The sequence below is a fragment of the Akebia trifoliata genome, chromosome 8 (assembly GCF_017979445.1).
Source record: "Akebia trifoliata isolate Shusen 1 chromosome 8, ASM1797944v1, whole genome shotgun sequence".
Taxonomy (NCBI): Eukaryota; Viridiplantae; Streptophyta; class Magnoliopsida; order Ranunculales; family Lardizabalaceae; genus Akebia; species Akebia trifoliata.
Genome location: NC_141382.1, coordinates 40,599,493 through 40,671,581, shown reverse-complemented (window position 1 = coordinate 40,671,581; position 72,089 = coordinate 40,599,493). Strand labels below are relative to the sequence as shown.

The window sequence follows — 72,089 nt, the reverse complement described above, 5'->3', positions numbered from 1 at the left end:
CCCTAAATAACTCCACTCACCACATATCTATCCCTCATCCATTTTGCCCAAATAGTATCATTTTCCACCATTCTCCAACAAAGTTTCGCCATGCCAATTTTATTGCTATCCCTAAGGCATAGAATACCAAGCCCGCTTTTGTCAAGAGGTTTAACACACCTTATCCCAACTAACTGGATGGATGGAATGGACAAGGGAGGGACCACTCCAAAAGGAGATTATTCAAGATGTTTTCAATTCTTTTCAAAACACTTACCGAAATATTGAAGGACGTAGACCAATAGATTTGGAAGCTAGAAAAAAAGGATTTAATCAATTCTAATCTACTCGCATAGGACAATAAATTTTCTTTCCACCCCTCCACTCTTAGAGAAACTCTATCAATTAACGGTTGACAAAGGGAACAGGTTAACAGAGATAAAAAAAAAAAAGACTTAAATATTTGATTGGTAGGGTTCCTTTGCTAAATCCAAGAATTGATAGAACAATATTATGATTTTTGCATGATTCACTAAAGAAAACATGACTTTTCTCATCATTAACTTGAAGATCAGAGATATTGTAAAAAAGATCCAACACCTCTCGATAAGATTGAATAGAAGGGGTTTTCTTAGTCCCACCTTGGTCTTCTTCTTTTTCTTAGATTCTTCTTTCTATGGGGTTTGAGAGAAATTTGGGTGGATGGAAATACTTGAGAGCCTTGAGGAGATAGTTGGACAAAATTTTGGATCACTTGAGCTCCTCCCTTTCCCCTTGTCTTGGATGAATCTCTTATTGATAAGATTTTTGAAAATCCTTGGAGATAGTTTGGTCCTAAAATCTAGAGTCCCCAACATTCTTACTAAAACTTCAATGAAAGACACTAAACCTTCTATCAAGATGTCCTTAATAGTTTGTTACACCTCTATGAGTCTAACCAATCATTATCATCAATGGGAAGAGGTGTAATTGCACTCAGAGTTCTAGAGAATTCTAAATGAGAGGTAGAAGTATCCTAATCCCTTGACTTCAGGTCAAATTCTAAAGACAACCTAGGCTAGATGGCATGTAATTAAGAGTTATGTTTTTGGATAATCTAAACATTCTGCATAGCTAGGTTTCTAACAACTTAAAACTAAGAGAGTCTTTGCACACAAATTCTAAAACCTTATCTTGGGTGGACCAAATGGTTATAGGTCCTAGAATTGGGTCATTTTATATTGAATGTCAAGAAATTTCTTTGATTTTTGAAGAAACTTAAATGGGTATAAAGTTGAACTACATCTAATGAGTCTCAATAAATTGGGATTAGAGGAGGTAATTCACCTTAAGTGGGGATCAAACCTTGAGTCAACTTTAAAAGAATAAGGAGATTACGAAGGACCTTAGTGAGAAGGGATTATGAAAAGTTAAGCCACGGGTAATTATGGAATTTAGTAAGGAATAGATCAGGGAAATCCAACTTAAGAATGTTGATGAGATCATTTATAATAGAGGATCTCGTGCACACATGGGCAAGCTAACTTCCTAACTGACTTGGCCATATGCAAGGAACTACCAGAAGAAATTAACCTTAGATTTTCTTAAAGAAATGCCATTGCAATTCATACCAGTGCACTGCACAACAAAAAGTCAGAACAAACTTGGCATGGCTTTTAGTTGACAAACAGCCACACAAAACCTATGCTTGGCCATTTGTCCCCTATGGACAGAAAAATATCAATTTTCTTGATCATAATTTAATTAGCTTGATTTCCTTAAGTGGGTCCCACTTGTTTGATCAAAATTCCATCAATTTGGTCTTCACCACTAGATTCGAATGAGTTCTCGGTTCGATCAAATATGGGTGTTTACAACGATTCTAATAATATTGTAGGCGTCAAAATTTTATAGAGGTCCTTACAAATTTATAAATAAATAAAAAGTCCCTAAATGCATAAGTGGGTGCACGTGTCCAAATTAGGCTCATTGGTTCAGATAAGTCTTCTAAAGATTAAGTTTGGGCTTTTCGCAAATAAAATCCATAGTCCAATCAAATCTAAGTGGTCCACACTATATGTAAGGCTCTACATCCAAACGGATAAGTGAAGCCACCAAAAATTCATAGAGTCCTCAAAATTGGAACTAGACAAAATTACTTTTTATACCAACTAATTAAAGCCTTTAAGTTAGGGGCATAGTCGGGAAGTTTATTTATTTCAAGTATGTAAATATCAAAGTCTATCTCATTTAAGAAGAGATCTGAAGACCTGAATCACTTTCTCTCAGAAGACAAAAGTTCTCCCTCTAAAAAAGTACTCAAACCCTCTTTCATAGACGAATTAAGGTTCTAGAAGAGAAACCTAGACTCCAATTAAAGAGAAGATTGAACCTAAAGGTCATTCTCAAGAAGTCAAGATATCATTCTTCAGAATGAGGAAAATATGTTGAAAACCTCTAGTGAAAATCAAATACAACAAAGCCACCATCAAAGCAATCAATCAGTCACGAAATCCAGAGAGGAGAAAGTTACATACACTATTTTTGTTGTATTTGATTGTTAATTAGAGGATAGTACAGAAATTTGTACCATTTTCATCAAAAATCAATAACAAATACATTTTTTTATCTTGTTTCACGCATCTAAAGATATATTTGTAAAGTTTATTGTTGACAAATATTCAGCCTGAATTTCACACCAACTCAGCTAGACCATCATCTCCAATTTTCACACCAACTCGGACAAACTTTCTAAATCCCAAACGTGAGATCTTCCTCGAGGGGGTTTAGGGATTATCCACCCAAGGACATGTCGGTCCTGGTTTCACACCAAACCAAATTAATCATGATTAATTACATGATTTCTTTTACCAATCAAACATCTTTCTTTTATCATAGTATAATCAATCTTTCAAAAACAAAATATAATTAATTATTCAAGAATTTTTAAACAATTCAATGAAATGAGATCAGAATATTCTAACATCATAATCAAAATATAGATTAAAATATCATACAAATGAATCTCATGACCTCTATGCATTGATCACTATATATTTACATACACGCTTTCATCATTTCATTCCTAATATTCTAGAAGAGTGATAGATCACCAACCTTAATCTTGAATCGATGAGAATCCTCCAATTGACATCTTCTTCCTTTGATATTAATGGCTTACTATTGACCTTTAACAAGGAAGCGTCTTACTTGATTTCTTGAAGAAACTAGAGTATAAAGTTGACAACGGACTCGCGAAGCATCACATTTTTACTTCTTTGGTGGTTTCAAACCACCTCTACTTTCTTTCCTTCATTTTAGCAAACAATCAAGTGATCAAAATTCCTTCCAACAAGTGGCTTACAACACCTAACCACCCAAATTCCTTTATTTGATTGATTATCAAAATTAAAATTACAAAAATGACATTCTACTGCCTTGAGAATAAAAAATTAATTAAAAGACGTAACCACCCCTCTAAAATTCAAGTCCTACATTTGAGTTCACTTGATTTACAAAAGTTACGTAGAAACTTAAAACCTGGTTTTAAAATTAATTAACAGTATAAAATTTGTTTTAAATAAATTCTTAAGATAATATCATACCAATTTGGTATTTAATGCATGGAAAAAGCCACAAGGGCCTAGGCCTTTGGGCCCACAAAAATAAATAATAAAAATACAAACATAATTACATTAAAAAAAATGCAGGATCTCAAACTTGATGCATCCAAACAATTGTGACATCAGAGATTGAAGTCAATTACCTCTGTCAGGTGCCCACCCTATAAAATGGGATGCACATCTGATCCTTCATCGTGACCATTTGAAGTTTACAAGTAATTGTATAAGGACGTCTCCCATACACAACCCTTAGTTGTGTACGTATGTATGGTCCTATTATATTACTTCTTGACATTATTTCATCAGATGAGAACATAAATACCCAAAAAACCCAATTACTTTTAAAACAAAACAAAAAAAATGAATCTATTCAAGGCAGATTTACCAAAACATGCACCACATTTCGACTATTTACCAAAACAGTAAAATGTAATAATTAATTCCGAAAACAATAATTTACCATTTTAGGAATTAATTTTTTTTACCAAACTGTAAAAATAGAAAAATGTAAATATTTTATACTAAAAATACCCTTTTTTATTTTTGACTAAAATTACGAATAAATCCTCCTCTCCTCTTTCATATTTCTGTTGTAAATATTTTTCCTCTCTTTTTACCGTTGAGCAAGAGAGTGAATCTAAAGATTTACTTGGATTTTGAGTTATTGTAAAGGTCATAATTGTAAATGCATATTTAAAACAAAAAAAGGGTATTTTTGGTATAAAATTTTTATATTTTACAGTTTTGGTAAAAAAAATTAATTCCAAAAACGATAAATTACCATTTTCAGAATTAATTGCTACAGTTTACCATTTTGATAATTAATTATGAAAACTATACCATTTTTATAAATTCCTCTATATTCAATGATGCAGGATAGTCAAATCAATCAAACAAAGAGGACACGATCATTAATTTTTTGCATCATTCATGGAGATATATCTTAGTAGCCAATTCATCATGAACTAACCTTGGTTATCCTCTATCAAAGAGGTCTTGATAGTAATTTACAATTTAATGAGTCTTACCAATCAAGATGACCAATGGTTAAGACTGTAAATAACTCTCAAGCTCTCTAGAGAATTCATTAAGGAATAAAAGGGTCCAAACCCTTGAGGTAAGCTCAAGTTTCGGCAATTGCTTTGATGATGCATGGTAGAGATTATCCTCAACTAAAGGGTCCTAATGATCAATTATCATCTCAAGTGATTCAATTTGATTGGGGTTAAGATGGTTAATTATGTTTATGATTTCTCTTGGGGAATATCGTTGGCACACGAGTCTCAAACAATCATGGTTCAATTATTTACACTAGGTAGCCTTAAATAAAGGAATGCAATTATTCTAGAAAATTGGGGGGAGGGGGAGGGGGAGGGGGGGACACCTTAAATTAAAAATCATTCTTAAGGGATTTCCTAGGCTCTATAACGGAGCCACATGGAGGTGTGCGAGAGAGTGCCAAGTTCCAAGTTCGTTCCTAGGGCGAGGACCTGTGTAAATTGGCACTAGTCTTTGCATGATGGATGGACCAGGGAAAACATTAAGGGGTCCTTTCCTAGAATGGTCCGATCCATGCCCAAAGCACGGAATTAATTCAGTTCTAACTTTTCCTCTTTCAGCATTTTTCTTAGATTCCTAGGCCCCTCTGATTTTTTGTAAAACTCGGGTTCTGACCTCCTTCATAATTCACATGCTTGCGGAATGCTTTCTGGGACTACCCAAGCAATTTTTCTTTCTATAAAACTTAAATTGTTTGCAATTTACTACGTGAAAATTGGAAAATTCGACGAGCCAAGGCCGAAAAGATTTATAAACAAAATTTCGACGGCCTATTATATTCTTTAGATTTGATAGCTTAGAGCTGTTGAATTCTCTCATCCTCTGTTAATTTAACGATTTCAGTCCGTCAGAACAAAAAACCAATGAAAATTTTGACTACTTGGTCCGTCGAATTTTATTAAATTCTCCGACTTGGAACCATCAAATATGAGTTTTTTTCATGTAGTGATTGATTGAACCCCTAGAATGTAGAATAGTATCAAGAACACAATTATGTACAATCCTTCCAATTAAATCCATCTACCATAGTAATCTCTCAAAAGCCCTCAAGAATAAATTTGACTACAGCGTTGCCCCTTCAACTTTTTAAAAGAGTAATGATTTTCTGACGATCCTCTTCTGACGTACTCTCCCTGATGTGGCATGTGCTACAACCATAGATATTTCCTCGGGATACACAATTGCACATTTTTATGATGATGTACAATTGTGTATCCCGATGAAAAAGACTATCATTATGTCAGAAGGGGTTTCAAAAAATCAGGACTCTTTTTTAAATTACTCTAAATAATTTAACGTCGATTCTAAGACACAAAAATTATTGGTCATACAAAATTCTTTAAGAACAAAGCATTATCATTGCATATATGTCTTTGAAAATTTTGGTTAAACTTTTTCAATATGACTATAGGAAAAGAGAATCTGACATTAATAAAAGAGTTTGCTTTGCATGGGCAGTACATATTTATAAGACGATTGACTCACCAAATCATCAGATCAAATATCCTTTTTTCGTCTTCGTTTTTGAAATCTCAACCTAATTGATTGTTCTAGATCAATTTCAATGTTTGTTTGTTTTTTTTCTATAACAAATTTTAAAATTTTAAATGTATGTGATTAATATGAAAATGCGATTTTGTTATTAGAGCATTTATTAATCAAATTATTTCTTTTTGAAACATAAATAGATAGGATCATCAAGATAGTCCAATCTGTCAATTGAAGGGACATGATCATTCATTTTGTGGGCCACTCATGCATCAGAAAGTTGCATTTTGTTGCATAATGAATCTTATCAATTTTCAATATCACACAAGGTGAACTTATCTTTTACCAACAACCACGAAAGAAATATTTTGGGTTGAATTTGTCCTTAAATTAAAACCACTAAAAATAGGATAGTTTGAAATTAAAATAATTAAAAGTTGATATCAAAAAAAAAAAAAAAGTTGGTATCAAAAATCTAGAAAGTTTATACACAGATTTAGGTTAATTCACCTATTTCTGAGCCCTAAAAAATCTATAAATACCACTTCAACTTACTTCAAAATTCACAGAAGAGAACATTACTGTTATATTCAGCTCCAAGTTATTTCTATTGAAACCAAAAGCATAGATGGCTAAGCTCTCTTTCGCTCATTTTTTTCATATTTTCCCTTGTTGTCTTCTCAGGTTTGTTCATCCTTTTTAATTAGATAGTGCTCTCTTAACCAGAAAGATGACCCCCAAAATTTCCATATAGTGTATCTTTTTGGGCTAAATGAACCCATGCATAGTTTGGTCCATCCTTTGGTACATTTATATACCAACAATTAATATCGATTTTTGGCCCAACCATTGTTTTCAACAGGTTTTTCTTGTGTCTACCTAAGGATGGTACATAATTTTATTGGCCCATTAAAACTGAACATTTTGTAAAATTCATAGCTTATTTTTCAAATAATATTTTATTTATTGTTGAGGATAAGTTTTGAACTCAAGACCTCTCTTGTTTCTTGTAAAAGAGTAGTATTTTCCTTTTTTGGTAAAACATAAAAGAAGTCTTTTCCTTTTCCTTTTTTGTTTTACTTTACTTTATTAGTTTTGAAAGTTGTAAAAACATCTCTTCTTTCTTTAGTCCCACATTGGGTAAATACAAGGAAGTTCTCAACTTATTTGTGATCCCTCTCTCTTTAATGCGTGAGTGTGAAAGAGATAGAGACTGGGCCTCTTGAGCACATGGGGGCCCAAGGCATTGTGGGACCTACAGTCCATTGAGTTTGAGGCTAACCTGTCGGAAAACCTTAGTGCGCGTGTGCGCATAAGAGTGCACAGTTAGCAGACAGTGACTGTTGAATCTTGAAAACCATCTTGAAAACCAAACGCCAGTGACTGTTGAATCTTGCACTTAGGATTCAATCCTAAGGAGGCAAAATTGGTTTTAAGGACAGCGGCTTCTCCGTGCCTCAGTCACCGATAAGTTCTTCTAATTTTCTCGAATTATTTACATTATAATATTACTTATAATTCATTGTTTCAACAAACCACAATCAAAAAATTTCCAACAGAAGATACCTAGAAAAACATTTATAGTTATTTTTCTATTTTGACTATATTAGTAATTTAGCTCTAATTTCACCGCAATACAAAATGCTTTTCATTTATATAATAACTTTCACTTAATAATCTATGTTTATAACTATAAATATTATTTGTTGATCCACTTTTCTTTTCTTTTTTTAAAACACCTTGTTCCTATTTATTGAGGTCAGCAAGATAAATCTTTTTTTTTCATTCAATTCTACCTATGATATTATACAAGTTTAGGCTAGCAATGCTTGTCGGGTTGCATTTAATCAACAATTGATACAAAATAATTTGAAATTTTTATTGTTTATGCAATTAATTGATTTTCAATTTTTTTTTCTTTTTCAGTTGTGGCGATGGTACCTCGGGTAGAGGCTCTGCAAAGATGCCAAAACATATTGGATCCTAATAAGTGCGATCTCTCTAGATGCCAACAACAGTGCTCCCAACAAATAATGGCAACAGAAACTGCATTGCTAAGGACTTACGGGTGTTATTGCTTCTATGATTGTTGAGTTTAAATCTTGATTTACTTTCCCTTCTTGTATACCAATGTAGTAGTAATAAAGAACAAAAAAAATTAATAAAAACTTAAGTTGTAGGCATTAGATAAGTTTTTCTTGACTATATATGGGGAATGATTAAATGATCCCACCCTATAGAAAATGCAAGGTAGGGTACTTTTGGTCCCCAAAACCCATGAACAATTCAAGATTTGTAAAATAAGATCGTAAATAATTTTATATTGACTTTGGTATATATATAAAAATAAAAATAAAATAAAGATATAAATCTCAGTATTATCCTTTAATTAACCATTTAGTAAAAAATAAATCTTGTACGTTCTCTCTCTTCTCTATTTTAACAGCAAGACAGCCACATACAGGTATGCACATCCATTTTTATTTATTCCTTTTTTAAACAAACAAATAGGGTTGCCCACACGTACATCCTTTTTTTTATTTTATTTGTCTGCTCTGCTTCAACTCACAGTAGGTACGATTTTTTTTCTTCTTGATTTGTTTTTGAAAAAATCAAGAATGCCTGCAATTCCTATCCTTTTTTATTTTTCTTTTTGTGAGAGATTCCTCTCTCTTAAAATGTTTCATGCCAAAGTTCTCCACAGATCATTGAAGACTTGCCTGAAACCATTCCAAAGAATGGGTTGTCAATTTTAAACATGCGATTGACTTCTCTTGCGGTTGATAATGAAAGTTATGGCCCCTTGAAAGAAGCTGAAATGGGCTCTCATTATTTCTTCTCTTCTTGCTAGAACTGGGCAGTTTTACACTTGTTGAAAAAATTCACTTTCTTTTAATCTACTCAGAGAAATTGAAATAATCGAGTACATGAAGGACATATGGAGGAGAACTTTTAGAGAGATGACAAGCTCATTAGATAGACCCCATTTCAAATAAAAACAAGGAAGGAACAAACTTCCTGTGACCATTCGAGTTCAAGGCACGATTGGGTGGCCTGAAGGAGACGAAGATATTGTTGGCCTTAGAAGAAAAATCCTCTCCTTGGATTCTGGCATTATGGGTTTTAGCAACTCTATTGGTTTTATCTTGAAAAGAACTATCAACTCCCAAATTGAAGTTTAGTTTAAACCATGGGAAAATTTATCTCCCGTTTTTCTTTCTTTTTCTGTTAATCAAGTAGTCTCTTTTTTTTTCTTGTATGAGACAACATTCTATTTTACTTCAAAATAGGGGAATGCCTTTCTGATCTACCACCTTTTATTTGTGATTGTTTTCAATCAATTATGAGATCTATGATCATGGATCACATGCTTTAATCAATTGTCTAATACATTGTTTCTTATGTTAGGTTGAGCAACCATTTTGATCTCGACAATCAATTGGTTTAATACTCGTTATTGCATATAAACGACTACCACCTTTGATCTTTGTTGTTATTATAAAATAAAATAAACTAATTTTTCGAACTTAATTATCCCCGTATCTTCCCTTTTGTACATGATGACTTGTAACTAGTAGAAAGAATGAAGTGCTTAAGACCCTATGCTTGTTTTTCAATCTCCGGAGCAACTATATGTTAGTCGTGTTAGGGAGCGGACAACGTTAACTTATTAGAAGCGCCGGGTGATGAGAAATATGTATACATCGGTTGGCCAGTCTCCAAAGTAGTTATTTATTAGTGGTGATCGGGGTGGACAACGCCAGATGGCTAGAAGCGTCATATAATGAGAGATATGTACACACCGGTTGGCCAATCTTCAAAGTAGTTGTTTATTAATTATGTTCAGGGGCGAACAACACCAACTAGCTAGAAGAACCACTTAGGAAAGACATCAGTACACTGGTTAACTAGTCTCCAAAGCAGTTGTTTATTAGTGATGCTCAGGAGGTAGATAACGTCAACTGACTAAAGATGTTGTTTGACAAAGGACATATACATGTCGTTTGGTTAGTCTCCAAAGCAATTATTTATCAATGGTACTCAGAGATGGACAACGCCAACTTACTAGAAGAATCATGTGACAAAAGACATCTATACGTAGATTGGCTAATTTCTAAAGCAACTGTTTATCAATAGTACTCGGGGGTAGACAACGCCAATTGGTGTCAGAGCATTATCGAGCATGATGCATTTTTATTTACACTCTAATTTCATACTTTTATGTGCCTTTAATCAACGTGACACTATTACTTTGTGAGACATGATATTTTTTTTTTAAATTAGTGTATTTGCCATTTTTTTTTAAATAAATGTATTTACCATTTTTTTTTTTAAATAAGTGTATTTACCTTTTTTTTATTCCATAGGGATAGCTAAGGACACTCTTCCCAAAGGTTCAAGGAATAAGAATCGCTTCAAAAGGAATTTATCGCGTGAAAGATGGTTAGATGACCTTATAAATCCCTCTTAGAAGGGGAAGTGGCTTTGTTTCCTTATGTTATGATAACTAGTCATTCAAAAGGAGAAAATAGTCCATCTATAGAGTTGAGGTTTGTCGTGCATACACCAATAATCAGTCATTTAAGGGTACAAGATACAAAAAGGGATACATCACTTGATATGATAGTTTTAAGTGAATATCCTTCAACAGCTAACATGATCCCATGAGACGAGATTGATATAGAGCGTCAGCCATCTTTATGTCATCCTCCTCACCATGATCAAGTTTTAAATTGTTCACAACTTATTTTGGCACAAAAAATCATGCAACATTTCACTCATTGAGTTTAGATATTGAACCTCAAGACGACATTCGATATCTCAATGATTTTTTAGATTGGAGTTTGAATGTGAACCATAAGCTACAGAGCAAAAAGACTACATACTATCTTGACAAGGTTATATTTGTAGCTAGTAAGGAATACAGTCATCTTAATAGCATGTATCGAGTTTTGTGCAAGGTTTGGTGTCCTAAGACCAACACTTTTGTGATAGGTCATGGGAAAGTTGGCATTTCTTTATAAGAAATACATAAGATTTCTAGATTTTTTATCATAGATGAGCATTGAAAGCGCCCTCGATCCGCGGGGTGCGCGGATCCGCTTTTGACCCTTGAGGTTTGGGAGTCGCCACCTAGTTATTATGGTCTAGGAACCAAAATAACTCTAAAACGGATAATGAACTAATCTACTATAGAAAATCTGAATCCGGGGATTATGTTACGAGGTTGGAAGGTGTTAGGCACCAACCCCGCCCAGCCATTGCCGGTCTCTACTTATCCCAAATAAATCTACATCGCTAATGACAAACCTAGATTAAAAAATAATGAAAAATCTTATCTTCGATCTGCAAAAGTGATATTCCCTCAGATCTGGTGAAAACGGCTCCTTGTACGATATTCCTCACTTCGTTCTATCTCTGGATCTGATTTCTAATCTCCGAGGTAAGGTATCTCCTTCTTGGATCTTGGTGCTTCGAATTTGTTGTGGATTTTTTAAATGTTTTTGGATATTTTTTAGGCTAAAATCGGAGTAGGGTGTTAGGGAATGAGTTGGGGCTCCAAAATTAGGGTTTTGGGGAGGTTGTGGAGGCTTCTTCACCTACTTTTTCTAGGGTTTTTTCTTTGATACGAAAATAAGGTGTGGAGGCTCCTATTTATAAAGATTTTAGAAGCATTAGGGTTTGATTAGGATTTCTTTTAGGGTTTCAATTAGGGTTTTGACTTAGGTGCTGTTTGTTAAACTGAAAAAAATAAGTGCTGAATAGCATTAAGCACTGAAACTTATAAGCGCTGAATTTAAGTGCTGAAAAAGTTGTTTGTTTAGATGTTGAATCATGTTTGTTACACATTACTGAAACTGATAAATTGTCTTTGTTACCCTTACAATCATATTATACATTGTTTACATGTTTCAAATGCTTATTTATTATCAAACACAATAAAATATATTATTTCTTATAAAATTAAAATACAATTTATTTTTTAAATAATAAATAATACTCAAATAATCTTCAATTTATGAATAATAATTTCTATTTATAAAAACCCACAAATTTCAAATTAAAAATAATAATGTCATACAAATCACCAAAATTTGAAATCAACTTTAAAAGAACTTAATTTTTGATGAATAATTTTCGATGGAAATGAAGGATGTGTAATTATAAAAGCACCCTATGAATTAATAAGGACAACTCACATTATAACCATTTTTTGTTTTGTTTTATATGGGTTAAAGTTTTTGGAATGAGCAAATTTTTAGTGAGGATGGTCTATATGGTCTAAAGATCATCCTCACCAAAAACCAGTCTATTTTGAAACTTCTAACTTGTTAAAAATAGTTTTTATTTTATTTTTAAAAATGGACAATTTACGGTTCTTGAACTTGTTTTGATAGGGTTAGAAGTTTCAAGATGTGTTGATTTTTTGTGAAGATGATCTCCTCATTGTAGAGATCATCTTCACCAAAAATCAACTCATTCCAAAACTTTTAACCCATATAAGACAAAATAATTTAGCTATGGTGTGGGTTTATTAATTTGTGAGGTGTTTATATAGTTACCATGGGATATAAGAGGTAATATCATTTTAAGAATAAGGGCATACTTGTCCATGTTCAAAAAAACAAAGGACATACTTGTCCGTATTGAAAAAAGCGAAGTGCTTACCGCTTCAGCACTTTTTTTCAGCATCAAAATAGTGCTGAATTTTTTTCACTTATTTTCAGCAATAAGCACAAGTAAACAAACGCGCTATTTTGACAAAAGTGCTGAATTTAATTTTTTTCAGCAATAAGCACTGAAAAATAGCGCAAACAAACACCGCCTTAGTCTTTAGGGTTTTAGGATTTTGACTTTAGTCTTATGAGATTGACTTGATTAGTTTAGATTAGGGTTTTGATTTAGGGTTTTGACCTTAGTCTTATGAGATTGACTTGATTAGTTTAGATTAGGGTTTTGATTTAGGATTTTGACCTTTGTCTTATGAGATTGACTCGATTAGTTTAGATTAGGGTTTTGATTTAGGATTTTGATTTTAGTCTTATGAGATTGACTTTAATACTTGACTCTAGTCTTACTTAATTGACTTTAATTTTGACTTTAGTCTTATTTGATTGACTTTAATATCTTGACTTTAGTCTTGCTTGATTGACTTTAAATTTTTGGAGAACCCCCCTCTATTATATCTATGATTCTTTGGACCCCCAAATGGAAGGGTCCTTAAAGAAATATCTTGCGAACCATCAACAATTTTTCTTGAAAGCTTGATTGATCAATTCTTTGATTTAAATTTTATAATTAATTTTATTAATGTTTCACTTTATATTATTTAATGATTTATTAATTAATTTCGAAATTTTTAATTATTAAAATTGTGAAATTACAATTTTACCCTCGGAGAGGATTTTTTACGTTTTAAGTCATTTTTCAATGTTCCAGGATGTTTTGAAATCAGTTTTTCGTAAGGAATTCAATGGGAATGTTGGTTTTTGTCATTTATGAAATTTTTTGTGTGAAATGGTCGTGAATTTTATGAGGGGTATTTTCGTAATTTTATCAAATTTTGTAAAAATTGGTGAAATGATTTATTTGGTTTCGATTTATCGTTTTATGTATTTGAATGAATTTTCCTAAGCGTAATGTAGGCTCTAAGGTTGTTTTGATGTTAGGGGTATTTTTGTAATTTGATCATTTTTAGTGATTTTTATCGTGAAGCTTCTTTTTGATTTGCAGGTTGATGATTTCTATGTTTCTGGGGTAGTATTTTCCTAGCGTAGCGTGGTTTCTAAGTTTTGTCAGTTCGAGATACCTCATCCGGATTTCTAAAACATATCTGGTAACAAAATAAAGCATTGGAATAGACATCCATCATTGGGAACCTTTGCGATCGGGTTGACGACTTGATTAATCAGGTGGATGCAAAAATGGGGTGTCTACAAGCATTATGAAGAAGTGGTTCTTAGTTTCAATGAACTCATGGATTGCAACAATATTTTAAGATTTCTCATTTCTTGTCAATACTTGTTTAAAGCATACACTTTATTTGCTTTTGATAAGGATAGTGACTATGTTAAGCATAGTAAGTGACTTTATTTATAATACACCAAGGCTAAATGAATTTATAATCCTCGTTTAACAATGGAGTACAAAGAAATGAAAAAATTATTTTACTTTGACCATAATGGCAATCAACATCTTAAAACAAAATTACGAAAACCCTTTTTCTTTTCGAGTCACTTTGACTATAAGGAGTCTTTAAAAAATGAGAAAATCCATTAATCAAGTTCAATTTACCTATGAATAAGAATGTTAACGATAAAGCTATGATGGTTGCATATCTCTCATTGTGGTTATGTCATTTTATTTTCCTTTTTGAAGGTGATGATATTCTTCGTCAACGTACTTTTAAGTAATAGTATTGATGACCCAAGGTACTATATTCAGCTTGGTTCCTGCACTTCTATGTTGTTTGTGCAAAGGTTTAGCTTAAACCTATTAGGGTATGAAAACACAGATAATTGTAGGTGTTTTCTCAACTTATTGTCCCCTTCACTATTTGTTCGGGTAGATTGGACTTCATTTCCCTTGGAAAGTATTCGGTGATTTTGATGTTGATTATGGACCTTCATATTTGATTCGCACAACTAGTGTTTCCAATTCATATTTTAGTTGGGATGATAGTGCTAAGGATACAAAAGATTTAATCCTAACATGAGTTCTAGTGATTTTAAATGGCATCCTAAGGAAGTTTAGCCGCCAAAAATTGATAGAAAAATACAAACTGATAATGGTGACGACCTTCCTAAGATTCAAGCTTTCATGATAAGTTATCATCCTAGATTTGTTGTATTTCATTGTGATAATATTTGTGAGGTGCAAATGCATAGTCCTTACAGGTTTGCTCATCATCAAAGTTGTTGTCGACGTATTCTTGGAACTCTAATTCCTTTTGCAAGATCCATGGACATGATAGAGTTGCATAACTTGTGACTATTTTTTGTTTAAATAAAAAGTAGATAAAAAAATGTATTCTTTCTAAAACAAAAGACATGATTATACAATTTGATAAGAGTTATAGAGATTGGTGGGTTCAAGATATAGGGCCTCACTTGGATGCATTATATTTTTGTTTTCTTGAAGACAATATCTCTATTCCGAACTTTAATTTTAATAGAAAAAAATGGGTTGAAGATTGTGATATGCGTCTTGCGTTGCTTGCTACACAAAAACCTTCTCTAAAAATAATAATAACGATGCCGACTTCGACAATTATTCTAACAAAACAGGACAATATTCTTATGGTGAATAGTGTATAACAGATTGCTCATGGATCAAGTGTTGCATGTCCATTGCCTATTATTCAGAATGATCCTAATAATACTAGTGCAACTCTGGGTAAGGAAGTAACTGAAGTTGAAAATGATGTGTCTCTTAAGAGATGTAATTTTATGCACTTTCTCTTTATTAGATAATTTTACACTTTTTATGTATTTTTTATTTTATTTTTGTAATTTAGTTATTCTTACAAGATCATCAATTGATTTGCACTATGTTGCCTATTTGTTTGACCCGAAGGAATTTGTGGACATCTTTGTTGTTTTAGGTATAAGAGATGTTTGGAATGTTAATCATCTTAGTAGAGGAGTTTTGAACTTGTCTAGTATTGAAAATCTCTTAAAGAGTGATGGGGATGAGGTTTCTTCCTATCCTCACCAAAACTCACATGGTACTCCATCAATCACACACACGAATCATGTCACGCTGGCCTTACCAACTTCCAATAAGTTGGTTGATTCGTCAGTGATTGTCCTGAATCCATGTGGGATGCATACTATTTCTACTCAAACTCGACAAATTTTCTTAAATGATAGTGATATCGATTTATGTATACAATAAGTACTTCAAAGAGCTCATGATGAATTCCTTCGATTGGAGATTGAATTGATATTTAATATTATTTTTTTCAATCTTAGAGAATGACAATCTTTTCATATGTTTGTGATCACTTCTTCTCTTAAAAATACTTTCAAAATTAGTCATATGTTCTTTGTGAATTTTTCAAGTCGATTATACTTGAAGTAGAGGTGTATCTTTTGAAATGAGAAAAAGCTTTATTATCTTTGTCAGTAGATGATAGGGATCTTCAACAATTTGTCATAGACAACGAAGCTCAACTAAAATGTCAGTCAATGGATAGTTTACACAGACAACTGATTGAGGCTAAAGAGAAAAGAGAAATTGAGTTAGAAGTCGAGTTGACTTAGATAAAAGAAATGCTACCACAAGCCATTACTTTTGACGAGTTGCTTAATACACAAGTTTGAGAAGAGGGGGAGGCTTTACTCACTATTAAGATATAGTGCATTCGTCAATCTAATACTCCAATCATTGATGATGACGAAGTAACTGCTTGCAAAGCGAAAAGAGAATCTTTAAAAAAAAAGTTCTAGACCTTTGCTTCTTTATATTAAATTTATCTTTTCCTTTTTTTTTTTTATTACTGTATAGGATATAAGAAATTATGACATTGTTTATTTCATTTGAAATTAATAAAATTCTCTTATTTCCTTATACAAATACATAACATTTTTTTTTTATATAATTGAACCTGAAGTAACTTTACAATCTACCTACGTATCCAAAATGGGGTCAAACCATAACGTAATTCAAATAAATAATTCTCTAACTTTTTCCTAAATCACCTTCTTGGATTTTTAATCTAGCAAGCTCTTTTATTTTTTATTGTGTTCTAATCATTCATAGTTTTAACTCTTGCGGGTCAGGAGTATCAAAGAATTTAAGCTCATATGATAATGAATATTATCAAAAAATTTAGGCTCATATCGAAGAGCATTGTCAAACAGTTTAGGTTCATGTCTAGGAACATCGCCAACAGTTTAGCCACATATCGAGAAGAATTTTTCTTTTAAATATAGTATCGTTTTAGGAACCTGTCATTGATTGGCTCAAGACGTAATCATTTCGTTGTTACAAGAAGGTATACATCATTAGTATACACATTCTTCACCACATGAGGTTCATCCCATTTTGGATCAAATGTTTTCCTAAAACAGTATGAGAAAATGATTGGTCATTGTATGACGAGCACTAAATCACCAACTTAGAAGGAACATGGTCGAACTTTCTTATTGAATATGCATGATAAACAAGCTTAGTAACACTCTAGTTGTTGTTGTGCTTCTAATTTCTTTTCGTCCAACACATCAAGTTCAGCTAGACGTAACTTGACGTTTTCATCGTAAATTAGACCTTCTTAGATTGCGATCCTTAGTGAAGGTATCTGACATTTTAAAGGAATGACAACTTTAACTTCATAGACCAATGAGTAAGGTGTTGTTTGTATAGGGGTGCGGTATGATGTTTTGTAATGCCATAATACTTTTCCAATCCTTTCATGTCAATTTTTTTCAACTTAGAGACAATATTTTCAAAAAGCTTATTGAAGGTTTCAGTAAGTCCATTTGCTACAGCATTATACATCGTAAAGCACATTTACTTGATGTTGAATTTCATGCAAAATTGATCCATCAAGGTATTGCTAAAAGGTTTTTTATTATCTGTCATAATATCTCATGGAATGTCATAATGTAAGATGATATTATTTTTTATGAAGTTGACTACCATCTCTCTCTTGAATTTTCAAAGGGGACTCGCTTCAGCCCACTTAGAAAAGTAATTTGTTGTAGAGAGGATATAAAGGTATTGACTTGAGATTTTGGAACGACATCAATTCTCCAACTGTCAAAAGGCCAAAATGTGATTGTAGAATGCAATGGCTCTATTGGCTAACAAATATAATCTCCATGAAATTAGTAAACTTTACATATTTTTGCATAATCTAAGGAATCTTTCACCATAGTGGGGCCAATAGAATCTCATCATCTTTAGACTATGATGGAATTTCAGTCTAGACTGATGTGAACATGTGAACCACACACTCTAGAGTGGGTTTTTTTTAAAGCATCTCGGACTTCATCCTCTTCAAGACATCTCATGAAGATATCGTTGAAAAAGTGATGATATAACTTATCATTGACATATAGAAATCGATGTGTCCTACGATGTATCCCAGTTTTGTGCTTCAAATCATTTGTCAACTTCCCATACTACAAGTAGTCGATAAGTGATTGCCTCCAGTCTTCGATTTCAATGACATTAACTGCAAGTGTTTTACAACACTCAAATTCTTGAGGGGGTATTACCCATATTTGACAAATAAGAATAGTCATTGTATTTCCTTCAAACATAGCTAGAATTGTAGTGAAACTAACTAGAGCATCGACTTGTTTATTTTCAATTCTTGGTACATGTTTGATGATGATGTCTTCGAATTTATTTGAGTTGTATAGCATAGAGGTGATAAGGTTTTTACTCATATTTCCAAACTGCAAACTCTGTTGAGAGTTAGTTGATGACAAGTTGTAAATCCTTATACACAAAGAGTTGATGTGACTTCATCTCTAATCCAAGTTTAAGCCTGATGATTAGAGATTGGTATTTTGTTACATTGTTCAAACATTGTCTCATTATAGTAAAAGATAATAGTAATACCTCATTTTGAGGAGTGACAAAAATGACGCCTACTCCTACTCCGTCATTTTGAGCTGCACTGTCAAAAAATATTTTTCAAAATGGAAGGATATCAATAGAGAAGACTTCTTCATCGGGTAAGTTTTGAGACAACTCCCAATCTGTTGAGATAGGATAATCTGCAAGAAAGTCAATTAACGCCTGACCTTTCACAACCTTTTGAGGGACATAACGAACTCTGATAAAAGAAAAGCCCACTTAGTTAATCTTCCTAACAAAACTGCTTTTGTCATGATGTACTTGAATAGATCAACTCATGCAATGAATCAAATTATGTGTAATAACATATAATAACAAAGTTTTTTGTGGCAAAGATAAGTACTAAACACATCTTCTTGATGAGTGAATAGTTCACCTCCGCACTAATAAGAGTTCGATTCAAGAGTAAAATGCGCCTTCTTTTCGTTTATCATTTTCTTGAGCCAACAACATCCTTAGTGACATTTCGTGTGCACTAATATGGAGAATCAATGGTTTCTCGGGACTTGGCACAGATAGAATCGGTAGGTTGACAAGATATTCCTTGATATTTTTCATAATGTTCTCAAGAGTTTAATTTCATTCAAATGATGTATCTATCATCGTCAATGGACTAAAGGGATGGTAACATTCAGCTAAATTTGAAATAAATCTACGAATATAAGCAAGTCAGCCTTGTAGACTTTGTAGCTCATGAATGTTCTTTGAGACTAGCATCTTTTGGATGGCATCAATCTTGTTTCGATTGATTTCAATACCGCAATGTCGAACCACGAATCTCAAGAATTTTACTAAGGTAATTCCAAAAGCCCATTCTATCGGGTTCACCTTGAGTCGGTATCTTTGAAGTCTGTTAAAGATGTCATGTAAATGTCGTAAGTGATCCTCTATTTTTTCGATTTTACTATTAAGTCATCGATGTAACACTCAACCTTGTCATGTAGTATGTCATCAAAAATCTTTTGCATTACTCGTTAGTAAGTGACGTCAGTATTCTTGAGTCCAAAAGGCATAACTTTGTAATAATATGTCTTTTGGGGTCAAAAGACTGTGAGTTCCTCATTTTTTTGTGTCATTCAAATTCGGAGGTAGTTAAAATATTCGTCTATGAAAGATAAAGTCTTATGTCACGTAATCGCATCAACAATAAGTTCTATGAATGAAAACGGGAATTCGTCCTTTGGACACGTCTTATTCAAGTTTTGAAAATCTACGTACACTCAAATTTGTCCATTCTTCTTTCTTACAAGAATAATGCTAGATATCCAAGTTGGATATTTTACTCGGATGAAGCATGCTTCAATTAACTTGTTGACCTTTATTTCAATTTGTAGTACCAATTTTAGTAAAAATATGATATTGTGCATGTTTTATTAAGCAGACTCCATGTTTGACTATGAGTTGATGAACATTAACTTTTGAGTCAAGTTTTAATATTTTTTGTAAGTCTAAGCAAAAATATTTTTGTATTCTTATAGCAACGTAAAATACTCAACTTTTTCATTATGACTTAGAAGAAAGCTAACGAAAGTGGTTCGCGACTCTTCTATCATACCGAGATTTATTTCTTTCAAGTCATCAATAGTGACATGTCCACTTTCTTTGAATATAGGTAGAGCATTTTTGAGTTCTTTATCTAATGTCGAAGAATTTTCTTTAAAAAATTCCTCAATTGTGGGTCTTTTGTGTTAGTTGTAAATTCTCAATTTGATGAGTAAATTCATGATTTTCTAATTTTGGACCTTATATTCATAAAATCCTTTTTTTGGAAGTTTTTTTGCAAATTATTGAAAATTTCACATTCGAAACTTTCTAATGTGAAAATGGCACAATTTTCAATTTTGGGAAAACATATTTTCCATTGAAGGTAATTGGCAAGCTAAGTGAAGGGAAAGCGTCTCATGTCCCATATCGTGATTCTAAGCTTATCCGCCTACTACAATCCTCGTTGAGTGGCCGTGGACATGTATCTGTAAGTTTTGTGGAGCAGAAACAATTTATGTTTTTCATGAAATTAATTGGATATTGAGTGTTTAATTTGTTTGGGAGATCATTAAACTTTTGCATGCGTATTGGAAATTACATAATTCCTTTATACATATTGAAGACTTTGTTATCATTCATTTTGTTCATTTCTTTGGGTTTGGTCCTTGGGATTACAGTTTAATTGTGCTATGCATGTCCTCATATCTAGAACTATCATGTACCATAATGACCACACAAACATTGTATAAGAGATAATCTATTAATCCAAAATTACCCAAGCATATAAAACAAAAACCAAAGAGGAAGCTTGCATAAACAATAGAAAAAAGAGTTTTGGGTGGTGTGCCATGTGACCAAACAATTGGGATCTTTCAATATATTGGTTGTGGAGAGCATGGCAATAAACCACATAATCATATAGTCAGTAAGTCACCAAAAATGCCACATGGCCTAAAATGAGGTGCCTTCTGACCTTGGTTAGGAAGGTGTGATCTCCACTTTCCAGCATAGGTTAAAGTAAATGGATTTGGGTTCTAATAAGGATCCAAACTAATAAACCAGCACACCAAGTCCATTTATGATCTTAAAAACTCCCATATTATTTTTAGTGGACTTGGAGGGGAATCAAAATGTTTGAAACCTCTGCCTATATAAGTCTCGTTGTAGTAAGATCTCCAAAATCTGAAAAACTTCAAGCTCCGATCATGATTTTGAGTGTTCAGTCGGTCAATATTAGAACCATAGAGCTGTAAGACCATTTGCTGAAATTTCAGTTGAGGTCAAGATTGTTGGAATTTTGGGTATGTTCTATTTCCAATTTTATAAGCCCAAGGGTCGTCATCATATATACGGGTTGGAAACTCGAATCCATTTTCACCATCAAATCTGTCAAGAAAAATATACTTCGACGGGCCATTTTCAGATCATTTCTTCCTTCTCAATCCAAATCCTCTTTTCACCATTCTACTAGGGTCATTGTCAGTGGTACTTTCCACCACCATCCCACATGTGCTCATTTCTACTTGGCAGCCATGTGTCATAACAGCAATCACCTGCTGCCATTTCATATCCACAACAGCTTCCACCTTCCTATTTAATGTATTTGGAAGTTGTACCTCTACATGACAAACTAATCTGCCAGTAGGATTGGACAGTAAGTTTAGTACATGTCAAGCAATTTTGATTTATAATTTGTACGACGCGTTACTAAGATAGTAAAATGGTGGGGGGTGTGGCACAAATAAACAACTTTGTCAGTGCTGGTCATGAGCAAGTATGGCTCAAGTTGCATATGTGATCATATTCTGAAGTGTTAGCAGTCAATGAGACACAATGGTTAAATTGTATTAAAAAAAGTACACTGCAATATAAAATCACCCAATAACTATAATATAACTAAATAAATGATTGGAAACCATGCCATCAACACATGTGGACTAAGCACTGCATTACATCCAAATTCAGGACAATAGTTGAAATACATTAAAAAGATATATATATATATATATATATATATATATATATATATATATACAAAGGAAGGGGGTTTAGCCAAATTAAAGAACAATTCAAAGCAAACTGATTATCACTAAAAACAGTCTACATATATCAAAATTAAAACATCATGGGGATGAGATCAGAACCATGCTTGACAAGAGGTGTACCATCTAAGATTAGATTGAAATACTTTGATTACAACCTAAACACCCTGTTCTGAGATCCTATTGTCACAACGGGACCTTGCTGTAATAAGCATGGATGACAAGATAACTCAACCTATGATACATAGGTTGGATCTAACCTGAACTAATGAATGGAATTGAACTGAACTTCCATGGTTTATAAAACATATCAACTAAAGCTTCATAAACCAGGTTTCCATGCATGAGGTTATCATCATGGGAAGTGATTGCATTGATGCCAACAACAAAGACATAGTAACCTACTAATCAAACAAACAAAAAACTCTCAAATCTACCATATCTCAAATCAATTACACAGAATCTGGAGTTTCAAGATTGTACCTACTAATTGAGTAATATTGTTTATCTCGATCTCTAAAACCAGCGAACTTAGCTCTAATTCAAGCAAGTTCTATTGAAAATCTCCCCCAAATGTCCTACAGCAAACATAGCTCAGGTTCAAGCAATCTCTGATAAAAATCTCCCCCAAATGCTACGAAATCTACAAAAAAATAATCCTAAATCATAAATCTATCAAATTCGATGGGAGAAAGAAATAGAATAAATCTTATTATAAGAATCATACCTCGTTCTACGATTTGGATTCTTAAAACCTCAAAGAACTACGAAATCTGCTATTTCGATTCTCAAAACTTCAGAGAATGTGAAGAGGAGATGTAAAGAGCAGATTTTGATTCTCAAAACTCCAAAAACTGTGAAGAGGAACTTGATACACAGAGAGAGGGAGTGATTTGGATTCTAAAAAACTCAAACAACTTCGAAATCTGCGATTTCGATTCTCAAAACTCCAGAAAATGTGAAGAGGAGCTTGATACAGAGAGAGAGAGACCTATTAGAATGAAAATCGAAACCCTAAATGTAGAGGAGCTGTGATGAACTTGATATATATATATATAGAGAGAGAGAGAGAAAGGTTTTCACAAAATCAGTTGATACAGGAGAGAGAATTTTTCCTCTTTTTTTTTTTTTTGCAAAATTTCGGTATTTGGCGCGCAAGCTGTGTTCTACAGTGGCGCCTATTTTGGCTGCCGCTGAGAATGGGTCGCTAAAAAGCACTATTTTTGTAGTGATAGATTTCTATTTTAGAAGATTTTGCATTTTCCTATTAGAAAATTTTATGTCTATAAAAATTTGGGATTTCCTAATTTGGAGATTTGATTTTTTTGGAAACTTTTCATTTTGGAGGATTCATTCTTTAAACTTCTAATTTCGGAACTCATTATATATTCTTCAAATTTTAATTTAGGAAACTTCAAATTCCAGATTTAGAAACTTCATAAATTCCAATTTGGTAGGTTTTCTATTGGTAATTTTCTTATTTAGAAGATTCTCATAAGTTTCTCATTTGTATAAAAAATCTTGCACAAGATTTGGTACTATCTTATCTGATACAAAAATTTAGATTAATTCATCTATTTTTGGGCCCTAAATAATCTATAAATACCACTTCAACTTACTTCATCATTCACTTTTATATTCAGCTCCAAAGTTATTTCTATTGAGACCAAAAGCATAGATGGCTAAGCTCTCCTTCGCTCATTTCTTCCTGTTTTCCCTTGTTGTCTTCTCAGGTTTGTTCATACTTTTTAATTTGATAGTACTCTCTTTAGCTCTACTTTCACTTCAATACAAAATGTTTTTCATTTATATTATAACATTTATCTAATAATCTATGTTTATAACTATAAATATTATTTGTCGATCATCTTTTTTTTGTAAACACCTTGTCCCTTGTTGTCTTCTCAGGTTTGTTCATCCTTTTTAATTAGATAGTGCTCTCTTGACCATAAAGACGACCCCAAAAATTTCCACATAGTGTATCTTTTTGGGCTAAAAAAAATTAACGAGATTTATTTTTCGCCATGTTTTTAACAGGCTATTTTCCGTGCCTATTTTGACTATATTAGTAATTTAGCTCTAATTTCACTTCAATACAAAATGTTTTTAATTTATATAATAACATTTCTCTAATAATTTATGTTTATAACTATAAATATTATTTGTCGATCATCTTTTTTTTTTAAACACCTTGTTCCTATATATTGTTTATGCAATTAATTGATTTTCAAAAAAAAATTTCCTTTTTTCAGTTGTGTCGATGGTGCCTGGGGTAGAGGCTGTACAAAGATGCCAACAAATATTGGATCCCAATAAGTGCAATCTATATGGATGCCGACAACAGTGCTACCAACAACATAATGGCAATGGAGACTGCATTGCTACTGACAAGGCTGCAGGGACCTATGCGTGTTATTGCTTCTATAATTGTTGAGTTTAAACCTTAATATACTTTCCGTTCTTGTATACCAATGTAGTAGTAATAAAGAACAAGAACATTAATAAAAAAAACTTAAGTCGGTTTTATTTTGTGGCATTAGATAATGTGTTCTTGACTATGTATAGCAAATGCATGGTGGGGCACTTTTGGTCACTCAAAGTCCTAACCTACGAAACGCTTGGCCCGTAGAGTTGTTGATTGGGTCCATTCACCTATTGGGCCCATAGAGTTGTTGATTGGGTACATTTCTATTATATTAAATTTAAATACTATATTTTAGATTATTTTTTTATAATCATTTTGAATCAGATTCATTTATGACCGATCCACAAATATTGATCTTTGAATCAGATCAATTTGGATCTTGAACAACGGAAATTATATTGGATCTGGTTCGAATCTTAAAATAACACATCCTATTGGGCACGGATCCAATAAATTTCTTATTAGATGGTAACAATTTATTCGCTGGGTTTTATAAGAAAGGCTAGCCTTACTAACTTAGTAAAATAATAAGTGACTCCCATCTCTAACAATTTCAACTAGAACTGATATTAGCCCCCCATTTTGATGAAAAGTAGAATAAAATAGTTCCAAACGGCTTTTGTAAGTTGCATGAATTTAATATCCATACAAAGCCCAAAATCAATATGAGTTACCCTGGCGTGAAACTATCAGAGTCAGGTTTGGACTTAGCCCATTTATGCCCCGTGTAGGAAAATTGATAATTGATTTGTAGGCCCATGACCAACTTATTTTTGGGGCCGAAGTCCATCCCAATACAGGCCCATGTAAACTTCACTGTCATATATCAATACAATTTTACCAAAAAAGTCAGCGTCAACTATTATGGTGGCTCTTTTCTCCTTCTTCAAACAATAATATCATATATAGAAACAGAAACATATAGTTATGCGATACATAAACAAAACAATAATCCTATCTCTCAACCCCTTTTATTTATATATAATAGAAGAAAATATTGGTACATATCTCAATATAAATTGACCTACTATCTACTGAAATTCTCGACACACAAACCAATTGATCTCAAAACTGCAACAATCATAAAGTTGATCATCAATCACTGGAATTTCCTAGAACTACGATGATTGGTAAGGTGATTAACAGGGGAGGAACTCAGTAAGAAACGTATATGTCTAAATCATAATTATAATATACAAATTAATGACGCAAATTCATGTGTAAACAATGCAGGTATATTAAATCCATCTAAAACATTTCAATAACTGTGAAATAGAACATTTTCATAGGCCTAAAATATGAAACATACAATATCAACTCATCATATAACATACAATGACAGAGTACCATAATAGAGAGTTGAGAATCACGATTGATGTGAACATCTCAATTAAGATACGATTCATACAATACTTCACCAGTGTGGAATCCCACTGTTAGTTCATGATTCTATCGCCAGCCTCTACCATACTCGGGTGACTAATTTTTCGACTCAGGTTGGCCGTTGACCAAGGGCTTAAAAAAAGAGCTAAATAAGTAGATTATTCTTTCATGACTACTCTAGACTATTAATGATTATTGATTAATCATTGTTTATGCCAATTTGGCATGCATGTGGTCCTCAGTAAAATTTTATCATTTATAAATTTATCTTTACATCTTGTTCTCTATTAAAAATTAAAAAAAAATTCTCAGATTCTTTATGTGATCCTAAAAAATGACTAAATTAAAAAAAAATACCCCTGACATCAAAACATCTTTAGAGCCTACATTACGTTAGGAAAACCCTTTGTAACACATAAAATAATAAATTAAAACCAAATAAATTATTTCACCAATTTTCACAAAATTTGACAAAATTACGAAAGCACCCCTCATAGGGTCCACAATCATTTCACACCGAAAATTCTTAAGTAACAAAAATTGATATTCTCATTGAATTTCTTACGAAAAATTGATTTCAAAACATCAAAATCAATATCTTAACTCAAAAATCCTCTTTGAGGGTAAAACGGTAATTTTTCAAATCCTAAAAATCAAAAATCTGAAATTAATAATTAAAATATTTATTATCATAAAGTAAAATCTTAATAAATTAAATTAAAATTTTGAACAAATAAAATCAATTAATTAAATCCACGGGCCAAATTTTAAGTGGTAGTCCATTTATTTAAGTGGAGCCCACATATATTTATTAAAGAAATCTCCACCGGGAGTCCCAAAAAATTAAAATATAATTTAATAAAGAACCCTCCATTAGGGCGTTCTCCAAAAATTAAAAAAATTTCTCATTCTACGTAAGATTCAAAACCCTACTTAAATAACTTAACATTATCTTGAAAAAACCTAAAAAATCATAATCTCTCAAAAAGCTCTATAAAAAGGAGTCTTCATAACCTAAATTCGCATGTCAAGAAAAATTCTAGGAAAGGAAGGTACAAAATTTTTTCAAGACTTCTCAAAATTCTAAATCTGAAGTCCCAAGTCCTTACCTAACACCTATTGTTTACCTAAAAAACACCCAAAAATCTTCAAAAACATCTCGAAAACCTAAAAAATATTCAGATCTAGGAGGAGATAGTTCATCTCGAATATTGGAAACGAATATAGTGATGAAGATAAAAGTAGAAAGACTTGATTAGGGTCTAGAAAGTTGTTTCTAGAGTCCTAATTACATAGACTTTATCAATAAATTACACATTAAATCCCCTCATTAGACTTAATGCATGGTTAGTCTATAATAATTATTGATTTCAATTAAATTATGTATTTCGAAACTAATTACTGTTATTTACGCGTAATAAGAATTATTCACGAAGTTTCAAAGCGAATCGAAAAAATCCGAAGTTAACACTATAATCCAGGATCTAAAAGAAGACCGTGGACTAAAATTCAAGTCAATTGACCAAAACTTTATCTCAGCCCCAGGTTCAACGGCGACGGTGCGGTCAACTAAGAAGGTCAAGCCTCGAATTTCGTATCGAAGTTTGACGGCTGAATACTATTCGTAATAGACTATTTTTAGTATTTTTTATAAACATGGAATGTCTCCGATAGAAAGGTCTTCAGTTGCAACGACCAAAACATCTAGAATATTCAGTTTGAATCTCGAGGCATAATTCTTCGAGATTATCGCTGCACTATGATGTCGCAGCGATTAACTCTGATTTTTGGATTGATGATTCCATTTGTCTTGAACATTATAATAAAAATTGTTACAAAAATATTTGCCTCCGAATTTTACTATTTTTACTTGCAAATAGTAAGAAAATCTATTAGTTTCAATAATTTGGGAAATAAATACAATTTATGTTTATTTAGGACAAATAGCAATTAGGTGTCGATAATCATTGTGTAATTACGGTCCTAAAATGGTTTTATGAGACCTTATCAGTCCAATACAATCGATTTAGGATACGAGCCGGATTCTCAAATGAGTCAGGTGTTGTTAAGTTCTTCTGCAACCTGCTTCTTTTAAGGTAATATGGACACAAAATAATAATAATTGCATAAAATAATGAGGCAATTAGTTTCTAGTCCAATGTTGTCAATTTGTGTTATTTCCTAAAACAATGTAGTTTGATCGAATCCAATATATAAATCGATTTCTTAAGTCAAACCCGCTCGACTCATTAAGTCGAGATCAATGAGTCAGGGTCAAGCAATAATGTTCATTTTCTCGGAAGAATGCGCAATTGTTAGTCACTTGATTTGGCATAAGTCTTTGATTCAATCGAATGTTTAAGTGATAAATCGGAATATCTAATTCGGTGCAGTCCCCCTGAGTCAGGTCCATCGAGTCAAATAAGGGACCTTTATTAATAAAATTACTTGAATCAACAGTCCCTTAACTCAGTCGAGTTTCCAAATAATAAATTTAACCACTCGATCTGATGAAGTTCATTTCGTCATATGAGCTCTTGTCAAATAAAATTGTGTCCCTCGACTTGATCGAGTCATCAAATAACAAATCAAATTCAGATTAAACCCCTATGACTCGATCAAGTCATCAATCAATCAAATTTCAAGGGACTTACTTGAAAGCGCCTCAACACTTTTTAATAAAAAGTATGGAATTAGGGGATTTTCTAAGTATTGGGAGTCGCCATCTAGTTTAGGTCTAGGAACCAAAAAAATAACTCCAAGATGCAATTAGGCCGGCTTACAACTAAGAGAAAAAGATAGGATATCAAGTTACAGGTTACGAAAAATGTTAAGCACCAAATCTATCCAATCAAAGTGATCAGTCTCTACTACGATCTAAAATATCTTGAGATTAAAGGGAGAAGACTAAAGTCAAATTGATGTCCTAAGGTCAAATTAGAAAGGCTAAAGTCAAGGTCAAGACCCAAGGGCTTAAGCCCAATCATCATCATTTTGTCAAATCAATCAATCGAATTCTATAGCTTTGACACTCCAAAAATAAATTCATCATTCTTTCTAAAATTACACATTTAAGAAGTTCTGAAAAAAAAAAAAAAAAAAAAAAACCTCGATTTGCAAACGATGTTACGAGACCCATGCGGCACATAAAATAATATGCACATTTTTTGAATTTTCCAATTATTTTGCATACCTTAAAATTGACGAATTAACTTAATCAATCCACTAGCCAAAATGATTTAACTTGATTTGCTAACCACAAAAATATAGACGCGTTAACTCACCACTCAAATTTTGTAAGATGGAAAACTATTGACAAGTCTACTTAAAGAATTTCAAGAAAAAATTCAAATTAAATGACACCAATGTACCTCAAAAAGTAGTGAATTGACTCGTAAAAAAATAATTTTTTATGCACTTACTCAAACAGTAAGCTGAGTTGACTAATTTTCATAAAAAAAACATAATTTTATTTAGTGCATATAGGAAAAAAAAAAACAATCAGTGAATCAACTCTTTTGTTAAATAAGTAATTTTTGATGCATGTATCAAGTGGCAAATTGAAGAGGATGAGAGTAATTCAACCTTGATGCCCAAACATAATCGGACGATATTTTGTACTATGATTTCATTACAAAGCAAATGAATCTGACCACATGATTTCATGTAATTAATTATCTTGGAGGCATTCCCGTCTCAATCATGAATCACAAACCATTCATCTTGTGTTACATTTACATTCATCAAACTAGTTCCTCCTCCAAACCTGATACAAACACATAAACATCTATGTTAGTGACATCATCAAGATCAAACAAAATAAAAAATCTACCTCTTTTTTATATAAAAAATTCGAAGTTGTTGCTGCGATGTGATCCCTTCAAAACCAAAGCTTATGGGCTACTGTGAAGGCGGAATAATTGAGGCTTGGTGGGGCTAAGGTGAACACCGAGAGTAGTATGAGGGAGAGCTCAAGAAAGAGGTATGGTGTGAGGTGATGTTCGAGAAAGGGGCTATGGTGTGAGGTGGCGAAAAATGGTGATAGAAAAGGAAAGGCCATGAGTTAAGAGAGAGGGGAGAATGAGAGAGGGAGGCCAAGAAGGATGGCAAGAGACATCAAGAGGTGAGGGTGTTACTGTAATAATGGGAAGAGAGACTGAGAAGGAGAGATGGAGACATGGGGGGGTGCTACTATAATGGATGAAGGGGAAACCGAGAGGAAGAGATGAAGAAGAGGTGGAGAGAGTAGTAGGAGGTTGTCGTGGTTGTGTGGCAGAAAGGAAGAGTGAGGGAGAGGTGAGATCGAGAGGGATGGATATGGGGGCTACTATAGGGTGTACTGATCAAGGTCAAGAAAGTCATTTCTAGAGCCCTAATTACATAGACTTTATCAGTAAATTATACACTAAACCCTCTAATTGCATACAAGTTTATTGTTAGTCCATAATAATTCATGTTTTTCATTTAATTATGTAATTCGAAAACTAATTACTATTATTTACGTGTAATAGGAATTATTCGCAAAGTTTCAAGACGAATCAAGAAAAACCAAAGTTACCATTATGATTCAGGATCCAAAAAAAGATCATGGACCAAAAGTCAAGTCAATTGACTAAAACTTCACGGCACCATGGTCAATTGTGGCAGCGCAGTCAACTAAGAAAGTCAAACCTTGAGATTTGTAGTGAAGATTGGTGGCTGGATACCATTCGCAATATATTATTTTTAGTATTTTTTGTAAATACGGAATGTCTCCGAAATCCTAATTTATATAGAAAATCCTAATCTGGTCTCTCTATAAATAGAATATCAGACCAAGGGTTGAGGAGGCTGGATTTTTAGAATTAGATTAGTGTTTATTTTCTTTCTTTTCTGAGTTTTATGAAAGTTGTAAAGAGGCTCTGCCAGTCAAAAGTCAAGCAATAAAGATAACTTTTTTTTCTTTCATCTCTCTTTTCTCTCTATGTTTCTTTTATTTTATTTTTGCTTTATTATTATTGCGATTAGTATTGGCTAAATCTCCGGTAGATCGGTTGCGGAAGCCTGAGTAAGTTTTGTTAATGTGTTACGATTTTCGTAATGATTTAATAGTCTTATTGTGGTAACGTACGTATATATTATTAGGTTGAGTATTAATTATTTTCAAAGTTTTGATGGTTTCTTTCTTTGATAAGTTCAAGAAGAACCATGCTCTACAGAGAATAGTTAATGTTTACCTAATAATCTCGGCCTAAACTATTTCATACTTTTGTTTTTGTTTATATTATAATTGATTGATTTTCTGATCCACAAACATTAGTTTTATTTAGTGGATCGAGATAAATAGAGAACCAGAATTCACTGATAAAGCTTGTGAATGTGTATCCAATTGGTCTACACTTCTCTTTCATATTCTTAAGTTTATTCTATTTTAGTAATTTATTTTAGATAAATCATCTTTTGCAAACTATTTTTAAATCACTTTGTTAAAATTGAATTGGATTGGAAGTAAAAAAAATTACTTTGGATTAACGTTATCTTTGTAGTTCAACCCCTTGTTTGCCAAGGTTTTCTTTTATTTTTTATTTATCATCATCTACAGTTCGAACATATACTGCCAAGAGCTAAGGAGAGAAATGGAGAGGAGTAGTTGTGGGTCTGTTAAAGTGGGCTGAAGAAGAGAAGAGGATAATGTTGTTGTGTCAATGAGAGAAAAAGAAGGTGATAGAGTGGTAGGAGAACGTGGCTGGGGTATTGGGACTTCAATGAAAGAAGATAGTGAAGTAGTGAATGGGTTGTGGGTGAGATGGAAGAATGGAATTAGAGGAGACATCAATGGTAGCTGAACCAGAAGGTCGTAAAGAAGATAACCAAACAAATGATTTTTCTTTCTTTTTTGTTTGTCTTCTTTCCTCTCTTGCCTTTTCTTTCCTTTTTTGCTTATTTATATTTATATATATATATATATTTTCCTTCTCCACTTACTATCTTGTCTCCAAAGGGAGAATGAAAAGAAAGTTGTCTTTCTTTTTTGCATTTTTGCATTGTGGTCCCTTTTTTTTTTTATAAATAGCATTTCATTCATAAAATAGAACTAGATTAGTCAAGATGACCAACCTGGCAAAACCTTACAAGGATACAATATTCACATATAGAACAATAAATCCCATCCCAATTGTACAAAAAATCCTCGAAGAACCAGTCCCTAAACTCCTTCTATACTTTAGACCAGCCAAAAATAAGACCTAAAATGGAAGTAATCGTACTTGAACAATCTGTTTGTCTCCTCTAAAAAATACTCCTATTTATTTCAATCTACAACCCCCAACAAATTGTGAATGGTGTGATACTCCACAGTATCCTCTTTGTGCCACCAAATGAGTATCCAATTGATGACCACCCAATGAAGAGATCCATTACTATTTTAGGTGAGCATGTTAGAATTCCAAACAACTTAAAAAAAAATGAACCCAAACATCATGTGTGAACTTGCAATGAAGAAGAAGGTGATCCGATGATTCTCTATTATCCATACATAACACACAGTAACTTGCCCCACACCAGCCACGTCTCATCAAAAACTTCACCGTTTGGATCCTACCTAGAAGCACCGTCCATGTGAAGAAAACAACTTTGCTTGACACTTTTGAACCCCAAATTGAGATATGAGGGAATGAGCTATCTCCATTATTGCACAATGATCAGTAAAAAAAACACACCAAAAACCTTTCATCCTTACTTGCCATCCATATTCTCACATCTTCCCTTTCCGTACGTGTCTCGATGAAAGAGGCGTCATTAACTAATCTAACAACTTCTTGTATTTCCAAATCGTTAATATCTCTCCGAAACCCAAAGTCCCAAACACATTCTCCGCCCACAACTCGTCGAAAAGAAGTGATTTTAAACTGTTTCGCCAATTTTCACCAAATTTGACAAAATTATGAAAATACCCCTCATAGGGTTTATGATCATTTCACGTCGAAAAATTCATAAATAACACAAATCGATACTCCCATTGAAGTCCTTATAAAAAAATTTGAAACGCAAAAACTCTCTTTGAGGGCAAAATTGTAATTTTTCAACCCTAAAAAATTAAAATTTTAAAATTAATAATTAAAATATTAATGAAGTAAAGTGAAACCTTAATAAATTAAATTTAAAATTTTAAAAAAATAAAATTAATTAATTAAGCCCATGGGCCAAATTTTAAATGGTGACTCACTTATTCAAGTGGGGCCCACCTGATATTTATTAGAAGGCCCCTTCATTTAGGATCCCAAAGAATTAAAAATATAATCGGGGGGGTTCTCCCAAAAAACTAAAAAATATTCTTTCATTGTACGTAAGAATGGAAATCTTAATTCCAAACCCTAATTCAAAACCCTAATTAAACTCTAATTTATCTTATCTAAGAGAAACCTAGTCAAACTAGAAAGCTCTCAAAAAACTGTAGAAATAGGAGCCTCAACAACCCAATCTCGCAGGCTAAAAGAATCCTTAGGAAAGAGAGGTCAGAAACACCCCCACACCCTTTCCAAAACCCTAAATCTAAAGCCCTAACTCCCTACCTAACATCCAAACCCCAGTTTTTGCTCAAAAAACATCTAGAAACCCTCCAAAAAATATCTAAAAAATCAGAAAATACTCTGATTTAGGAGGAGGATACCTCATTTTGGAAATCAGAAATGGATCCAATGATGAATAAAAAGTAGAAAAACTCACACAAGAACGCTTTCCGCCAGATCTGAAGAAACCAATTGTCACAATCAACCAGGTAATGTTTTTATTTATTTATTTTTAGATTTGTTTAACAGTGTATTTTTTTTAGAAAAAAGTAGAGATTGGCGTTTGTTGGACGAGCTTGGTGTCTAACACCTTCCAACCCCGTAACATGATCCCCGGACCCGTTCTTTTTGTAGATCAATGTTTTTATCTTTTTTGAGTCAATATTCGGTACCTAATTCATAATAAATAGGTGGCGACTCCCAAATCCACACAAAAAAAAGTATATCCGCAACACACGGATCGAGGACGCTTTCAGGTTGGTTGATTATTTTTCGCTCAACATCTTTGAATCGAATACCTTTTGATCAACCTGGGTAATCGTAGCCTTCCCTACTAGCAAATAACTTGTGTGTCTCCTTACTGACCCCATGAGTTCGTAAAGGTGCTACTAACCCCATAAGCTTTAGAAAAACTTATGTTGTCCCTTTTTATAGCCTTCTTTTCTTAGATTTTTCTTTTTCTTATTCTACTTCTATTTTAAAAATAAATTTCTTCTTGGGTATCTAACATAAAAGCTTCTTTTATTTATTTTCCCTTTTGTTTTTTATTTCTTTTGAATCATAAGGGTGGTGACCCTATACTTCTTGCACTCATTTTAAATTTAGCTTGGGCTCATTTGATTGATTACTTACATTGTCTTTCAATTCATTGATTTGTTAGGATTTGTAGGTTGGTTAATCAATTTTACAATTGATAGGATGATTTTGAGATCGATTAGCCGAAGTTATTAATTGATCATTTTGATGGGCGATCGGTTAGAAAAATTTTATTTTGCTTGAAAGTTTTGATGATAGACGGTTGAATTTGTTGATTGGTTAATGATTCTGATGATCAATTCAATTTTAAAAATCAACTAACTGGTTTTGACTTTTAATTGATTTGGAAATAACGAGTCCCTTAAATAAATATTATTGGCATTCCCCCCCCCCCACCTTATTTAATTTTGCCATTCAAATTGGGGTGTAATAAGAAATTTTAAATTTTCATCGCTAGGAATCCGATACCAAATCTTGATTTAAAATTCCACTTTCATTATCTCATAATGATCAAAAGGTGTCAATCCATGTAATAGAAATCATAATTTTATGTAATTAATAGATGTCATTCCATGTGATGGAAATCATCATTTTATATAAAATATCTCATCATTTAATTCAGTAAAATTTATCATTTTATTTGATGAATTTTTGTTATTTTATGTTGTGATGGGTGTCATGTCACGTAAATGAAAATTGTCAGTTTTTGTGAAATTTTTTTTTACTAAGTGTGGGGCATTTTTTAAAAAAATATAAAAAAATACCAGGTCTTTAACTTCGGTCCGGGTTGCTATAAGAACTTTTGAAAAAAAAGAAAATTTAATTTTACACCTGCCCCCTTACATGTTGCTAAATATTGGAGATACCCCTATATTTTGAAATTGATGACCTAGACCCCAACTAGCAACATGAAAAGACCTAAATGCCCCTCATCTTCAACTTTTATAAATCTAATTATTTTCTAAACCATCTAACATAATATAATCAAGAATTCAAACATAAATCTAAAAAGGTAGAATTATTAAACAACTACTTATTATCATCCGAAACAATTAAATGGAAATTACATCATTTTTTCACAATAATATAATCTCAAATAATGATGGAAATCCATTTTATGATTTAAAGAATGATGTAAATAAGTCGTTCACGATGTTACCTTCATAGTTGTAGCAATGAACCAAAGCATCAACATGCCTCAAATGCATCCACGCCTTACCTACAATCTCATCGAAGATTGACTCATCAGCTTCCATATCCATTCCAACTACCATAACATGGATACAAAACCATTGATTTTCGCTACTTATACATTGATGGAAACACACAATCAAAAAGTTTAATGCAAGAAGGAGAATCGGATGAGGATATCAAATTTGATCAAGAAGTAGATCAATGAAATAAGCAAAGAATAACGAGTAAATCAAGTAATTGAATGGCTCTATAGTGTGCACCAAGTAATTAAATGAAATATCACGAGTAAGTAAATCAAGCATCACCTTAATTAACTAGGATAAGGTGTAGTAAATGACAACGAGTGATGATGAATCATAACATGGATACGAAAAACATGAACAAGATTTGAACCTGCTTGCAATAACAAAAGACATGACTTTAAACAAGATTAAAATTGAAGAACATTATTCATTTAACCGACATCAAAACTAAGTAACAGGGCTTCGAACCTATTTTAACCAATATAAACAATTCAAAAGCTCAGTCTTTGTTCCCTTATAAATAGTTGATTAAAGAAAGATCCAACTTACCAAAGAGAAATAACTGAAAAACTAATGAGTTCTCAGATAAAAAATGTTCTTGCCAACAAATCTGACTAAAACATAAATTCTTGAACTATGAAGAAACCCACGTAAGTGTAGTTGGATACATATCATCTTCTAACGATAATGGTACCAATTATATGAGGATCAAAATCTAGCAACTCAAGTTATGAGAAAAGAAAAGAAGAAATTAAGAGAGATCCAAATACCACTCCTTGTTCTTGACATGTCTATCTAACTCCCCACAACAAACTAGTAGCAAAAGCGATAGTGATGGAAGTAGTGGCGGCATAACCCTCTTCAACGGAAGGCAAAATCACATATCCAAGTTCGTTTACAGTAAGAACAAAATACTCCAAAATCTGCAAATACCAACGGAAAATATAGTTATTCAAAAGAAAATAAAATGACTAATTTGGAATAATTTACAAACTTTACACGCATTTTTTTACGAAATAGAAGTCCACAAAATCAACCATAAATAAAAAATTTGATCTCAAAGTTCACAAAATCTAGAGTGTTTTGTGGCATCAATCATCATCCAATTATAGAAAATTTTATAATCAGATTAGGCTCTTAAGAAGAGATTTGAGTTTACTAAAGGATATCAAACTTGTAAGAATAAGCTGTATTCCAATATTCCCAGGTTTACAATAAAAGTTGTTGCTTCTGTCCAATTGAGACAGACAGCACATGTTTATGGAAGGCACATTATTTTTGCACCTAAATTACATTCAAGTATCACTAAGTGAAAGTAGATATGGACACTTGATTTAATAGGAGCCATGACTTCAAGTAGAATTGAATGAAGGGACCCAAATTTTTGGGGGATGATGGTGGTGATGATTTAAGCATGTGTTGCTTCACAAATCTCCAAGCCCATTTGACAGGCATGGCTTGGTTGGGTAATGGAATTTTGCATCCCAACCAGAGAAGAGTTGATTGGAAAATTGGTACCCACCGAATTAAATACATGCAAGATCCAAGATATCGAGAGGGAGGGGGGGCAGTTCCAGCTAATCACACTGCATAGTTAGGCATTAGCCTCTACTGCTCATCTAAAAGTTTCAGTGCAAATTCATCCACTTCTACTACACTGCAAACATTACTACCAATAACCACTTTAAGCCGAAAATTGGAAAGGTTTCAGATATAACCTAAACATCAACTTTGCGCAACAGAGGCCATGTGAACGATTTAAGAATTATATGAATTGGGATTTTTTTAGATTTGAATTTTTATGCATTGATATTCGTCAATCTTCAATCTGGTGGGCGTAGTAATGTGGGTCTTTTGTGTTATTTGTAAATTCTCAATTTGATGAGTAAATTCATGATTTTCTAATTTGGGACCCTATATTCATAAAATCCTTTTTTTGGGAAGTTTTGTTTGCAAATTATTGAAAAATTCATGTTTGAAACTTTCTAATATGAAAATGGCACAATTTTCTATTTTGGGAAAACATATATTTATAGATTTCTATTTTAGAAATTTCAGGTTTTAGCAATTTTTCAATTTAGAAGATTTTACATTTTCCTATTTGAAAATTTCATATCCATAAAATTTTGGGATTTCCTAATTCAAAGATTTGAATTTTTTTTTTTTAACTTTCCATTGTGAAAGATTTATCTTTAAATTTCTAATTTCGGAACTCATCATATATTCTTCAAATTCTAATTTAGAAAACTTCAGATTCCTGATTTAGAAACTTCATAAGTTCCAATTTGACAGTTTTCTATTGATAATTTTCTTATTTAGAAGATTCTCATAAATTTCTATTTTGGACGATTTGAAAAATATTTGCATATAAATTTTTTATTGGCTTTAGATCATTGAACTAAATTAAGACTTTTTCAAATCTTTCTATGCAGAATTTGAGAAATCATGTAATAATTGAAATATCTTAGCCATAAGATTCGTTTGACATATCCGATATAAATCGACGATAATGATTGAACCAGTCTTGACCATAGTCTTCCTTGTTTGACCTTAGGATATTTCTTAGATAGAAGTAGAAACCGATCATTTTGACGAATTCAGTGTCTAACACCTTTCGAAACCCATAATTTGACCTCTTGTCGATTTATTTGATCCGTGAATCGATCCATATCCATTTGGAATTATTTTGGCTCTTAGACCTAAACTAGGTGGTAACTCCCATTTCTCATAAAATCTCTCATTTACAAATCGGACCCCTTCGCCATTTAGTGAAAAAAAGTCCAGACGATTTCACTATGGCTCAATTTTATTTTTTTTTTTTTTTTTTTTTTTTGTTGCCAAAGCCCATCTCAATAAGAGGCTCAAGTAAACTCCACGATCATATATTTACCAAAAAATTTAGCACAATTATTATGGAGTCTTTTTCCCCCTTAAAGTGAAAGTTGAAGTCAGAATGATATATATATATATATATATAAAATGAAAGATTAGCTAATTAAGACTGTTCAGATTTTCTTTGTCTAACGCTTTTTGAAAAATGCCAAAAAACCCATAAGCCGGCTAGGTCCCAAAGTCAAAGCCCACTGTGTAGGTGGGCCCAGGGTCAGATTCAAGCTCTTCTACTCTCATGAAGGTGTCAATGGATAGTCAAAATTTTGAATTCAAAAAATTGAATAATATCTGAAAATTTCAGATATTGAATTCGAATTCGGATAGTTTTATATATTTGAATCCATATCGAATACGGATTTGAATATTAACATTTCGAATCCGATAATATTTATTCGAAATAATATATAAAATATATTATTTTATTTTATTTATTTATTATATAATATATAATAAATTTTTTTTAATAATGAAAAATCAGTTGGATAAGGAAAAATTATGTTTATATATATATATATATATATATATATATATATATATATATATATACAAATTATACGAATTCTAATCGGATATTATCCGATATCCAATAGGATTATCAGATTCAAATTCGAATAGAGTTTTGAAACATCTATCGAATTCAGATTCGGATTAACATATCAAATAAAATTTTTAGATTCAAATTCAGATATTACTGTACCCGAACCGATAAGCATCCATTGACTACCCTAACTCTGATACAACCCAACTCGAAGACAAATATGTTACTATGAAATCCCAATCCCGAGGTAAGATTATGACAGTTTTGATTATCTGCAACACATTCTTATCTTTTACCAACTACAAAGAACAAAATATTTTTGAGTTGATCTTGTCCTTAAATTAAAAACACTAAAAATAGGATAGTTGACAACAAAAAAAAAAACGTTGGTATAAAAAATCTTGCACAAGATTTGATATTATCTTATCTGATACAAAAATTTAGATTAATTCATCTATGTTTGGGCCCTAAATAATCTATAAATACCACTTCAACTTACTTCATCATTCACTTTTATATTCAGCTCCAAAGTTATTTCTATTGAGACCAAAAGCATAGATGACTAAGCTCTCCTTCGCTCATTTCTTCATGTTTTCCCTTGTTGTCTTCTCAGGTTTGTTCATCCTTTTTACTTAGATAGTACTCTCTTGACGATAAAGACGACCCCAAAATTAATGAGATTTATTTTTTGCCATTAGCATTGTTTTTAACAGGTTGAATTTTTTATTTATGGGCCTATTGCGAATGAACATCCATAGAAAAACATTTATAGTTATTTTTCTATTTTGACTACATTAGTAATTTAGCTGTAATTTCACTTCAATACAAAATGTTTTTAATTTATATAATAACATTTCTCTAATAATCTATGTTTATAACTATAAATATTATTTGTCTATCATCTTTAAAAAAAAAAAAAAAAAACCACCTTGTTCCACCTATATATTGAGGTCAGCAAGATAAACCTTCTTATTTTTCATTGAATGCTGACTATGATATTATACAAGTTTAGCCTAAGAAGACTTGTGGGTTGTATTGGGTCAACGATTGATGTAAAATAGTTTGAAACCCTTATCGTTGATTGTGATCTAATGATTTTATTGTTTATGCAATTAATTGATTTTCAATTTTTCTTTTCTTTCTTCAGCTGTGTCGATGGTGCCTGGGGTAGAGGCTGTACGTAGATGCCAACAAATATTGGATCCCAATAAGTGCAATCTATATGGATGCCGAAAACAGTGCTACCAACAACATAATGGCAATGGAGACTGCATTGCTACTGACAAGGCTGCAGGGATCTATGCGTGTTATTGCTTCTATAATTGTTGAGTTTAAACCTTAATTTACTTTCCGTTCTTGTATACCAATGTAGTAGTAATAAAGAACAAGAACATTAATAAAAACTTAAGTTGGTTTTATTTTGTGGCATTAGATAATGTGTTCTTGACTATATATAGAAAATGCATGGTGGGGCACTTTTGGTCACCCAAAGTCTTAACCTATGAAACACTTGGCCCGTAGAGTTGTTGATTGGGTCCATTCACCTATTGGGCCCATAGAGTTGTTGATTGGGTTCATTTCTATTATATTAAATTTAAATACTATATTTTAGATTATTTTTTTATAATCATTTTGAATCAGATTCATTTATGACCGATCCACAAATATTGATCTTTGAATCAGATCAATTTGGATCTTGAACAATGGAAATTATATTGGATCTGGTTCGAATCTTAAAATAACACATCCTATTGGGCAGAGATCCAATAAATTTCTTATTAGATGATAACAATTTATTCTCCGGTTTTTATGAGAAAGGCTAGCCTTACTAACTTAGTAAAATAATAAGTGATTCCATCTCTAACAATTTCAACTAGAACTGATATTAGCCCCCCATTTTGATGAAAAGTAGAATAAAATAGTTCCAAACGGCTTTTGTAAGTTGCATGAATTTAATATCCATACAAAGCCCAAAATCAATATGAGTTACCCTGGCGTGAAACTATCAGAGTCAGGTTTGGACTTAGCCCATTTATGCCCCGTGTAGGAAAATTGATAATTGATTTGTAGGCCCATGACCAACTTATTTTTGGGGCCGAAGTCCATCCCAATACAGGCCCATGTAAACTTCACTGTCATATATCAATACAATTTTACCAAAAAAGTCAGCGTCAACTATTATGGTGGCTCTTTTTTCCTTCTTCAAGTGAAATTTGAAATCAGAATGAAATATAATTATTATAATAAAAAAAAATTATGAAAGATTAGCTAATTAAGACTGTTCAGATTTTTTTTTTTTTTTTTTTTAACACTAATGGAAAATTTTCAAAAAGCCCATGAGCTGGCTAGGTCCGAAAGTCAAAGCCTGCTGTGTAAGTGGGCCAAGGGTCGGACTCAGGCTTTGCTACTCTCATACAACCCGACCCGAAGAACAATCTGTTACTATGAGGTAAGATTTTAGACAGCAACACGTGCTTAATAAGGCCCATGAAATACGCAGCCCACTAAAATAAACTGTGGTGGGCCCTACATTACATATGTGTTTCAAACGTAAAGTGCAACAGCCTACATTTTATACAATACGACACGTTGTAGCTTATATGTTCTCACTCACATTATCCAACTTGAGAGCTAGTCTTCTCTCTGTATCGAACTATCGTTTCTCCATCCTTTTCTGCCTATCAACCACTGACTCAACAGTTAGGGGAAAGATTCGGTGAGTCGCACCGTACTGTTATCTTTTTTTCTTCACACGTTCAATGGTTCTTCTTTTGCTCATCAAGCTTTATATCTTAAAGAAAATTAGGGCTTTTGATCTTGTTTTGGGGAAGGATATTTAGGGTTTATGTAGCTTTGGACACTTTATGTGGTTTATACCTCAGTTACAAGTTCGAATTATGAAGTAAAATGCATAGTTTTAGTTGAATGTTTCATGAAGTGTTTTTTCCCCTGAAGTGACGCTCTAATTTCTTCTCTACATTTACCTTTTTTTTTTCTTCTAGAGTTCTCTCTTTATTAATTATTGTGAGTTCATATTTGTTCTCGCTATTTCAATCCTCTAGCTCGTATATTGTATGATTACACTTGAATTTTTATTAACTTTGATTGCACAAAATCCAACTTATTGTAGGAAATTTTGGTTTCAAAAAATGTTGGAGCTAATTATAGGATTCTGGTTTGCAATTGAAGTTTTAGTTTTTCATAATAGATTGATATTTTGAATGAGTTAATAATCTCAACTTAAATATAAAATAATAATAATAATAATAATAATCTAATTCTCAAAACGAAAAAATTCATTATTGAAACTTCAAAACAAATAATATAACCATTAGAAGAATGGTAGGGAACAACATTCACAGTACAAAAAACTATTGCCACGTCGTTAGTTGACTGGTAATCAGTTCATTGTCTTTTGTGTATACTTTTTCTCCCCGGTTTGGTTGCTATTGCGGGCCTTACGCAATCGACGGGATCATATAGTTTCAACACAACATAAGTCAACGAAAGGATTTCAGATGACCCACCAAAGGACAAAAGTCAGGATCTTTAAGAAAATGGATTCTTATTCGAAGAGTGCGCATAACCGCATTGATAAGCTCATGCTAACCCGCGAAACAAGTTAATGGGTCAATTTACTTGGCTTTCACTCCTCCCCTGTCAGCCTTGGTGACTACTCATATTGCGTGCTACCAGTAACCACCAAGAGCATAACAGAACACACAAGAACTCTTTAGACCCTAGTCTACTTTGCTCTTTGGGAACTTGCTTCCCTATCTAAACCCTCTTGAACTCCTAGAAAAGCAAGTTGAAGATCCATTAACCATGCCTAAGAAAGAAGCCAAGGATGGACATAATATGATTATCTTTCTTTCTCCACTAAAATCCATTATACCAATGAGTAACCCAAGAATATCCTAAGTGACATGATTGTATACTTAGTACTTTCTCCATGTTAACTTCGCCCACCATTCCAGGATGATATCACATTCTTGCTCTAGAGTCCAATTGTGTTAGTAATGTGAACTTTATCCAAAATTTGTTTATGACTAATAAACGTAAATTGGAATGGGGAGGGAAATAACATCCCTAAATCCTCTTTTAGCCTCAATGCTAGAACTTGAGACTAAATTTTGTATATACTACCGATTGAGCAAATCAGTCTAAAGTCCTTAAGATTCCCTGCCCTTGTTTTTGGATTCCCAAGTGATGAAAGTGCAATCAGATCAATGATTTGGATAGGAGTCTTTGTGGACTTCCTTGACATCTTTATAAGGTCCTTTTTATTGCTCCAACAGGACTCATAGAAAGCAATTGTGTCATGCCCCAAAATCCTAACATGCATCCTCATGCTTAAGTGTTAGAATCTCGAGGTGTGAGATATTTCTCATATAGTGATAAATACATATAACTCAATAATTTCAAACAATGATATTATATATAGAAACAAAAACATATAGTTATGGGATACATAAACAAAACAACAATCCTATCTCTCAACCCCCTTCATGTATAATAAAAGGAAATATTGGCACATATTGCCAAGAATATACTAACCTGCACTCTCAACATAAATTGACCTACTATCTATACACACAAACCTACTGATCTCAAAACTGCAACAATCATAAAGTTGATCATCAATCACTAGAACTTCCTGAAACTGCAATGATTGGTAGGGTGAGTAACAGGGGAGTTACTCAACAAGAAACATATATTTCTAAATCATAGTCCTAATATGCAAATTAATCATACAAATTCATGTGTAAACAATGCAGGTATATAAATCCATCTAAAATATTTCAATAACTGTGAAATAGAACATTTTCATAGGCCTAAAATATGAAACATACAACATCAACTCATAATATAACATACAATGGCAGAGTACTATAATAACGAGTTGAGGGTCACGACTGATGTGAACATCTCAGTTAAGATATGATTGATCCAATACTTCACTGGTGTGGAACCCCACTGTGAGTTCTTGATTTTATGGCCAGCCTCTGCCATACTTGGGTGACTAATTTTTCGGCTCAGGTTGGTGGTTGACCAAGGCCTTAAGAAACGGGCCAAATAAGTGGGGTCATTCTTTCTTGACTACTCTAGACTATTAATGATCATTGATTAATTATCTTTGTCTTTGCCAATTTAGCGTGCATGTAATCCTCAGTAAAACTCTATCATTTATACAACTATCTTTACATTTTGTTCTCTATTAAAGATAGAAAGAAAATTCCTGGATTCCTGTTATAATGTTAAGTTCTTATGCATCTCATACTACATAAGAAATCAGATATTGCAACTGTTATCGAGAATAACACATTTTTCTTTGTAGGCTTTCACAAACCCTTTAATTGATCACTAAAATAATATATAAGTAAAACATTTTTACTTTATTTTATTTCAAAATATGAACTTTTCTCTTTTTTTGAAATTTAAAACTTTTCTATTTTTCAAAAATATGAAACAAAAAATAACAGCCAAGTATGCGAGTTGAATACCCAGTCTATCACTCAACATAAATACACCCTCTATCTTTTCTTTTCTTTTTTTCATTTCATTTCATTTTTCCCTCATGTCTTACATGACAATGAGCCAAAGCATTTCCACTCATTTTTTTTCATGCCTTACACGATCCTTGAATCGAAGCATTCGTGATTTACACTACGTATGTCGAAGCATCTCACCACTGGGTATTCACTCCACATACACACTAAACTGAAAATCATAGTCTCAATAACATCACATCTCCAGTGTAACTTTATTATAAAGGAATTATAATCTCTTTTGAAAATCATTTTTTTTTTATCAATTCAAAACTTGAGTTTTCCTTTACAAAATGAATAAGACCATTTTTTTTAAATCACATTGAAATTCTCAAACATCAAATATCAATTTTTTCATAAATAATTCTCCTGCTCAAATAATTGAAATCATAGAAAAACTTGTTTTAATTTGTAATCTTCTTCCTTCTAAAATTCTTCCAAAAATCTTTTTTTTTTTCACAACAATATTTCTTACTTGTAAACTAAATGGTTAATTAAAACAGGTTTCTGATTAATCATAGACTATACTCGATTAGCTCAAGGCCATGCTCTATTATTGGTTTAATAATAAGAAATATAATTGATTTTTTTATTATTCAAAACCAATGTTTAAAAAAATAAAAACACGTTTACAAGTAAAACATATTACAACATTGTTTTGGTGTATCAACAAAAACTACCATAAGATAAATACAACATCGATATATCAAAATTATAATCTAACATCAGACCTTGATGTCTTGAATCTTTATTCAACTAGTCCAGCTTTTTATTCACTTTCACTTCCTAACGAGATCAACACCTAAATTTAAAGTCAAGAGATAAACAACTTTAAGAGTCAACTTCTCTCAATAGGTTTAACAGAAATAACTATGAATTAGCTCTTTATATTCATAAATATTCTTCTAAAATATTATTTTGGATCAACTAACTTAAATCATCAAATCAAACTCACACAAAATTATGTTTAACGACAGTTTTAAACCAACTAACAATACGTGATTGACTAAAAAAAACTATTCCATCACAATTATGATTAATAATCAACAAATTCCATGAAATTTATTCCCCAAGATACATAATAAAATTTTCAGGGCATTACAAATTGTGCCTCTCTCTCTAAGCTGGCATTGTACTCCCTGGAATCAGATTGCAAAATCAATTCCTTAGTACACACTAATTCCACATGTCCTGACTAATTATATATCTCATATATCCATGTTTAGTATTACTAGACTGTTATCTAGTAGAACACACGGTATTGTCATATATGAAGGAGTTAGTTTTGCAATGCAGCAACTTGGGGTGTATGTTCTGGACTACTACTTATTAATGCTTATACGTGCTTATAAAAGATTTTTTTTGTTGGTGAAACTGTACTAAGCCATATATATGAGCCCTACCTTTATATTATCAACTTTTTTTTCCTTGAACTCTAGTCTTCAAAATATGGTGCAGTTATTAGACAATTTTGCTCTAACATGTGTTTTTATGAACCAGATCTTTTTGAGATGAAAATGCTTATCCAAGCAAGCTCGAGAGGTCTCTCACATTACTCTGTGATCGGCTTGGCGGGCTCACTAACTCAATCCACTTTCTGTATTCCCTCATTTTTTTTTCAGAAAAATGGCCTTAGCAGCTCTGTCATTTCCACCCCCTTTTCTTCATCTTCTTCTTCTGGTCTCTCTAGAAAAAAGTTGTACCAAAAATCAAGACAGCCAGTTGTTTCTTTATTGGATATTTGTGGAACCAAGATTGACAAGGATGGTAAGATACCCCACCTTCAAAAATCACATTTTTACGTTTTGGGTTTTGAGTTTTGTGTTTTTTTGTAGGTGTTTTTTTTTTTTCTTTTGTAGTTCTAATTTAGTGGGACTTGTGATTCTCACATGGTAGATGTAGTGCGGGATGATCCTACAAACAATGTCCCAGATACTATATTTTCAAAACTTGGCTTGCAACTTCACAGGAGGGACCAGCACCCAATTGGGATCTTGAAGAATGCAATATATAACTATTTTGACATGAATTACTCAACCAAGTTTGTTAAGTTCGATGATCTGTGCCCAATTGTTTCTGTAAAAGAGGTATGGTTTGGGTTTGTCTAGGAATTTTCACTAGCCATTTTGCTGAATGCAACTTTCTTATTAGCTTCTTTCTGTTATATTTGGAAATTTTAGTTTAAACTGCTAATGAGTTGTCCTATACGGTATAACTAAATTCTGTTGACGATATTCTATTTGTGCTTTTTTTTTTTTTTTTTTTTCTGTTTTTCTTTTTTTTCTTTTTCTCATTTGATTCACTGCTTATGTTTAGAGGGTGGGCTTCAAGAAAACAAACAGGTAGACTATGCAACTTAATTTTGGTTTTCAACTTCTTTATTTAGACTGCATATTGGAAAAACATAAGCTTGGAATACTTGCATCCATGTTTTATTAGCTAAGCAAAAAATAACAAAGAAATTATGCTTACCCCATAGTTGAGAAGTCTCAACACTACCCCATTTTTTACTGTATCTTCTGCCTAGCTGTTTTGGTGTGTGGGGTGTATGACTTGAGTGAGACTAGCTGTGTGCACAATTGATTATTTCTGCGCCTAATTTTTTTTGCAAATTTGGAAGCAATGACCTATTAGGTTTCGTTAAAGCTTTTTGCTACTGAGTACTAACCAAAATAATTAAAGAATTTGAGTTATGTTTGTAATTCACTTTTATTTCTAAAGTACTGCAAACATTTTGAGTGATGATTATTGGAAATTGAGAATTTTTGTGCGAGGATAAGAAATTGCGTGTGCCTCCGTCAATTCTTTTGAGTTTCATTCTTGTGAACGTACTCCCCAAGCAGGATACTTAACGCGTTAGCTACAGCACTGACCCCCACTCGATGACGAGTCGAGTAGTGTTATCTTCTATTGGGGGGGAATTACCACTAATGCCACCCAATTGGTACGGCGACTTTCTTAGCCCTTGCCCTAAGGTTGCCGCCTCTCCCTACAATGTTGCGTCTACCCCGGTATTCCATCGCCACCATATGCTAATAGCTGTTTGGTATGCTAATAGTTGTTGGTGTTGGGAACTTCTTTCCTTGGTGTAAGTCATTGGGCTCAAATCCCTACCAACTATTAATAATAATAAAATGTACACATGAATTAGTTCTCCAAACCACTGAGTCAACTAAAAACTTGGACTATGACTTGGCAGATCTCTAGTTAACTCAACCTGATGAATGTGATTTTTGACTTATCCGGCATGTTGTTTTGGAATATTTAGAAGGAATGGAATAAACAAATTTCTGAAAGTAACAATGGGTCCCACTTATGGACAAATATTCAAAATTTAATTCCTAGGTTAAAAGTACAAATACTTTAACCCTTGAGTATAGCATGACTTAAAGCGCATAACTGATCGTATGGTAACTCAAGGAATTAATTGATTTTGTTGCTTCTAGTCTAATTGGCTTTTTTTTAATGTCAGAACAACTCTTATTCTTATGAAGAAAATATTGTCAAAATAAGGCTTTTTGGGCTTCAGTAACTTTGAACCAATCCATGATGCTTTTATTTTTTGATGTTGCTCTATCATGTTAAAAAGAATAAGGCTTTTCATTTCTCTTGTTTTATTAATGTTATCCATTTCATTTGTAATGTTTGAATCCTGAATGGTGGCCCTTGGTGGGTAATCTTTTAGGTAAATGGTTATGGAGGTTTGGTGAAGAGAGGGAAAGATTGTGGAGGAGGGTGGTGCATGCAAAATATGGTGAAAAAATGTTTGGTTGATATAGTGGGGAGTCGAAAGGGACTTATGTTTGTAGTGTGAGGAGGGGGATCTTGAAGGAGGTCAGTGATTTTGAGAAAAAGAAAAGTTTTAGGGTGGGATCAGGGAATAAGATTCGATTTTGGGAAGATAGGTGGTGTGGGAATTTGACTCTAGCATTTCAATTCCCATCTTTGTATGCTTGTTCATTAAGAAAGAATTGTTCAATTAAACAATCTCTGATTCACAATGAGAATACTTTTACTTGGGACTTGGGTTTTAGGAGGAACCTTCAACGATAGGGAGATAATCGAGGTGACATCTCTTCTCAACCTTTTAAATGAAATCCAATTCAAGGAGAACGTTCACGATAAGAGGGAGTGGGTCAAGGCCAAAGATAAAAGATTTACTGTTAGATCTTTTTACTAAGCACTCCTTCCAAGGTCTCAAAATTCACACCCAACCTATGTCATTTGGTCATCTTTTATCCCGACCAAAGTATCATTTTTCATTTGGCTCGCCTCCTTAGGGAGGATTCTTACTTTAGACAACTTGATATCTTGATGGTGGATCACTCCCAATTTTTGTCTTCTTTGTATGAATGATGGGGAATCCGTGGATCATACCTTTACTCATTGCTCTTTTTCACAAGGTATTTAGTGTTCTTTTCTCTCCTTATTTTATGAGTTGGGTTATCCCCAATAATTTCTATTCTTTGCTACAAGGGTGAGGTTATAATATATTTTCTCATAAAAAGAGGCATGTGTGGTCTATTCTTCCTTCGGCCATAACGTAGGGTCTTTGGAAGGAGAGAAACAATAGGGTGTTCAAAGGCAAGGAGAAAAACGAGCACATGGTTTATATGAAGATATATGGGTTGATGTTCTTTTGGGCTAAACTAAACAAGGAGTTCACCGGGGTTTTCTTTGAAGACCTTGTGTTTAGATGGGAGAGCTTGTGTAGCTCTTAGTTTTCCTTGTTGTTTTTCCCTTGGTTCTTGTTTGTGTTTCGATTATGCTTTGTTTTGACTTCTTTTTTTTCTGTTTTGGGGGCTATCTCGGCCTCCATTGTACTCTTTCTCATTCAAAATATTTATAAAATCTTTATACTTATCAAAAACAAACATAGCATGGAACATTGTATTCATTGCTGTGACTGTAGATCTACTTCTTGCAGAACTTTGATGATGTCTTGGTTCCTGCTGACCATGTAAGCAGGAGTTACAATGACACGTACTACGTTGATGCTCAAACTGTCTTGAGATGCCATACTAGTGCTCATCAAGCAGAGCTATTGAGGACGGAACACACTCATTTCCTTGTAACTGGAGATGTTTACCGTAGGGATTCTATTGACTCAACTCATTACCCTGTATTCCATCAGGTTTCTTTGTCACTGATTCTTGTATTCATATTTACATGAATAGTTTTATTCATAGTTTTCTATCCAATAGTTTCTAAAAGTTTTCTTGTTTTTGGATGAATTGATATCTCAAATGGGCAGATGGAAGGGGTTCGTGTTTTCTCTCCAGATGAGTGGGAGAAGTCAGGCATGGACGCCACATCTTACGCAGCAACAGATCTAAAGAAATGCCTTGAGGGTTTGGCACGCCACTTATTCGGTATACTTGGATTGAAACCTTTTATCTTTTGATCAATAATTGATCTCAATGGCTGCTGTACTGGGGATTGTATGAGTTATTTTAAGATACATTATTTTCTGAACCGATATCAATCATATTCTGGTGAAATTTACAGGTGCGGTGGAAATGCGTTGGGTTGATACATACTTTCCATTCACCAATCCATCTTTTGAACTTGAGATATATTTTCAGGTCTGATTTTGGACTTTTTTCTCTCTATATATATAAATAGCAGATACAATCATGGTTTTAAAACTCGTCTGAGACTGAGATGTATCGCTCGATAACTCGGTATCAGAGCTGAACGAGACCAACTCACAATTTACTTTTTTGACCTAGATTTAATACCTCACGTTGATTTTTTTGAGTTTTTGAACGAGACGTCTCAAACGTATCGGAAAACTCATCCGGGACGACTCGGTATCGGGCCTGGACAAGACAAGACGTGAAACTGAGTTTTAAAACCATGGATACAATTGATTTTTGATCACTCAAAAATACAGGAAATTGATTATATAGAACTTGCTTTTAATCATCATCATCATCATCATCAAAGCCTTATCCCAAAATTTTGGAGTAAACTAACTAATTAACTATATATATATATATACTGATAGTTTGTTTCAATCACTTTGGATGGAATTGTTAATGGAGGAACATAATTCATTCAGCCTGCCCAAAAATTTTTTGGATGAGCTTTTGATGAGGGAAAAAGATATGAAAATATGCTTTGGAATTTTATGAAATGATAAAATAAGCTTAATGATGACCATTATGATGAATGATAAGCATGAATCACAATCATGACACATCATGCTACAATAAACAGCCAGTTGTCGTGAGAGAAAATATGAGCAATAATGCTTGATACATCCTTGCACAAGTATCTGAAAGACCTTGAGTCAAACTTATTGAGTTGAATTATCATAATCGGGTATTTTATCCCAAAATGTATGTTTAGTACTCTACAGAACTTATTATTGTGTATCTGACACTGTTTCAGGATAAATGGTTGGAGGTTTTGGGTTGTGGAGTGACAGAGCAGGAAATATTAAAGAGGAGTTGTAAAATGAATAATGTTGCATGGGCTTTTGGACTTGGATTGGAGCGGCTTGCAATGGTTCTTTTTGAGATACCTGATATTCGGCTTTTCTGGTCAACTGATGAGCGGTTTACCTCACAAGTATGTCTACAAACCAACTATGTATATCAGCATTCATTTACTTATCAGTTATTTTTGCAACACAGACATGATAAAAAAATTCAGATGCCGCTGACTCGTGTTTGAAATGTGACTTGCGTTACGTGCCCTTTAGTTAGTTTGATATTATTGCTAACGGAGGCATGACACTAGTCACAATATCAACATGAACCTACAATGGCTGAATTTGTTCAAGGGGATATTTGTAAGTTGTGGAAGTGTAGGGGGTACTACAAATTACTTTTGACCAACGTTGGTCTTGCAAAATGAGGCTTTATATTTCCCTCACTTTTGGTGCATTTTAATGCTTTAAAAAATGTGCACAGATAATTGAAATTCTAAGATTTATTGCTTGTTGCATACAGTTTTCTAAAGGCCAGCTTGGGGTCAAGTTCAAGCCATTTTCAAAGGTGTGGAAATTGTCCTTTATCCAAGTGTACTTAATTCTAATATGCGCCATTCTAAGAGGGTGGTATTCACTTGTTAAAGAGGATTAGAAAGTTCATTATTGCAGAATGACCAAAGCCTCATTGATATTTCATGGGGTTCTGATGTTTCAGATAGTTCTTTGAAACTAAATTTTGAGGCAAGTTGATTAGTAGTTTGTTGGTGAAGGCAGGTTTTAAACCTTGGCTTCAAGACTCGGTTTTTGGGATCAATTCAGGAAGCCCCGATCCTGAGTCAAATACCTTGTGATACAAAACCAATTCGAGTTTTCATTTGTTTTTGTTTCTTTTGTTTTGTGGACTTTCACTAAGACGTCAACTACAAGAAATGAAGAGGAGGAATGTTCCTCCATATGTGATGGAGATGTTCCAAGCCTTGGATCAAACAGCTGAAGGTTTCATCCAACATCTCCAAATTACCCCCTTATTTGCTCGTGAGCCCCACCAGGCAACTTGATTCCCAAAAATAAAAAATAAAAATAAAATCGAGAGGAAAGCAAGGCCTTTTTGTTAGCTGCATATGATTCTTCGACAATTTACCTCATTGTGGGTTTTTTGCTGTTCTACTACCTCAATTAAAAAAAATATATTCAGAAACCCTCCCATCTCTCAGACTGAAATCAAGAGAAGAAATCAAATTCTGGTTTGGATTGTCAGAAAAGGACATTGAATGGATTCCAACTGATTTCTGCTTGAAATTTTGAGGGATATTGCTCAGAATTTCGATGGGAGATGATATTAGGGAGAGAAGTAAAAGTGGACTTGGTCAGTCCTATGTCAAGACCCCTTGAAATTTTGAGTAGGTACTGCTGATCCTGAGTCAAAGTGGCTGATCCAACTCAGGATCGGCTGAGTTTTGAAACCATGTTTTGAACCCTGGTACGTGGTATCATTACTCATATACTTCTAATAATTAAAAGAGGAACAGTTACGTTTTTATTGCTACATTCTTAGATGTTCGGAGATCTGTATTCTCAGTTTGGCTTTTTACATTGAGAATTGAGCTTGTCTTTTGCAGTTTCCTCCTTGTTACAAGGACATGAGCTTTTGGATCAATGAGTCATTCACTGAGAACAATTTATGCGAAGTTGTTAGAGGTGTTGCTGGGGATCTTGTGGAGGAGGTAGCATCTTTAGATTTTATTTATTTATTTATTTATTTATTGGCTGGTAAATTTTCTTCTAGTGTGTAGATTTTTCAGTTTTTAGACGTTTTTTTCTAATTGGTAAACCTGTTTTTAATGGGATCAGTAACTTGGTGATGGTGAGAATTGAACCCAAGTCTAGGGTATCAGCACACCCATAGACTTCACCAACTAGGCTAAGTGGCACCTTCAGTTATAGACATTGTTGTCTCAACTATTTCTACTGTTTTAAAACATTACTACATGTAAGGAAGTAATCTGATATAGGTGCACTCTATCAGATAATGGAGTATATCCAAGTATGGAATTAGTGCAATGTGAGTTCTTCATAGGAGGGTATAACTGCCTGTAAGTGATGAAGTATTAATTATTGAATTAGGCAGCTCTGTGAAGAAACAAATATGAATCTTATAGAAGCTAATCTAAAAGTATATATGGGAAAGCAGCTAGAATCAAAGTTTTTTTCTTTTGTTGGTAATTAAAATTATATTAAGATATAAAAAAAAGAAGGGCGGTTGAGGGAACCAGCCCATGAACAAGACAGACAACCAATATTACATCAAAGCTAAATTACATATAAATACCATCTAACTAGGAAATCTTCAAATAAAAAAAAATTAAAAAAAAACTTTTTAAGTTCTTTGAATACTTTTCCCCAGAAAAACAACAAACCCATGATTGAAGTGATCATATCTTGCATCAACTATTCCTTCTCTTAAAAAATACAGATATTTTCTCTCCTTCTAAGTGCGCCAACATATAGCGAAGGGAGTAATGCTCGACAGGATTCTCTTGGAGTTAGCAAAGGGAGATCCCCACTGAGACCAAACGTGAAACAATGTTCTAGTCGAGCTAGGAAAGCACCCACTGACACCAAATGGAGAAAGGAAAAGAGACCAAATTACGTGAGCTAGGTTACAACAGTGAATAAGCCACAAGGGAACAAAGGAGGGTAAGAAAGTCCCTCAACAAAAATTGAAAAGTTGAGAAGGCACAAGCTCCCAAGAGTTGCGGGATCCAAACTTAATTCATCAAAATTGAAACCCTTAAATTGTTTAAGAATGAACTTTACCTATGATTTTTATTTTTTTAACCTATCAACAGATTCACCACTAGATTTGCAGAAATAGCACATATTCATGACGATCTTTTTCCCAATTAATCAAATGATTGACGATGAAAGACCTTTGAATGTACGATGTAGCATTCCTGGCAAAAAATGGTCTGAGTGTTGTGGATAACACGAATTGGTTTAGCAGAAGCTAAGCATATAAAATAAATTGAAAACTAGGTATTAGCCTACGGAAACGGTTTTGGTAACCATACTGTTGACCCAATTCTTTTTCTAAAGCGCAAAGTTTAGTTTGAGAATTCACACCCTTGTTTGATTAAGAAAATTTGTCTTAAAGTTTTTCTGTAATATGAGAAATTTTAATTAATGGAAAAGAGAGTTTGGGGTTATCATTATCCCCCAAAATACTAAAGAGGGCAATGAGCGGCATCTTTGGTAAGACTGCATTGTCATTCTTTGCTGGAAAGTTCACTCAATATATTTACAATGCCCTTAATATGGTATTTGAAAGTCTTCAAACCTTGTTGAGGCACGAATGTATATGTTAAATTAGGAAGGTCCAAGATGAAATGAACACCTTTACACATCAAAGTTTCCTTGTTTTGAATTGAACGGCTTAATTTGTAGTTTATCTAAATTATTATAATTTATGTTTGCCAACAGGTGCTATTGATCGATAATTTCACCAACAAAAAGGGAATGACCAGTCATTGTTATAGGATTGCATATCGCTCAATGGAGCGTTCACTTACAGACGAGGAGATAAATCAGTTGCAGGTATTAAAATAAAAGGAGTTTTATATAATGCATTATGAAAATAACCCATTGTACATTATTTATTTATTTTTGCTTGTGTTGCAGTGGAATGTAAGAGAAGAGGCTCAGAACAAGTTGAATATTGTTCTGAGATGAGATTCTTTTGGTGTTAAATCCAACACTGAATTTTCATGTAAGAATCCCCTCCATATTCAATTTATTGGTTTTGAGTGAAAGTTATTATAACTATAGAAGATTTCTAAGATTTTGATGAAGGAGAATTCTCCAAAAATTATAAATAATCAATGTTTTGGGCAGATTGGACACCTATGGATTGGTCATAACAGCCCAATAGTACATTTTTTATTAAATGATCATCATAATCCCAACATTATTTTTCAAGATTCTTTATTTCTTGATATTAGAATGTGTCTTAGATCGATTTTTTTTTCTGAGTCCAACCATGTTCACTCCCATTTTAATTTTTGGCATTTCCCTTTAGGTCCTTACTAAGTTCTTTGATTTCTACTTGACACATGTGTAGATTTCCCAAGAATAAGTGAAGATGATGTCCTTGCACTTTTTTACAGGTATCTGCCTTACCCACATTACACTGCACTGTTAGCTTTCTTGTGCTTCCTATGGCACAAAATCTACAAAATTGGCATAAACCAATGGGTTTAATGATCAACTGGAACAACCTTGAAATTTCATAAAATATAGAGGTTTCTGAAAAATTTTAAAAGGTTAAAGATAAACTAAAATGCTCTATAAACTTATTGAACTTTATTTACCCAGATACTTTAAAATGGGTGTCATCTCTATAGCATATACTTCAATTTTTGTATGATATCCAATATAATTTAGAGTGGCAATGTTGCCTCCATACCGAATAAGCGAAAAATTCAAGGGCGGGTCAATATATCTATGGTTACTTGGTAAAATTTGTATTTATCGTCCCTTATACAATCAATGTATATAGCAATAAAATTAAGGAAAGTTTGTAATTTTATGGGTGATAATTTTATAGTATCTTTCGGATTATTGGGTTAAAGGAGGATGAATCATTCCTTTAAGTTTCTTAAAATCACAAAATTACCAAAATACTTTATTTCAATCATTAAGTCACTTGAGTATCTCTCACTGGTGCATGTTAAATGTTTGTAGGTTGCAGCTTAATGGAAATAACTGCAGAGTGTACCAATAGCTTATTATACGTACTGTCCTCATTTACGTGAACGGTCTTTTACTGTATGTTGGAATTTTCTCCTAGGTAAAAAGAGAAACTTGAAATTTGCTTGGGCTTATCTTCTTGGCCAGAAATTGAAGGCTTTTGGCTGAAGGAAATTTTATGGCTGATGGACCATTTGGAAGGAGAGAAGTTATGGTTTCTTCAAAGATTAAAAGGAATCAATGTACGTGCTAGAAGTTACACAATTATCTTGAAAGGGCTTTGGGTTATGAGAGAATGTTTGTGAAGCTCAGACTAAAGTATTTAAAATAAGTAGAAAAGTGCTTTGAAGAGATATTAGTATGCAGCCAGTGAATTTATGGCTTGTATGAAGCAGATTTCTTATGGTTTTGACATTTTTTTAAATATATTTCAAGAAAGCTGAGATTAATTTCATAACCTCATGGTCTCAACAAAGCACCAAAGAAAATAACTTTTGATTGTTAGCACGTGTGTGATGTATAATGGGCTTTTTTTAAAGCATTGATTGCACATGGTTTTAATACCAAGTTAATTAAAATAAGGCATATGGGTTGGTCAGGCATATGGGTTGGTCTAAGTCAAATCCTTCCAAACCTATTGAAATTAATAATTAAAAATATGTATAAATGTTTAAACAATAATTTTCTTTTTTCCTTCTTGGTTGGAAATTCGAATAGAAGGTATAGACACAAAATCATATATTTCATAGATACACAAATATTAAAATTCTTATAATCAAGTACTTAAATATTTGGATGAGATGGTTGATATTTCATACAAAATAAAAATTGAGCTTAAGTCATGGTGGAAATCCAACTTGCCCATTACCACCATGAAGATATCAGTTGAGAAGCCATCTCCTTTACATGAATCATGGGCCATTTTATGTTTGAAACAGATGAAACGTGCACCATCACATTTTAATGAAGAATAATGCTGAAGTGACTTCAAGATTAGACCTCTCATCACACACCCTGACATGAAACTGTATGAGAATCATAGATGCTTTTCCTTGAGATACGAGTGAAAAAGCATCTATGGTTACCATCCACTTTGATGTCACAATGTACTATATGAGAGATCCGATCTTGAGGTCACTTCAGCACGACACTTTAGAGAATATTGAGATAACTCTGGTAGCTTCTCAAACTGTTGAATGCCCTCTTGACCTTGGTCTTATATGTCAATAAAAAAAAGTCATCTCATTGCCATCTTGGAAATCATCTTATACAAGATGTTAAAGATAATTTTTCATTAGTGTGTAAGTGCATGAGGGTGTTTGAAATATTCACAAAATAATGGCAGGCCAGCAGGGCAAAGCGTCGTGAAAGAAGACAGTTTTTCCCACATAAAAACAGGCGATTTTGCTGACCCCCTTAACAATAAGCATAAGCATGCCATGGTATTTCAAGCTTATGATGAGAAAGGAATCATCTCTTGATTGGGCCCAATTGACTTTAGGTTTAAAAAATAAATAAAACCAACTCTAGTAAACTGGTCGTATAGATCCTTTCCTCGCTGTCAGATCTTAGTGAACTAGCCATCAGTTTGATATTTCTTTGCTATACATATATATATATATATATATATAGGGGGGCGTTCAATGGCCAACTTTTTAGCAAACTTTTTGGCAAAACATTTTTCAAAACATGAGTTAGAGGTTTTGGAATGGGCTGATTTTTGGCAAGGATGATCTCTACGGTGAGGAGATCATCATCACCAAAAATCAGCCCATTCCAAAACTTCTAACCCCATCAAAAACAGTTTACAAAAAATGGACGGTCCACGATTTTTCAGCTGGTAAACATGGGTTAGAAGTTTTGGAATGGGCTGATTTTTGGTGAGGATAATCTACTCACCGTAGAGATCATCCTCACCAAAAATCAGCCCATTCCAAAACCTCTAACCCATGTTTTGAAAAATGTTTTGCCAAAAAGTTTGCTAAAAAGTTTGCCCTTGAACGCTACCCATATATATATATATATATATATATATATATATATATATATATATATATATATATATATATATATATATGTCCCGTCCAAGATGGAGCACCATAAGCCATGAACACCATAGATCACAAATATAGCTCTTAAGAATTGACCAAGAGGAAAAGCACCAAAAGATGTAAAATTCTCAAAGTTGAGTTTTTCCGGATAAATAATTGAATGTGAAGTTGAAACGAAGAACAAAGTTAATTATTTGAAAGATGAAAACAGAGAAATTATCTCCTATGAATGTTGAATTGAATTTTGTATTTCCTCCCAACTCTTCTATTCATTCATAGGTACTTAGCCAACCAAGGTAGCTCGGGGCAGTCCTTCAGCGCAAATGCCACATCATCACTGCCATTGCCATGTCATAACAAGAAATGAACAAATTAAATTGCTGCCAAGGGTCTGATTTTTAATTCTAAAATCAACAAGTTACACAGATGATTTAAGGTTTGGAACTTCACCAAATCATCAACTAATTAGGACAAGAAAATCAACATGTTCTGTAAATGTATATCACTAGTCCACTACCGAAAGAACCTAATCAATAAGACCAATGATTTGGTCAATTGGTGGGTTAACTAGAGGATTATCTAAATAATATCAGAGACTGTAAATAACTGTCGTAATGGTAACACCCAGGACCCATTTTGTTTTCTTTTCTTTTTTTTTTTCAATCTCAAATAGCAATCATTATTTACTATCATTTCTACTAAAGTTAAAATTTTGAATTCAAATTTTCATTCTAGTATTTTTTTTTTCAAAATCTTTTTGAAGAACTGTTGTTGGATCGACCATCATAAAACAATGTGTTACAGTTACAACAAAAATAATGGTTATAAGTCTTGGCTTTTACACTACCCACTAATGTTAATGGATATATTAGATATTGATTTGGGGTATAAAGGTATGGGTCTTGGCCGTCACCACCCAGTAATGGCTATTTAGAGACTGATTTGGGTATTTGAGTGACGAGAAGTTGAGAAATAACCTGGGAAAATTGAGCTGTAACTTTTGCAACCTATGCCTAGCTCCTGCTTCACATATAATTATTCTGCATTCACCAAGATTGCAGCTGGAAAAATACCCATAAAATTGGAAAATTTTCAATCTTTTTATTTAACAAGAGATGGGTAGCAAAATAATAAATTGGCAAGATCACCACCGCATCACTAGATCTTAACATGGAAAACAAACGAACAATAATCTTATTGATAATAGTATACTTGCATAAAAAGAACAAAATAAAATTGCATGGCTTACCCAACTTTCAAGAGCGTATCCCATCCGGGAAACACTTCAGAATTGCTTGCACAGAAACAGGAAACAGTCATTGCCAACTGCAGTACAAGAGAATAAAATGAAAACATCAATATACAATGGAGTTCCCAACACCTATAAACATATCTGTAATACAAATATCAGATCCAGTAATAGCATCAAAAGAAAAGGACGTTGAAAGTTAATTTCTAATTGTCTTTCCTAGCTTATCCACACATCCATCTAAGTGCATCCCCATCTTTGCTACACGCTCAATTTATGCACATTTTGTTTCTTGATTCTCAACATTCAGCTCCATAAAACATAATTGGCCTTACTAGTCTTACAGAATTGTCATTTTACTCTTGAATTAGGATGGGTCAATCACATAGCAAACCAAAAGTACACCTCCCCTTCATCATCCAAAATTATATGGAACGGATTGTATTCAATCTGCCCATCTTTATAGATAATAGATCATTCTAGAAGCAAGCCTTGTTTTTTATGTTTTTTATATTTTTTTTTAAAAAAAAAAAACTCAAGTATTTACATATCATAGTAGTGATTTTGAATGGTGATTATGGGGGGTGATAGATCCTAAGGTCAACAGACTACTACGAGGCATTTATAGAAAATATTTAAGCGAAGATCGAGAGATTAACCTTTTCAAAGGTGGTTTCAGCCATTCCAGTTTTATAGAGTTCATGGACCATAGCCACAAGAAAGATTTTACTTAGTTTTGAACAACTTTTCATTACCTGCAAGAAGAAAATGGATATAAACTTGAGCCCAGAAAAATAAATCAAGATAGCATGCAAAATATATTTCAAAAGAACAGGGCCGTTAATTGTATAACTTGTTCATCAACTCACTTGAATATGTGGTGCTTGAAACATTTCCTGTATGGCTGCTTCCAATTCAGCCATGCCAACAAGGACTTTTCCTGGAAAATGGAGAAAACACGTCCACCTAATCAGCAAGTGTTTCACCTAACATGCAAGAAGATATTACGCCCTAATGTGGATGGACAGCCACCCTATCACAGCAGAAATGGCACATAAGAATAACCCTCTTCATTACTTATTACACCACTAAAAGCCTATCCTGCAAGCTAAAGAAAGTGATTAAAACTGAGGGTCTCTTGTTAAAGTAGAGATCAGCGGAAGAGCAGGCAGTATGCGTATATCATCTAAGGTACAGTATAGAAAATGGTACGAGGAAATGAATAGAAACAAAGTTTTATAGTTTCCTAGAGAGAAATTCATATTTTTGTATTATAGTTCTATCCCACTAAAATCAGGTAGCTTATTTATTGTTCTTAGGGAGAAAATCTCTATCTTGTTCACGAGAAACTTCTTTATGATATGTTTGACATCAGAATTTTTTCGCACCTTTGGAGGCAGAATCTGGAATGGAGGGTGATTTCTTAAGTCGATAATCTGCAAGTTCTGCTGCACGCCTACAAATTTCTAGGGCACGACGTGCATCTCCTGAGATGGCTGCCACCTGAAGTGTAATGTAGCAGCGGTGAAATGAATAGAAAATTCAGAGCAGGTTATTGAAGAAAATGATCACATAAGTAAACATTTTAGAGGATAACAAAATAAAAAAAACACGAATTCAATATCATATGACAAAGCAAATACAAAAGGACCCACCTTTCTTGAAGCAAATTCTATGGCTTGTTTTTCAAATGCGTCAATGCCTTTAAGACGACATGATATGATTTCTTGCAATTGTTGATAATTGTAAGGACCAAAACAAAGCCTTTGAATCCCCATACGGCTTGAAATGCGGGGAAGCAACTTCTCTGGTAGATCCATAGTATTTGCTATCCCTGCAAAATTTATTGACAGAAAAGGAAACAACATGATTTTAGAAATTCAATGAACAAGGATAATTCAGCTTCAAAGGAACACAATTAATAATAAAACAGTACCTATTACAACCAATTTGGAATTTGGCTTAGTAGGCCAATCAAGAATGTTGTACAGAACCTGCAATTACAAGAAATAATTACAAATGCCAACGCTTCTGAACTGACTGTGTAAAAATAAAAACACCCAAAAAAAAAAAAATAATGGTAAAATCTTATACATCATTACATCATGAACTGCCAAACTTACTGATTGGTTCCTAGTTACAAGAAGATCAAGCTCATCAATGAGTAGAACACACGGTTGATTATCATCTTTGCCAATTTTATGACCGTCTGAGAAACGCTCATTCAACAATTGGAGTGCCTTTTTCCAACCAACCCTGTGTCCACTTAGTGCTTCATATATCACCTGCAAGAACCTCATGTAATGTTTAAATTTTACAAGGAAGAAAAGAAGGATAAAGGAAACTCAAGCCAAGACTTACTCCATGTAAACTATATTACCTTGTAAATATTCTCTGGAGAAGCCAATTTTAGACCATTAATCTCTACAAAACAATATGGTTTTATGCTTCCTGCATCAACTTCGGACTTAAGATTCCTCATCACTGCAAGTACACTCATAGTCTGCAGTTTGAAGCAGATAAGAGTGCAAATAAGTAAATATTTATACTATCAAAATAGTATAAAACAGAAGTAATATAGTATTAGAGACGTTGAGCCCTACCTTCCCTGTTCCAGGAACACCATGGATGTACAGGCATCGCCCTAGACATTGATCATCACAGATAGCACCTTTGAGAAATGTAGATATATCCTCCATTTCTCTGTCATATAAGCACGTGCCCTTTGTTAGATTCTAATGTACAGACAGAACCTATAGAAATACAACAGTTGGTACATACTTATTCCTGCAAGGCAAAGATTTAGGTAAATTTGCTAATAACAATGCTGTTTTCGCTCTTTCGAGTTCAGTTTGCTTATGGCATCTCACATGCTCTGGAATTTTCTTTGTCCCTATTTTTTGAAGGCCAAATATCTGCCCTTTCCTGGAGTTCTGTATGCAGTATAAAAGATAATAAACATCAACCATTAAGCTAAAGCTGAAAATATGCCACGTAAAGACAAGTGAAAAGTGAAATCACCGCAGCAAATTCACGTGGAGGGAACCTCCCAGTTAAACCCTTCAGGGTCTTTTCTTCTGGTTCCAAGTCTTCTTCTGTATCAGAGTCTGAATCCTTGCAAGAATCCCATTCTTCGTCATTACCAGCATCTTTTTCATCCTAGCACATTAGGGAGTTTGAAGGGCATAATTTAATTCTTACAGCACCATCAAACTATCAAAAAATATATGTATAACACCACCTCCCGCTTAAATTCATATTTCGGATTCAATGCTACTGTCAAGTTTCTAAAAGACCTACCTCTTCTCCATTATCAATCTCCGCGAGACGCTTGAAACTCTGCCAATGGACATCATAGTCATACTCACAGAGAAAGACGTCATCTCCTTCGTTGCTAGCTTTAGAAAATTCTTTAGGGTTCATAACATAACAATGCCTAAAGACAGATTCCATCTGCCAAAGACACATGAATTGACAGAGATAAATATGGGGATCCACCATATAAACTAAGGATTAAAAATGCATAAAGAAAGCATCTTATTTCCAAATATAAAGAAAGAAAAGCTATATTACTTCGCAAGTCCAATGCACTACATAAATAAACAAGGATTGAGACTAGTAAATGATATAGTCAATAGCTAGGTAGGAAATAAAATTTGTGAAACAGATGAAATAAACTGAACTTCACGAGTAAGATATGGAGTATCATTATGTGAATAATCCATTATCATGTAAATGGCAGATATCATGGATTGTAGGTAGCAGAAGCCAAATTTTAAGTCAGATTTATTTAATCTCATATATGTCTATCGTAGGAGGAAAGGTCCCTCTACATAAAGCAATAAAATGGAGTATCACTTCTTGATTTCAATAATGTTTGAACCATCTGCACGAACCTAAGAAACCTTCCTACAAAAGGAATTAACATCTTATGACACCTAATGGAGATGATGGATATGACATGCAAATAAATGCACCATAAGAGAATATGAGACATACATAAACTCAATGCATTAAAAAATGATAAATGTTCGGCTGAGAATAGTTACATTCATACTTAAAAATAATAATAATAATCATCTCCATCCCTGCCCATTTCACCTTCAGCTACTGGAATCGGAATTATCAATAAATATTTGTGTGAAGTTTCAATGGTTACAGACTACTAGCTATGTCATTTGCAATTCTCTTCTAGTTACTTCACATGTGATGTATAGGATTTCGTTGATGTCATCCTCTTGATTCAAAATTGCACAAATTCAACAGAAAACAAAGATAACACATGAAGTAATAAAATATGCCCATTTCAGAATTCGATTAGATGCAATGTTGGGTTCCTTTCCAATAGGAAATGTTGGTCTAATCACAAGGAATCACAATTCTAATGATACTAAAATCAATACAAAACATAACAATCGCATCAGTTACCTCAACATCGGCATAATCATTTGTGCGATAAAGCTCCCTACGGATGTTATGTGGCTGACGTCCGGCTGCAGTCTCTTCGGGAATTATAAACCAACGTCCCCTAAACCAATAGCTACCATCCGGTTCTTTCCATAAACTGATCAAATTCCATAAAAAAAACAAAACTTTATAAACTGAAACAATCCCACTAGATCAAAAAACACAATATTTCAAGAATTTTTTAAAAAATAAAAAATAAAAAACTACCTTTCAATGTGAGCAGCCCAAAGATCACTCGAAAGAAGCTTATCCCTCGCAGTTCGACTCCGCTTCTTCCCCTTTGGCGGTGTAGGATGCTCGATTTTCTTCCCCATTCTCCAAGCCTCACAAAATCCACAAATCCAATCCCCTTCTGGAACCTCCTTCAATGGAGGTTTGAGACATTTGAGATGAAACCCACCCAAACAATCGTCGCATTCGATCATTAAAGCCGTTCCAGCCTTAAAGCAGATCTTACATTCTTCCACCTCAGGATCTTCGTCGTCGGAGCTCGCATCCTCTCTCCTCTTCACATAAACATCATCCCCAATCCCAAATTCTCCACCATCGTACATTACCTTTTTGTAATAAACACGTTTCTTCGATCCACCATTTTTCTTTGATTTCTTCTCAAATCTATCTTTTCTAGAAACACTAGCTCTGGTTTCATATGTCTTCGCCTCGTCCGATTTTTTCCTTTTCTTTGGGGACGACAGATCGAGTGAGACCGGAGAGATCGAAGATTCAAACAAAGATTTTTTCGTCCTCTTTGTCGATCTTCCGACATTTTTAGTAGAATTGGGGGATTCTAAAACATTGTTGATAATTCCTTCTTCATGATCAAAAAAACTGAGAGGGATTTTAAGATTGGGAGTAGAAGAAATCCGCCGCTAGGAACGACGAGGAGTTAGGGTTTCTGGGGTCTGAGGGAACGAAAGCACCGAAGCAGGTGAGGGTTTCGGTTTCAGAGGAGATGTTCGTTTCGGTGTCGATTTTTGTTTCTGTTTCGGTGTGCATTGTAACGGTTTTTTTAACGTATCGGCCATAGACCCCTCAAATGAGCTGCTTGTGTAGAAGAGAACATTTTGATATTTTTGACCGACAGATTTGGCGGGAAACTTTCCCTCCCCTTTCGAAACGTTGGTTGAGGGCCAGTTTGCGAAGAAAGATACAAATTAATAAAGAACAATACCATACATTTTGCCTAGCAATATGTCGATGTTATCTCTATCTTTGTTATCCACGTGTCCGAGAATTTCCTTTTAAATCATTGGGAGTCCTTCCTTTGTGTACATCTGGGAGTAAGGTTGCAACCCTACTCCCAGTCTCCTTGTCATGGCATGTAGCGATTTGGACAGGGGAATAAACTATCTTCGCTCCAAAATCAACCAAATCAATTCCATGGACTATTTTTCCTTCAAAATTAATTTCATTATCGAAATATATTTTGCCTGATCTGTGGGTTCGCTTGATCTGAATTCTAGTTTGTGATTCGCCAATCAAGAACAAACCCGATTTGTAGGGGTAGACAAAAATGAAGGTATTTCAAGTCGAAGCGATGAATAGGGTAAAAAAATGTTAAAGATGGTAGATTTTGGGAAGAAAAAAAAATGGATTTTTTTATAGTTAAACAAGGTTATTCGATCAATTTTCATTAGTCTAATAATTAGGAGATATCTTAAATACTATTAATATGTGGAGGGGGTGTAAAAAATTATAGTAAAATGCAAAGTTTGCTTGGTTAGTTGAGTTTCACAAGCCAAATGCAAATCGACAACAAACTAATTCAATTCGAATTCGATTTCGATTCTTTAACAATGAACTTGGTAGCCCTAGTCTAAATTACCTTGAAACCAAATGAAAAATATGTATTACTAAGAAAGATATTCTTAAAAAGTTAGTCTAGGGATAACAATTTGATATTTCCCAAGAATTCACATTGACCAGAAGGTTTGGCACCTGGATGTCAGCTCCTCACCACCTTGGGGGTGTAATATGTTTTAAGGATTGGATTGTTTGCCCATTAAAGCAATATGTGAACTAGGTTTAGAATGCCATAAGACAATTTGGTGTGGGCGTTAAGAGCATTGAGAGAGCCTTTCCATAAAACGAGAGTATTGAGAAGGAAGCACCTCTGGTGTACTAGTTCTCGTGCCCATGGTAAACGTTGGATGGCCAATTACAGGACGGATAACTACTAAAAGCATCTTGAGTAGTAAGCCCACCTCAAAATGATCCTATTTCGACTTCCCCAGAGCCTCAGGTTTATAGACTTTGGAAGGTTGTGATGTCTATAAGATAATGTAGAGATCCATGTCTTTCAAAGTGATTCTTGATTTCCTATTTTTCTTCTATTCTCATCTTCTGCCTCTCATTTCCTTTGGATAACACATTTAAATGCACATTGTGCCAAGAATCATGAAAAGGGATGTCAATTAAGCTTTTACTGGCCTATAAGACAATGGTTCAGGTCCTTCATATTGAGCCCCTCAAGGGTAGGGTCGGGCTCAATAATGTTCAACCCGTTAAATCTGGGTTGAGCTAAGGCCTATAGTGCCCAGTCTAGCCACCCCATCCCGCTCCACTATCATATATTGTAAAAATATTCATAAGTATTAATTAGATAAATATTTTTCTATTAAAAGAGAATATATTGTTTAATTATTATTTAACCCTAATTTTTAACAATTCTAAGTTAATAAAATATTAATTACAATTACGATAAGATAATCTTCAAACACACAAAAAAAATTATTTGAAACATACATTTTTTTACATTAAAACAAAATTGAATTCTTGTCATTTTATTAGTTTTGAGTACCTGGCCCGAACCCCATAGGATCGAGATAGGGCTTAGTCGACTTAGGGCTAATAGGGGTGTATAGGATTGGTTTAGGTAGAACTCGCCTCTTGAGAACCGAGTTAAGGCTTAATCTAGCCCCGCTAACCCTGCCCATTGACAGCCCTGAATTGAAGCCACACCGTAAATCTCATTTTATTCCCAACATTAAAACAACTTAAATAAAAACTTATATACATCAAAATAGATTTGATAGAAATTGTAAGCCTTATGACCGGTCTCATGCAAGTAATCTCCTTCCTTTTTTCAAGGTTTGCAAACAGTTGAAAAATATTGGACCTAGTTTTTTCCTATTGGTCATTAGCAGTTAAATAACATAAAGAATAGGGTAAATCACATTTTCACCCCTTGTAGTTGGGTATAATTCTATGTTGACTTACCTCGCTTATAGTTTTCGAAGGGCCCACATACTTTCCGTTGACCAAACAATGTAAAAATGATTTTTATTTTAATAAAAATCATTTTAACCTTTCTAAATAGTTATTCTTTTGAATAAAGATAATGTTGAATTAACATTAAAATGTACGTCGCAGGGACATTTCTGACGTGGATGTGCGTCAAAACCATAGATGTTTTCGTCGAGATCTCACTCATATCTCGACGAAAAAACATCTATAATTCTTATACAAATCCATGTCAGAAATGCCCCTCACAATGTACATTTCAATGTTACTCAAGCATGATTCTTTTAATAAACAGTGAAAAAATTGGTTCATGCGTATCGTAAGAGTGTGAATGTTTAGGCAAGGCATTTTTAATTAGATAGATTTACCAGGCAAACCTATCTGATATAATTTTAGTATAAAATTTCCCTTACTTTATGAAGTTTGTTACGTGAACAAACCTTACTTTATGAATCAATCTAAATGTCTAACTTAACTAGATTTCAAATATTACTAAGGGTTGTTAGGCCCACATGGATTATCAAATTTGCCATCAAACACCACAACCCTCTAAATTTCATGGAAAAACTCAAATTCAAAATGAAATATTTGGAAAAAAAAAACCTCTTTGAACTTGATCGTAGGAGTTGAAAATGAATGGCGTCTAAACTTCGAAATTTAAAACTAAAATTCAATGGTTAAAATTAACTTTTTTTTTCTTTCTAAATTCTTAAAATATTGTCCTTTATAACCCTATGTCATTAGATCATGTTCTTGGATGCCAAAATTGACGTGGTTAAAATCCACTCCAAGGTATGTTAAGTAATAAATTTCAGCATAAATTTGAATTTTGTGACGTGAGTCCTGACTCCAAGGTTTACCGGGTAACAAACATGATAATGTGTGTAACGCCATAAAATTTTATTACGTATGTCAAAGAATTAAGTCAATTATATTGATCAATTTTTCAATTTAATTTTTAAAAGTAAAATATTAAAAATAGACCATGATATTGTCGATTTGAAACAATGAATTGCTAGAAGAAAATTTTGAAAAATGAAATGTACAATGCGATGAACCTTACCATGATTATGATTGGAGAATTATAACATTTAGTCAAAGTAGATAAAACTCAAAATTTTACAAGAAATTATTTTGATCAAACGAACGTTACCATTGAGTTCAAATGCATCGAAAAATATAGTTTAAACTGTCAGTAAACTTAAATCCAAATTTAGTTAAATTAGTTATGAGAATATTAATTTTATTAATAACGTTTAGAGTTTAAAGGGCATTTTGGTCAATAGAAAAAAAATGATAAGAAATTTTAAAATTTTGAGATATACAATTCAAATTGGTTTAATGTAATGAACATAAGAAAAAAAGAAAAATATATTATTTAATTATTTAATTTATTATTAAACTAAATATTTTTAAAAAATTGGGTTTAAGTGTAATTATTTAGATAAAGGGATTGATTTAAAATTATTAAAGTATTAAAGGGGTGAGGTGAAATTTATATAAATATAAATATTATTATATTATATTATATTATATTATATATTATAAGTTATTAGTTATAAATGTGTTAATAATTTAGATAGTCCGTTGTTAATATTTTATATATTATAATATAATATATTAAATTATATTATAATATTATATTATTATAATATTATAGTATTATATTATAATCTTACTAGACGTCGAATTCATTTCTATGAGAGAGAATACAAATCAGAGACGAGTGGATTTTGAGAATGAGTTCATGTATATTGTTTTTTGTTAAGATTTAAACATATTTCAAACGTGAATTAAGATCCAACACTAAAGAATAAAATATCCACGACGTCAAAATCTACTTAGTTATCAAAATATCAAAATCTACTTAGTTATCAAAATATTTTGTCTAATCATCAAGAAAATTAGTTTAAAAAATTATTTTTAATGTTGTAAGGATGTGTAAAATCCAGTTGAAATGTAAGAAACTTATAATTTCAAATTTATAATATAGTTTTTAATGAAATCTATTTTATTTTAATTTTGATAGTTCGTTTTAAATTTATTATAATTTAAATTCAAAATTCATAAATCGAATTGTAGAATAATTTGTTTTATATATATATTTTTTTATATTTTAATATTATGAAATAAAAATAAATGAATTTGGATGAGTATAACAACAAAAAAAAACTATTCAAAACAAATTAATTTTTCATAATAATTTTCGTATAATGTTCATTTTAAAAACTATTAAGATGCACTATTTTGAAAGTTTATTTTTATTAGGTATTAATTTATATAAAAAAATAAAATATTTCAATTTAAATTTAAAATTATGAATGAAAGTCTTGATTGTTTAGAATTGAGAATGAGATTAACAATTAATTAAAATTGATAATGAAATTCTCAGTTATATCTATTTTTGTTAATGAATTTTTAGGTTTAGAGTGCTTTTGAGCACTGTGTAATAAAGCATGAGAAGTAATTATGATTGTAATTGTAGAATGGTCTACCTGCATATTTTCTACTTTCAATATACTACTACATATTTATAATTCTAGAATATTTGGCGAGGTCATAATACTTGTAAGTTTGTTTTAATTTATTTCAAATTAAAATTTTAAAATATAATTATTATTTTTGTTATCCATTAAAAGAATACTGAATGTATATACGATTAATTGATAGTTCTTTTTGAAAGTAACTAATTAATTTAGTATAATGGGGGTTTGATATTATCTTTAATAGTATGACATACCACTTGAGAATATCATTATACCTATTATTTGAAAATTTTATATCTTATCTTTATTGGAAAACAATAAATTATAATGTAAAGATAGTGTGTAGATGACTAAATTGATTGAGAACACATGTATATTATAGAAGTACAATAAAATTGGCTTATCAAATGATTATTTACAACTTATAGTAGTCAAATAATTGATCTTCGCTAGGAATCAATGATCAACTTGAGCGGAAAAACACGATTAACCAATTATGATAAATTGTCACACTAACCATAAAATCAAGAAGTAATGGTGAGTTCTGCAATAATTAAGTATTGGAACATCGATATATAAATTGGTACTTTTGTATCGATCATATATCTTATCATTTCTATCAAATACGCTACCATGATTGATATTCTTATGACATGTTTATTTTTATTTTATTTTATTATGAGATGAATTTTTTTATTGTTTTATAAATAATTAGTTAGTTTTCAATTTTATTGATTTTGTTTATTTATTTAAAAATTTACATTATTTATAATAGATTAGTTTGTTTATCCATTCATATTAGGACTATTAATTTGAAATGTGAGTTTATTATTGAGTAATTTCTTTATTATTCACCTTACTAACAAAATATTATGAATGTCCTAATTATAGAGATGCATATTTTTAATGGATAGCATTATTTAGAGCGGTCATAAGATTAAAATGATGTACACTATTACTATTATATGTGAACTGATATTGGAGTTTAATAAAATTATTTTTTAAACTTTTTGATTTTCTTATATATATTATTATCATCTGTGTTGTATCTTCTTGTATACATATGTTTAGAGTGTGAGAGTTAGTATTTATGTCGTGGACAATTATCGATCAATATGAAATGTGTAGTTATATATATACATTTTTGAGTTGTAACTATAATTATATTTTTTTTAATGATATATATTCGTTATGATATAGTGGTTAGAATATAATTGGATATATGAATTTTAATTATACAAATGTATCTCTACAGGTTAAAAAAATTTATAAATCCAATTTTTAGGGAAAGTTTTGTTGAAATTATTTGAAAGACATTTATATCGTATTTAAGCTTTGAAGATTTTGATTTTGATTTTTTTTTTCTTTTGCACCACTCTCAAGATTTGAAAAAATCTAGATCCTAAATTGGAGGCATGACATGATGGGTGACAAACTTCTTAAAGTTAAGTTCCATTGGAGTTGTAGAATTCGAAGGGAGTTTTTGTAATAAAAATGCAATAGTTAGTTCTGTTGGGTCAATCTCTATTTTAATTATTAGTTTAAAACGTAGTTTATGCACTATAAAAAAAAAGAGAAAATAAGAAAGTAAAATAGTAAATTCACATATGAATTTTAACACCATCAATGAAAGGGGAGGTAAGTGCGATTATCAAAAGCTTAGGGGTCAACATAGAATTATGTCAAACTACAAAGGATCAATGTAATTTACCCTAAAGAATAATGATCAAGTGACATTAAGATTAGCCTTAATTCACATTTTGCTGACATGGAGGTGTGTACCATAGATATTTTTCATCGAGATAATAGTGAAAAACATCTATGAGTTTGTCTCATCTCAAAATGCGAATTGAGGAAAACATATCATTCAACCACCAAAAATATGAGGGACAATAACCACAAAGACCTATTTTTTGAAAATATGTATCAAAAAGTTCATTTTAAAAACTTTATTATCTAATTTATCAAATATTAGTCTAAAAATGATATTTGAAACAAAAATGTCATAATTACCCTTTCAATAATTTTTTAAGTTTAAATAAACATGTTTATTTGAACTACTCATATGTTTTATAATTAATGACATGCCCCTTCACTATGGTCATCTCTTATAAATGAATGAATAAAAAAACTCATTTTCCCTTTCCAAAACTAGTAATCTTTAAATCATATAAATGATGATGACTACAACAATGATGATGATGGAGATGGGTATGATCATTATCAAACTGACTTGGTTTATGTATATTAGATTTATTAAAATATATACATAATTTAAAAACTCAACTTGCGTGTTTATCGAATTCATTCAACTCCAAAAATTAGCAAGTCGATATAAATGTGTAAAATAAAATTATGTGGAATTTATGAATAGCTTTAAATAAATAAAATGTTTATTTTTTATTTTTCACTTAAATATTAATAACTAAATAAATTGATTAAGTTTTTTATTCAACTAGGTAAATTTGTAGATCAAACACTTTGTAAAGTTGTTAAAAGGGTTTTTTTTTTTAAAGAATATTTAAAAGATCATTTATTAAGTGAGACTTAAATGGTCATATTTTTTATTAGGGGACTATTCAGTACTTATTCTCAATAAAGAGTCATTCATAGTCATTCTCTAATAATATCAAGTTAAAACAAGAGCATTAAACCATAATGGACTTAAATAGGCATCACAGTTGGACAAACTATTTCTTAAACATGGCATTAAACCAAAACATATTCAAATAATGTCTTATCCAAATTTTCTTTGATTTTTTTTATATGAAACGCATACAAATTGATTATATTACTCTAAGCATTAAAATTTTAAAAAGTCCTTTATAAATCAAAATAATGTCTCAAAAAGCCAC

At 32.6% G+C, this 72,089-nt stretch overlaps 2 protein-coding genes, 1 long non-coding RNA gene and 1 other non-coding gene across 13 annotated transcripts; 2 read left to right on the top strand and 2 right to left on the bottom strand.

Moving 5' to 3' along the window:
• Window positions 1-39,523: 39,523 nt before the first annotated feature.
• Window positions 39,524-40,422, top strand: LOC147396831 (uncharacterized). The gene is made up of 2 exons (XR_015180352.1): window positions 39,524-39,617; window positions 40,152-40,422. It is a non-coding gene; the product is annotated as an uncharacterized LOC147396831 (long non-coding RNA).
• A 1,156-nt stretch (window positions 40,423-41,578) lies between these two features.
• On the top strand, window positions 41,579-56,195 carry LOC147396830 (phenylalanine--tRNA ligase, chloroplastic/mitochondrial-like). 10 transcript variants are annotated; one of them, XR_015181015.1, is made up of 14 exons: window positions 41,579-41,720; window positions 46,054-46,320; window positions 46,450-46,640; window positions 49,481-49,687; window positions 49,808-49,925; window positions 50,062-50,138; window positions 50,950-51,129; window positions 51,513-51,557; window positions 52,612-52,716; window positions 54,473-54,586; window positions 54,671-54,758; window positions 55,110-55,155; window positions 55,733-55,782; window positions 55,886-56,195. XR_015181015.1 is itself a non-coding variant. In XM_086452040.1 (12 exons), the coding sequence occupies exons 2-11, from the start codon at window positions 46,065-46,067 to the stop codon at window positions 54,719-54,721; spliced, it is 1,344 nt and encodes a 447-aa protein (XP_086308166.1). In that variant the 5' UTR covers window positions 41,579-41,720; window positions 46,054-46,064; the 3' UTR covers window positions 54,722-54,758; window positions 55,886-56,195. The 10 variants fall into 10 exon arrangements, 3 of the variants coding, with proteins under 3 accessions (XP_086308166.1, XP_086308165.1, XP_086308164.1); XR_015181017.1 differs by lacking the exon at window positions 55,110-55,155; XR_015181016.1 differs by lacking the exon at window positions 55,733-55,782.
• A 1,689-nt stretch (window positions 56,196-57,884) lies between these two features.
• On the bottom strand, window positions 57,885-65,643 carry LOC147396828 (origin of replication complex subunit 1B-like). Its single transcript, XM_086450173.1, has 17 exons — window positions 65,617-65,643; window positions 63,713-64,374; window positions 63,467-63,602; window positions 62,339-62,491; window positions 62,060-62,197; window positions 61,820-61,971; window positions 61,642-61,741; window positions 61,419-61,541; window positions 61,162-61,323; window positions 60,975-61,032; window positions 60,694-60,872; window positions 60,427-60,541; window positions 59,908-59,978; window positions 59,698-59,793; window positions 59,039-59,115; window positions 58,767-58,850; window positions 57,885-58,126 (listed from the first exon to the last, which is right to left on the bottom strand). Exons 1-17 carry the CDS (start codon window positions 65,641-65,643, stop codon window positions 58,063-58,065), a joined length of 2,397 nt encoding a protein of 798 aa, XP_086306299.1. The 3' UTR covers window positions 57,885-58,062.
• Window positions 62,354-62,431, bottom strand: LOC147396829 (small nucleolar RNA snoR28). Its single transcript, XR_015181256.1, has one exon. It is a non-coding gene; the product is annotated as a small nucleolar RNA snoR28 (small nucleolar RNA).
• Window positions 65,644-72,089: the final 6,446 nt, after the last annotated feature.

Excerpts from the sequence above, each read along its gene's own strand:
- LOC147396830 (XM_086452040.1), top strand. The coding sequence starts at position 46,065 with ATGAAAATGCTTATCCAAGCAAGCTCGAGAGGTCTCTCACATTACTCT. Across the intron at positions 46,641-49,480 it reads CAATTGTTTCTGTAAAAGAG|AACTTTGATGATGTCTTGGT; the intron begins GTATGGTTTGGG and ends TACTTCTTGCAG. Across the intron at positions 49,688-49,807 it reads ATTACCCTGTATTCCATCAG|ATGGAAGGGGTTCGTGTTTT; the intron begins GTTTCTTTGTCA and ends TCAAATGGGCAG.
- LOC147396828 (XM_086450173.1), bottom strand. The coding sequence starts at position 65,643 with ATGGGCACGAGAACTAGTACACCAGAG. Across the intron at positions 59,794-59,907 it reads TTCAAGCACCACATATTCAA|GTAATGAAAAGTTGTTCAAA; the intron begins GTGAGTTGATGA and ends TTCTTCTTGCAG. Across the intron at positions 59,116-59,697 it reads CTGAAACCACCTTTGAAAAG|TTGGCAATGACTGTTTCCTG; the intron begins GTTAATCTCTCG and ends CTTGTACTGCAG.